The sequence below is a fragment of the Dama dama genome, chromosome 10, assembly GCF_033118175.1.
Source record: "Dama dama isolate Ldn47 chromosome 10, ASM3311817v1, whole genome shotgun sequence".
In the NCBI taxonomy this organism is placed as follows: domain Eukaryota; kingdom Metazoa; phylum Chordata; class Mammalia; order Artiodactyla; family Cervidae; genus Dama; species Dama dama.
In genome coordinates this window covers 27,204,383-27,270,928 of record NC_083690.1, presented here as the reverse complement: position 1 = coordinate 27,270,928, position 66,546 = coordinate 27,204,383, and the positions used below count along the sequence as shown (strand labels likewise).

General features: G+C 52.1%; 7 protein-coding genes across 16 annotated transcripts; 6 read left to right on the top strand and 1 right to left on the bottom strand.

The window, feature by feature from the left end:
- The first annotated feature begins 4,661 nt into the window (after positions 1-4,661).
- ZG16 (zymogen granule protein 16) lies at positions 4,662-6,047 on the top strand. The gene is made up of 3 exons (XM_061154008.1): positions 4,662-4,716; positions 4,908-5,040; positions 5,732-6,047. The coding sequence occupies exons 1-3, from the start codon at positions 4,662-4,664 to the stop codon at positions 6,045-6,047; spliced, it is 504 nt and encodes a 167-aa protein (XP_061009991.1).
- A 7,697-nt stretch (positions 6,048-13,744) lies between these two features.
- Positions 13,745-17,758, bottom strand: LOC133063224 (zinc finger protein 304-like). The gene is given in 4 exon segments (XM_061152346.1): positions 13,745-15,310; positions 15,313-15,775; positions 15,911-16,094; positions 17,745-17,758. Coding segments are annotated over 4 exon segments (2,214 nt in total). The 3' UTR covers positions 13,745-13,757.
- Positions 17,759-17,960: 202 nt separating this feature from the next.
- On the top strand, positions 17,961-32,119 carry KIF22 (kinesin family member 22). Its single transcript, XM_061153200.1, has 14 exons — positions 17,961-18,128; positions 24,228-24,423; positions 25,729-25,856; positions 25,945-26,099; positions 26,482-26,691; positions 26,780-27,010; positions 27,147-27,300; positions 27,425-27,560; positions 29,500-29,668; positions 30,174-30,342; positions 30,725-30,792; positions 31,529-31,741; positions 31,829-31,888; positions 31,977-32,119. The coding sequence occupies exons 1-14, from the start codon at positions 17,969-17,971 to the stop codon at positions 32,022-32,024; spliced, it is 2,097 nt and encodes a 698-aa protein (XP_061009183.1). The 5' UTR covers positions 17,961-17,968; the 3' UTR covers positions 32,025-32,119.
- A 719-nt stretch (positions 32,120-32,838) lies between these two features.
- On the top strand, positions 32,839-38,422 carry MAZ (MYC associated zinc finger protein). Of its 9 annotated transcripts, XM_061153193.1 has the most exons (7): positions 32,839-32,925; positions 33,552-33,638; positions 33,722-34,578; positions 34,984-35,047; positions 35,323-35,494; positions 36,815-36,983; positions 37,769-37,924. In XM_061153193.1, the coding sequence occupies exons 1-7, from the start codon at positions 32,890-32,892 to the stop codon at positions 37,911-37,913; spliced, it is 1,530 nt and encodes a 509-aa protein (XP_061009176.1). In that variant the 5' UTR covers positions 32,839-32,889; the 3' UTR covers positions 37,914-37,924. The 9 variants fall into 9 exon arrangements, 7 of the variants coding, with proteins under 7 accessions (XP_061009176.1, XP_061009182.1, XP_061009181.1 ...); XM_061153199.1 differs by having other exon boundaries at positions 32,842-32,925; positions 36,815-37,924; XM_061153198.1 differs by lacking the exons at positions 32,839-32,925; positions 37,769-37,924 and adding an exon at positions 38,272-38,422 and having other exon boundaries at positions 33,400-33,638.
- An 809-nt stretch (positions 38,423-39,231) lies between these two features.
- PRRT2 (proline rich transmembrane protein 2) lies at positions 39,232-42,749 on the top strand. Of its 2 annotated transcripts, XM_061153190.1 has the most exons (3): positions 39,232-40,843; positions 41,225-41,357; positions 41,532-42,749. In XM_061153190.1, the coding sequence occupies exons 1-3, from the start codon at positions 39,710-39,712 to the stop codon at positions 41,540-41,542; spliced, it is 1,278 nt and encodes a 425-aa protein (XP_061009173.1). In that variant the 5' UTR covers positions 39,232-39,709; the 3' UTR covers positions 41,543-42,749. The 2 variants fall into 2 exon arrangements, with proteins under 2 accessions (XP_061009173.1, XP_061009172.1); XM_061153189.1 differs by having other exon boundaries at positions 41,225-42,749.
- Positions 42,750-42,927: 178 nt separating this feature from the next.
- Positions 42,928-46,449, top strand: PAGR1 (PAXIP1 associated glutamate rich protein 1). Its single transcript, XM_061153191.1, has 4 exons — positions 42,928-43,037; positions 43,393-43,894; positions 44,097-44,179; positions 46,055-46,449. Exons 2-4 carry the CDS (start codon positions 43,413-43,415, stop codon positions 46,252-46,254), a joined length of 765 nt encoding a protein of 254 aa, XP_061009174.1. The 5' UTR covers positions 42,928-43,037; positions 43,393-43,412; the 3' UTR covers positions 46,255-46,449.
- A 481-nt stretch (positions 46,450-46,930) lies between these two features.
- Positions 46,931-65,342, top strand: MVP (major vault protein). Its single transcript, XM_061153187.1, has 15 exons — positions 46,931-47,086; positions 53,565-53,697; positions 53,902-54,097; positions 55,153-55,276; positions 55,389-55,520; positions 56,798-56,892; positions 57,141-57,377; positions 59,099-59,380; positions 60,419-60,663; positions 60,750-60,947; positions 61,916-62,302; positions 63,072-63,188; positions 63,365-63,491; positions 64,146-64,334; positions 65,075-65,342. Exons 2-15 carry the CDS (start codon positions 53,573-53,575, stop codon positions 65,291-65,293), a joined length of 2,673 nt encoding a protein of 890 aa, XP_061009170.1. The 5' UTR covers positions 46,931-47,086; positions 53,565-53,572; the 3' UTR covers positions 65,294-65,342.
- The last annotated feature ends 1,204 nt before the right edge of the window (positions 65,343-66,546 follow it).

Here is a 66,546-nt window from a genome sequence, read left to right as displayed (position 1 = left end):
TTATTTAGTTTATTTAGTTGCAGCATGTAAGATCTTCAATCTTCAATGAGGCATGAGAGATCTTTAGTTGCAACATGCAAACTCTCAGTTGCAGCCTGTAGGAACTAGTTACCTGATTAGGGTTCAAACCTGGGCTCCCTGCATTGGGAGTTCAGAGTCTTAGCCACTGGAACACCGGGGAAGTCCTGCAAGGAACGCTTTTAAAAGGCAAAACCCTTCAGTGGCTCCCCTCACTCTCAGAAGGAATCCAAACCCCTGACCACATCTCCCTCGGCCTGCACCCTCTGCCCACTGGCTACTGCTCAGACCTCGCCTCTCACCTGCTTCCCTCACTTAACCACCAGCCACCGTGCCCTCCTTGCTGTTTCTAAATTCATCCAACGTGCTTCCTGCTCAGGGCTCTGGTATTCATTGTTCCCTCTACCTGGCCCACTCTTCACACAAATAGCTGTATTTCTCTTGATGACTTCAATCAGGTCTCTTAACAAATGTTACGGACCAGAGGACCCTCCAAGCCTGAGAAGCAGCCTCCTTATCCCTCTTCATGTTCTCACTCTGATTTGATGGTTTTTTCATAGCACACCTCCTACAGTGATGTAGTTGTTCATTTGACGACACCCATCCACCCCCACTGGAACGATCCCTGGGTCAGGAAGATCCTCTGGAGGACAGCATGGCAACCCATTCCAGTATTCTTGCCTGGAGAATCCCATGGACTGAGGAGCCTGGAGATCTCTGGTCCATAGGGTCCCAAAGAGTCAGACACAACTGAATTGAATAAGCACGGATGCTTGCGCCTGCTGGAGTGGGATGGGAGCTCTTGAGAGGTGGGATTTGAATCTCTTCCTCCTTGCTATCTCTCCAACATTTGGGGTGGTGCCTCCAACCTAGAGATGCTCCATGAACATGTGTTGAGTGAGTTGTTTGGCTAAGGGGGCAAAGGAGATGGTGAGAGAGTTGCCTGCGAGAGCAGAAAGCTTGGGAAAGCTTTGGACTTTTGTCTATAGGACCAGGGCAGGTGTGCCTTTCACTGCTCATAGACCAAGACAGGTAGGCCCCTAGCTGGCACATGGGTTAAATGTGAAAGAGTTCAAAGGGGAGCTAATGAGGTAGAAGCAGAGGGGGGCCTGTTGTCCCATGGCCTCTGCCTCTTCCTTCTGGCTCCTGAGGCGCAGCATCACAGCAAGCTCTAGAGGTACCTGCATCAGCTACACAGTGGCCTTCCTTGTCTCCAGGATGACAGAGGATGAACCCTGAGACCCCTCCCACTGGAGGAAGGGCATCTCCGTCACGCTGGAGAGGGCACTTAGGAACTGTTGCCCAGAACCCAGGGACCCATCTGCAGGCAGAGAGGAGACCCTGAATCACAGCATTGTTGGGGTGGGTGCATGAAAATGAACCTATGACCAGTGTAAGAGACTATTCTGAGGGTCCCAAATGAATCGTGCATGGAAATGTGAGGGCATTTTCCCAAGGTGTTCCCTTCAGATCTCTTTGAGTTGCCATCTTTGATTTCCAGTATTTTTTTCACAGACTGTGTGATGTGCCCCTATTAAAGAAGAGAGAGATGGGTGATAGTGAAGGGTGAGGGCAGAGTTAGAGAGTTGGGGAGAGACAAAGAGACAAGGAAGGAAGAGAAGAACAGAAGGAAAAAGGCACTGAGAGAGGGAACATAAAGAGAAAACCTTGGGATAGGAGATGTCAGGGGAAGATCAAGACATTAAAGGAAGGAGAGAGAATCGGGAAAGAAAGGCAAGTGCAAGGAAGCTGCATTTGCTGGGACAGAAGCTGGGACTTCCCTGGTAGTCCAGTGGCTAAGCCTCTGGCACTCCCAATGCAGGGGACCTGGGTTCAATCCCTGGTCAGGGAAAGAGATCCCACATGCCACAACTAAGACCCAGCACAACCAAATAAACAATAAATATCGAAAGAAAGACAAAAGCCATAAGAGGACAAAATGGCTGGAATGAGATAAAAGTGGTCACCAGGATGTGCTTGTTTTGGACATGCAGAAGGTTGGAAAAGGGAGATCACACAGCTCATCTTTTACTGCCCCCCTACATCTCGGAATCTCCCTTCTGGCTCCCCAGGGTGGGGCTCCTTTGTTTCCTGGGATGAGTCCTCGGCCCCAGATGGTGAGCCTAGAAGGGGGTGAGGTCCTCTGAATGCTGGGCTCCTGGTTATTAATAACTGAGGCTAATGGTTCCAGTCTCTCCCTGGCCTCTGTCCTGACCTGTTGCCTCAGTGGGTGAGAGGGCCAGTCCTGGAGGGATCCCAGAAGAGAAGGGCTGGCAAAGAGAAGAAATCAATGACACCAATCTTGGAAAGTTTCAGACCCACAGGAGGGAGCCATTGCCCTGTGCGGGCTACAGCGCCAGGTCGATTCAGCTATGGTGCCTTGAGTCCTGAGGGCCCAGCACAGCCCCCAGGGGAGGTCCTGTCTGCTTTTACTTCCTCAGCTCCCCATTTGCCCAATGGACTCCCCATTTGCCCTCCCCCAGGGGAGGGGGATCTGCAGGTGTTGCCTCAAGTCACTCTTCTCAGAGAGAAAAAGTTTGTGAAGAGGCTGACAGATTGAGGATGGATGGGTGGAAGAAATAGAAAGTACAGCAAAATATTAACCATGATAGGACTTCCCTGGTGGCTTAGTGGTAAAGAATCCACTTGCCAGTGCAGAAGACATGGGTTCGATCCCTGATCCGGGAAGATCCTGCATGTCGCAGAGCAGGCAAGCCCGTGCGTTGTCACCACTACTGAATCTGTGTTCTAGAGCCTACGAGCCACAACTACTGAGCCCTCCTGCAGCAACTACTGAAGCTCTTGCACCCTAGAGGCTTGTGCTCTGCAACAAGAGAAGCCACTACAGTGAGAAGCCTGCACACTGCAACGAAAAATAGCCCCTGCTACTCACAACTAGAGAAAAGCTGGTGCAGCAATGAAGACCCAGCACAGCCAAACGTAAATTAATAAAATTATTTTTTAATGAAGTAGAGCTTTGTTTCTTCTGACTCAATTTAATAAAAAAAATTAATCATGATACAATCTACATGGTAAGCATATGGATGTTCACTGTATATTCTTTCAACTTTTTTATACTTTGAATTTTTTCATATAAAATATGAGAGGAGAGAAAAAAATTGCCCAGCAAATAGTATAAGGTGTTGGGAGTGTGATTCCTTTCCAAGAGAATCCGTATTTCAAATGCCTGGAGAGGGCAATGTTTATCCTGAGAGATGGCAGATTGCAGGTAAGGGCACCAGCAGAAGCCAAATAGGGGAGGGAGAACCCTGGATAGCACCAGGTGATTAGTAGTGCTGCCCACCCACAGCTGCTGGCCTTTCGGTTGGTGATCTTTTCCCAAGTTTATTCTGCCTCTCCTGAGATCTAGGCCTTGGCCCAGAGTTGACCCCACCCTGCCACCTGTAACCCTTGGGGTAGGATAAGTTCCAGACCCTGCCTGACAACTGATCCTAGGAGTCTGGTCGTGTTTGCTCAGGAGGTGAGGTTCACACGATAAACAGCAGGGGGAGGGCTTGGACTTGGTATAAAAGATCTGGAAGTTTCTAGGGGGGCTATTTTGCACTTGAAACTGCCAGGTGAGGGGTGACAGAGGTGTGGGCTAAGGGGTGACAGGGATTCCTGGATCTGAGTTAGGGGGAAATGCAAGGTGAGCTGAAGAAGAGACTTCCTAGACTGAGCAGCAGGAGAGACCTGGGTGTCAGCTAACCAGGGCATCTGAATCGGAGCTAGTCTTAGATGTAAAGATGTCTGGATCTCAGCTGTAGGGCTGGGGACCCCTGGGATACACCCATGGCCAAATCTGTGTTAGTGGAGGAAGAGGTATGACAAATAGACCAGGCAGCTGGGATCTAATATCTTGAGCTGATTCCAGCTCCTTTTCAAACTTCTTGGGCTATCCCATCTCCACCAGAACTGCTTGGATGGTGATGCTGGCTGTCTCTTCTATTACCATCTTCCTTCATTCTCCAAGTGACAGATAAATGCTCTAAAATGCTCTTTTCCTTCCAATTTGAGAAAAGGAACAACCTAGGAATTTAAACTATGACCCAGATGCCCCACAAGCTGGGCCAATCCACCCCAGCCTGACTTCCATTAGGCTTTTCTCAGACTCCTGGTTTGATGAACTCAACCATCTCTATGATTTGGTGATGTCCTCCACTTTTTTTTTTTTGGCTTTGCAATTTGGTTTGTAAGTCTTAGTTCCCCAACCAGGGTTGGAACCTGTTCTCATTGCAGTGGAAGTGCAGAGTCCTAACCACTGAACCACCAGGGAAGTCCCTCACTTCTTTAGAAAATTCCTTTCCTGCTTTGTGCTAGGAGGGAACAGGGGTTGACACAGCTTAGTCCAGATAGAAAGTCAGGATTGATCTGGCTTGGAAGGGAAGAGGAGGTTTGATTGTAGCCAGACATGGGAGAGGGAGAGGGATTAAGGACACATAAGATAGTATCTGTGATGAACAGGACTAGAGACTATGGACAGTTCTTTCGAAGACCAAAACTCAGTGGATGAGGTCTGAATTGAAGGACCAAGAACCCTGAAACTCAGCTGGAGGTCAGGGGTGCCTTACCAGGGGTAAATGACCTCCGAGGGGATACGGGCAACCATTCACTTTCTCCTTTCTTCTCACTCCAGCCTCAGGATGTTGACCATTGCTTTTCTCGCCCTTCTTTGTGCCTCAGCCTCTGCCACAGAGAGTAAGTGAGAAGCCTGAAGCCCGGGACTAGATCAGGGGAAGACAGCCGCCTGCACTGCTGGCAGCCAAGGCTTTCAGAGGCTGACTTGGGGTGGTGGGAACCGAGTTGTGGGAGGAAGAGGGGTGATGGGGAGAAACTGAGCTCTCAGGGGATTTCCCCCCGCCGCCCCCCCCCACCTCCTTTCCCTCCAGTTCAGCCCAGGGACTCCTCCTACAGTGGAGAATACGGAGGTGGGGGAGGAGAACGATTCTCCCAGTCTGGAAACCAGCTGGATGGCCCCATCACCGCCATTCGCCTCCGAGTCAGCAGTTACTACATCGTAGGGTAAGTGTCTTTGAGATTCTGTACTTTGGCGACCTTCTAGGGTCTTACTAAGTTAGGAAGGTCTCAGTCACTTTGGGTCACATCAGCAAGTCACAGGGACATGATACAGGAAAGTTATTAGATGACTTGGATTTGAGACCTGTGCTGCCGAAACCCCTAAGACTCCCACATGTGTGATCTTCAGTAAATCATATGACCTAAGCTCTGAAGGACTTGGGTGTTGTCTAGTTTACCCCCACCAGAGGTTTAAATCCCACCTGGCATCCTCTGTCTCTAGCTTGATGCCTCTTCCCAAACATGTGTCCTTCTGACACTGGAGCCTGGCACAGCACGAACAAGTCTCTCCCCTTATGGGGGCCTTTCAGATGTTTTGGGGAAAAAAAAAAATCCCTTTTCTTCTTTCAAGTAGGGGGTGGGGGCCCAATGGGAACGTAGACTTTAAAGGCAAGCTCTGATTTTTACTGTCTGGGTGATTCTGGGCAAGCTGTTTTCCCTCTGTGAGCCTGTTCATCAGCAAGATGAGGAGCTGAAGTTCCGTATATGACCTTCCAGGGCTCATCCAACCCTCACACTCTTCGGGGCTGTCATCTCCATCGCTAGTCTGAAGGTCTCAGTCTGTAGGCCAACAGCTCCTGAATTCTGATCACCTTACTCAGTGTCTGCCTTCCTTCCTTCCTCACTCTGCCCCTAGTCTCCAGGTGCGCTACGGCACGGTGTGGAGTGACTATGTGGGTGGCACCTCGGGAGACCTGGACGAGATCTTTCTCTACCCTGGGGAGTCCATCGTCCAGGTGTCAGGAAAGTACAAGACCTACCTGAGAAAGCTGGTCTTTGTGACCGACAAGTACCGTTTCCTGTCTTTTGGGAAAGACAAAGGCACAAGTTTCAACGCTGCCCCCCTGTACCCCAACACCGTGCTACGATTCTTCAGTGGCCGAGCTGGCTCCCTCATTGATGCCATCGGCTTCCACTGGGACTTCTACCCCTCTGATTACGAGAGCTGCTGAGTTGCACCGCAACCCTGCAATGGGGACCTGAGAACCCACTCACCACTAACCACCATCCACATGTCTCAATTAAAAAAAAAAAAAAAAAACCCAACAAACAATAAAAGGGCATGACTACAGCTAGTGGGATATACCTCTTGACTCTGGGTAGGAATGTGCGAATCTCATTTCTGGCTACTTGTTGTGTGTTAGTCTGGGGAAGAGTGGGAGGATGAGAGAGAGAGGTGAAAGAATCCTGAGCTTTTCTTCATAATTTATCAAGAGGAGATAAGGTCTTCCCTAGTGGTCCAGTGGTTAAGAGTCTGCCTGCCAGTGCAAGAGACACTGGTTCGATGCCTGGTCTGGGAAGATCCCACATGTCGAGGAACAGCTAAACCCATTCGCCACAACCAGTGAAGCCCACGAGCCCATGCACCGCAACAGGAGAGCAGCCAGGGCTCGCCACAACTAGAGAAAGTCAGAGTGTGGCAACAAAGACCCAGCACAGCCCAAATAACTAAGTAAATTTTACAAGAGTATTTCCAGTGGAGATAACTTTTAGAAACATAGAGGAGATAAGATTCTGGCCTGAACCGATTCCTTTTTTCAAGTGTTTACCCAAACTGGAGGCTGAAGGTAAGGCCAAGTCATGGCTTATCACCAAACTCCAGGTGTTTCACTCTCTAGCCTTTTCCTCCTTTGTCTTCCTGAGACAGTGCCTCTCCACCAACAAACAGGCTGTCGCCTCACTCTCCTGACCTCAACCCACTCACGATTCACAGGTGCGTGGTTCAGCATCCTTCGTTCTTCCCCAGGACCCACCTGACTCCCAAAGTTGAGCCTGAGTGCCTGCCAAGGACTCTGGCTATTTACCTCATCCTAGTTCCCATCTTTACACTAAGTCCTGGGGTCCATGCTCAGCTCTCTCAGACCTCAGTCCTTCCCTCCGGAAGCCACCACCTCAACAGCTTCTACAGTGCCAACTGTTGTTGCTGTCTAGTCACTCAGTTGTATCCAACTCTTTATGACCCCATGGACTGTAGCTCGCCAGGCTCCTCTGTTCATGGGACTTCCCAGACAAGAATACTGGAGTGGATTGCCATTTCCTTCTCCAGAGGATCTTCCCAACTCAGGGATCAAACCTGCATCTCCTGCATTGGCAGGTGGATTCTTTACCACTGAGCCACCAGGGAAGCCCACTCTGCCAATTTTACCCTCAAAACAAAGGGGCATTCCAGGAGGTGGAGTTGGGGTGGAGATTTTCCATCATGTTTCCATGAACTGAAGGGGTTGCTTAGAGTTCAGGGGAAACGTTAGGGGGACTGGACAGATTCAGCAAGGATTTAAGGGTATATAGTTGCTTTGGAAATTCTAGTTCTCGGTCCCAAATTTTTGACAGTTTTTTGTTTGTTTATTTGTGCTCGTGGTGGTGATTATTCATTGCTCCCAATAGGTTTATTCACATCCCAGGGAATTTCGGTCACATTTTTTCCAAATTAGACAAAAATAACAGTCATGTATATGTAATTTTATAAAGAAATATTAGCATGATACAAACTCATGACTAGTCTGTTTTTTATAAAAATGTCTTTATTTCTCTCAAGTCCATGGAATGGAATATGCAACTATATTTTTATTGATATATAAATCACATAAGATAAACTTCACCCCACTTTTTTTTTTCATTTATTTTTATTAGTTGGAGGCCAACCATTTCACAACATTGCAGTGGGTTTTGTCATACATTGACATGAATCAGCCATGGAGTTACATGTATTCCCCATCCCAATCCCCCCTCCCACCTCCCTCTCCACCCAATTCCTCGGGGTCTTCCCAGTGCACCAGGCTCACCCCACTTTTTGACTGTGCCCCCGTGTCATGTGGGATGACTGGCATGGTTCTCCAACCTGGGATGGAACCCACACCCCCTGCATTGGAAGCACCAAGTCTTAATCACTGGCTGGCCAGGGAAGACCCATAAAATTCACCCTTTTAAAATTATTTTAGTTATTTTTTGGCTGGGTCTTCCTTGTTCTTCATGGACTTCTCATCGTGGTAGCTTTTCTTGTTACAGAGCCTTGGCTCTAGAGCGCATGGACTTCAGTAGTTGTGGCGCGTGGGCTTAGTTGCCCTGTGGCATGTGAAATCCTCCTTGAGCGGGGATCGAACCATGTCCTCTGCATTGGCAGGTGGATTCTTAGCCAGGGGACCACCAGGGAAGTCCAAAATTCCCCCCTTTAAAGTATGCCATTCAGAGGTATTTAGTGTATTCACAGATTGTGGAACCATCATCACTCTCTAATCCCAGAATACTTTCACCACCTCAAAAAGAAACCCTGTCCCCATGAAGCAGTCACTCTCCATTTCTCCTCTCTCCAGCCCCTAGTAACCCTCATCTCTTTTTTGTCTCTATGGGTTTGCTTATTTCAGACATTTCACACAGATCAAATTATACAACAACGTGGCCTTTTATGTCTAGCTTCTGCCATTTAACATAGTATTTTCAAGTTTCACCCATGTTAGAGCATATATCAGTACTTTAGTCCTTCTTATGGCTGAATCTGACAGCTTTTTGACAGATCAGATATTTGGTCAACTTTAGGAAAGCCTGTTTTTTTGTTTTTTGCACCCAGTTAGGGGACTGGCACCAAAGGGGCAGCCATGGCAGAAGGGAATTGAGGGGAGGGATTCCTGGCTTTTATCTAGTCCTTATTAGGTTTTGGCAGGAGATTATGATTAAGGAAAATGTCCCCTTACTTAAAAACTTGAGTTTTAAGATTGCTGAATTAAGCTAATCACTCATTTACCAAATAGTCCCTGCTAAAAGGTAGGAATACAAGCAGTACTGAAGATCTGGTTCTTTTCCTCTAGTTAAACTGTTGGTTTGGTGCCATAACAAAGGTGTTTTTCATAATATGCTAAGAGAGCCAAAAGGAGGGCTAACTTTCTCTGCGAGGTCAGGGAAGTCTGTGTGTGTGTGTCTGTGGAGGAACAGTACTGAGTCTAGCTTATGTACAAATATGAAGATATGAGAACTACAAGTGGTTCAGTACAGGCAAAATGCAAAGCACAATTGGGCAAAAGATGAAGCTTCATAGAAAGGCAGGAACCATGAACATAATACTGAACTACTTAAACTTTACGGATTATGGGATGGCATTGAACCAAATTTTGCCCATCAGATTGATATGCTGTACCTCATTTTTCTGGTGTAAATTGGGGGAAATGGACTAAAGATAAAGCAGGATGAGACAAAATAGTTAAGAAACTAGTTCTATATCATAAATGATAATGTCTGTACAAAGGCAATAACATGAGAGAGAAAAGGGAAGAATTTGAGAGATTTGAGGGGGAAGAATTTGAGAGATTTGAGGGCTCAGAAGAATTGATAAGTAAATGCAAGAGGGTGAGTGAAAGAGAATCTGGGAGAATGACCACATCAGTAGCTTGGGCAACTGGGAAGAAGGATATTCTCTGAGATGGGGAATACAAAAGAAAAACTAAGTAGCTTTTGGACTCATTGAGTTTTTTTTTTTAAGTTTACTTTCTAATGTTTATTTTCTTTATTTATTTGGCTGTGTCAGCTCTTAGTTGTAGTATGCAAGATCTTTGATCTTTGTTGAGGCATGCAGGATCTTTAGCTGCAGCATTTGAACTCTTAGCTGTGGCATGTAGGATCTAGTTCCCTGACCAGGGATTGAACCTGGGCTCCCTGCAGTGGGAGCACAGAACCTTAGCCACTGCACCACCAGGGAAGCCCCTGGTGTCAGCTCTTATATCCAACTTTGCTCTCCTTTGCTACTTAAGGGTATAGTTTGGAAGTGTTTTTTTTTTTTTTTTTTTTCTTTTTAAATCATTGTTTCTCTTGGAATATCAGGTGTTTAACAATTGGAATTGCTACCAGGCAGATGCAGATGCCTAGGAAGTAGATCCAACCATCATTCCCTTTTAAGACCTAAGGAAATTAAGGCACAAAGAGGTTAAATATCTTGACCCCAGGCGCCTGGCAACAAAGCCCTGTACCTAAGCAATTTTTTTGATCTTAGAAGTCCTGACTCCGAGCTACGCTCTTTTCACTATTTCTGGCAGGTATCTTACCATATACCTGGGAACTGACCACAGATGTGAAAACCTGAATAAAAGTGTTAGTTGCTCAGTCATGTCTGACTCTTTGTGACCCCCATGGACTGTAGCCCTTCAGGTTCCTCCATCCATGAAATTCTCCAAGCAAGAATACTGGAGTGGGTAGTCATTCCCTTCTCCAGGGGATCTTTGAGATCTTCCCAACCCAGCGATCAACCCAAGTCTCCTGCATTGGAGGCAGATTCTTTACTGTCTGCACCACTTCAGTTCAGTTCACTTGCTCAGTCGTGTCCGACTCTTTGCGACCCCATGAATTGCAGCACGCCAGGCCTCCCTGTCCATCACCAACTCCCGGAGTTTACTCAAACTCATGCCCATCGAGTCGGTGATACCATCCAGCCATCTCATCCTCTGTCTCCCCCTTCTCCTCCTGCCCCCAATCCCTCCCAGCATCGGGGTCTTTTCCAATCAGTCAACTCTTCGCATGAGGTGGCCAAAGTACTGGAGTTTCAGCTTCAGCATCAGTCCTTCCAATGAACACCCAAGACTGATCTCCTTTAGGATGGACTGGTTAGATCTCCTTGCAGTCCAAGGGACTCTCAAGAGTCTTCTCCAACACCACAGTTCAAAAGCATCAAGTTTTCGGCGCTCAGCTTTCTTCACAGTCCAACTCTCACATCCTTATATGACCACTGGAAAAACCATAGCCTTGACCAGATGGACCTTTGTTGGGCAAAGTAATGTCTCTGCTTTTTAATATGCTATCTAGGTTGGTCATAACTTTCCTTCCAAGGAGTAAGCGTCTTTTAATTTCATGGCTGCAGTCACCATCCACAGTGATTTTGGAGCCCAAAAAAATGAAGTCTGACACTGTTTCCACTGTCTCCCCATCTATTTCCCATGAGGTGATGGGACCAGATGCCATGATCTTAGTTTTCTGAATGTTAAGCTTTAAGCCAACTTTTTCACTCTCCTCTTTCACTTTCATCAAGAGGCTTTTTAGTTCCTCTTCCCTCTCTGCCATAAGGGTGGTATCATCTGCATATCTGAGGTTATTAATATTTCTCCCGGCAATCTTGATTCCAGCTTGTGCTCCTTCCATCCCAGCATTTCTCATGATGTACTCTGTATATAAGTTAAATAAGCAGGGTGACAATATACAGCCTTGACGTACTCCTTTTCCTATTTGAAACCAGTCTGTTGTTCCATGTCCAGTTCTAACTGTTGCTTCCTGACCTGCATACAGGTTTCCCAAGAGGCAGGTCAGGTAGTCTGGTATTCCCATCTCTTTCAGAATTTTCCAGTTCATTGTGATCCACACAGTCGAAAGCTTTCACATAGGCAATAAAGCAGAAATAGATGTTTTTCTGGAACTCTCTTGCTTTTTCGATGATCCAGCGGATATTGGCAATTTGATCTCTGGTTCCTCGGCCTTTTCTAAAACCAGCTTGAACATCTAGAAGTTCTCGGTTCATGTATTGCTGAAGCCTGGCTTGGAGAATTTTGAGCATTACTTTACTAGCGTGTGAGATGAGTGCAATTGTGCGGTAGTTTGAGCATTCTTTGGCATTGCCTTTCTTAGGGATTGGAATGAAAACTGACCTTTTCCAGTCCTGTGGCCACTGCTGAGTTTTCCAAATTTGCTGGCATATTGAATGCGGCACTTTAACAGCATCATCTTTCAGGATTTGAAATAGCTCAACTGGAATTCCATCACATACACTAGCTTTGTTCGTAGTGATGCTTTCTAAGGCCCACTTGACTTCACATTCCAGGATTTCTGGCTCTAGGTCGGTGATTACACCCTTGTGATTATCTGGGTCGTGAAGATCTTTTTTGTACAGTTCTTCTGTGTATTCTTGCCACCTCTTCTTAATATCTTCTGCTTCTGTTAGGTCCATACCATTTTGGTCCTTTATCGAACCCATTTTTGCCTGAAATGTTCCTTTGATATCTCTAATTTTCTTGAAGAGATCTCTAGTCTTTCCCATTCTGTTGTTTTCCTCTATTTCTTTGCATTGATCACTGAGGAAGGCTTTCTTATCTCTCCTGGCTATTCTTTGGAACTCTGCATTCAAATGGGAATATCTTTCCTTTTCTCCTTTGCTTTTTGCTTTTCTTCTTTTCACAGCTATTTGTAAGGAGTCCTCAGACAACCATTTTGCCTTTTTGCATTTCTTTTCCTTGGGGATGGTCTTGATCCCTGTCTCCTGTACAATGTCACGAACCTTAGTCCATAGTTCATCAGGCTCTCTGTCTATCAGATCTAGTCCCTTAAAATCTATTTCCTACTTGCACCACTAGCTAAGCCCAAATAGTCCTCTGTAGAGTGCAGGGAAGACCAAAATGCCAATCCTCTAATGGTTCTTGAAGTGTGGTATAGGAAATTCTGGAGATCCCTGAGACACTGTTAGGGGTCTGCAAGGCCAAAACTGTTTTCATTAAAAAACTGAAATACCATTTGACTTTTCACTTAAATTCTTTCTTGAGTATACTGCCGAGTTTTCAAGAGGTTATATGATGTGTGATATTACAACAGACTGACTACAGAAGCACATATAAGAATCCTGCTATTTCATCTTTTTTTTTTTTACAGATCTTCACAGCTGCTTTCTTTGTAACAGCCAAACCAGAAACAACCCAAACATCCACTAACAGGTGAATGGATAAAAGAACAATTGTGGTATATCCATACAATGGAATAGTACTCAACAAGACAAATGAGTAACTGATACATGCAATAATATGGCTTAATGTCAAAAAAGTTATGTTTGGTGAAAAGTGCCAGAGTCCCCACTCTCCAGAAAGTATATAATTCTGTTTATATGAAATTCTAGAATATGCTTGCTACTACTTGTGAATTATGGGAAAGGGGGGTTAGAAAGGACGAGGAGGAAAGGATTATAAAGGGACCCAAGGAATCTCTTGGCTGTGTTGGATATCTCCATTATCTTGATGTGTGGTCTCGTCAGTATATACACATGCTGAATCATAAAACGTTTTACACTTTACATACATGCCATTTATTTCACGTCATCATACCTCAACAAAGATGTTAAGATCTAAATAATACCCATAAATATCTGTATTTACCATTCTTCTTGGAAAGTCCCATCTGCCAACTGTTTTGGTTCTACCATATCCGTCTCCACACAATTTAGGAGCATAAGCCCTGCCTCAGGATCAGCAAAAACTGCAGAGCAATGAAGTCCACGTCCACCTTACTCACTAGGAATGCTGACTGGTCAGAGAAGCCCAAGCCCTGAATCTTTCTTCTGTCACTGCTGGGGTTCCTGCCTGTGCAGTGATGGCCAGAACATCAACAGCCCAGGGAGATACAGGAATCCACAGACCTTCATTTACTGAGACAGTGTGTCAGCCACAGGAGACTTAGAGGTGTGAAGGTCCTGAGAATTTCTGTATACTTTCATGCCATACAGCCAAAATTGCAGGGACATATAGAGACGCTGCCTTAAGAACAGACACCCATCCTCTCACGAGCCTCAGTCATCCCCACTCCACTATCTCAGTGTCTCTGTACCAACGATGATTCCGACCTTTCCTGGTGTGAGTCCTATAATCTTGAAAAGGGACACAGCACGTTGACTGCATTCATAAGGCCTTTCTCCAGTGTGAAGTTTCTGGGTGTTAAACAAGTTTAAGAGACGCAGCTAAAGGGTCACCAAAACTGTTGCATTCATGACGTCCTTCTCCAGGGTGAGCTTTCTGGTGCTGAACAAGATGGGCGCTTCTGCTATAGGCCTTCCCACATTCACTGCACACGTAAGGCTTTTCTCCAGTGTGAACTCTCTGGTGTAGAATGAGGCTAGAGTTGCGGCTAAAGAATTTCCCACATTCACTGCACTCATAAGGTCTCACTCCAGTGTGAACTTTCTGGTGTTGAACAAGGTGGGAGCTACTAATGTAAGCTTTTCCACATTCACTACACACATAAGGCCTTGCTCCACTGTGAACTCTCTGGTGTAGAATGAGGCTGGAATTATGGCTAAAGCATTTCCCACATTCACTGCATTCATAAGGCTTCGCTCCAGTGTGAATTCTCTGGTGCACAATCAGGTTGGAGCTATGGCTAAAGAATTTTCCACAGTCATTGCACTCATAAGGCCTTTCTCCAGTGTGGATTTTCCGGTGCTGCACAAGTGTATCTTTACAGCTAAAGGCCTTTCCACACTCACTGCACTCATAAGGCCGTGCACCAGTGTGAATTATCTGGTGCTGAACAAGTGTGTCTTTGCAGCCAAAAGCCTTCCCGCATTTGCCGCACACATAAGACTTTGCTCCTGTGTGGACTCTCCTATGTTTAATGAGGCTGGAGTTATGGCTAAAGAATTTTCCACATTCAATGCACTCATAAGGCCTCGCCCCGGTGTGAATTCTCCAGTGCTCAATAAGGTGAGAGCTTTGGCTAAAGAATTTTCCACATTCACTGCACTCATAAGGCCTCTCCCCTGTGTGAAATCTCTGGTGCTGCACAAGTGTGTCTTTACGACTGAAGGCCTTCCCACATTCACTGCACTTATAAGGCCTTTCTCCGGTGTGAATTCTCTGGTGCTGAACGAGGTGAGAACTTCTGCTGTAGGCTTTTCCACATTCAGTGCAGTCATAAGACCTTTCTCCAGTGTGAACTCTCTGGTGCTGCACAAGTGTGTCTTTGCGGCTGAAGGCCTTTCCACATTCACTGCATGCATATTGTCTTTTGCCAGTGTGAAATTTCTGGTGAGTTTTTAGGTGAGACAAGTGAATGAAGGCCTTGCCACACTCCGTACACACATGTGATGTTTCCCCATCATGAAGTTTTCTGTGATGAATAAGAGTGGATTTCTCCTTGGACAGATTTCCACAAGGTAGGAACCTAAAGGATCGCACTTCAACCGCCTGAGTTATCTGGTTGTCGAGGAGAGTGAAGGCGTTCATGAAGGCTTTCTCATCATCAGTGCAATTGAAAAACATCAGTTCATCACTGTCTCCCTGGTGTCGCCTTAGACTGGACTTGTGTGCAAATGATTCCACAAACTCAGCTCTTCTGCATGGACTCAGTCCACTGTGAGTGCTCTGATGCTGGAAAAGGCTAGAGCTATCCAGCACGTCCATCCCTTTCCCCCTGCAAGTAAGAGGTCTCCCTAACTCATAGGTGGCACAGCTCTTCACACATGAGGCCTCATCACCATCCCCTTGGATGGATTGTTCCCACCATGTGGTTTCTGGTGCTGATGAAAGTTCTCACTCAACAGGAATCCTCGCCCACAGGGGTCACGTGTGTCCAGGTTCTGTGCAGGGCATGAACCCTGGTGTTCAGCCAGGTGGAAAATGTCTTTCAAGAGCGGGTCACTTCTCTCATACGGATGGACTTTCTGGATAAATGGACAGGACCCAGGAGTCCTGACCTCTGACACTCCTTCTACACAAACGCTCTGCTCGGAAGGGGCCTCCTCGTTGTCTGCTTCACACCAACAACCCAAGGCGGCCACATGTGCAAAGTTCTCCAGCATCACACTGCGGTACAGGAGTCTCTGAGGTTCCTCCAGCAGCTCCCACTCCTCCAGGGAGAAGTACACGAACACATCCTCAAAGGTCACACCGCCCTCTAAGTATTTGCATAAGATGTTCCTGAGTCTAATACACCTGTCCAGTCTTCCTCCTACTGGCTGCCCAAAGCAGGAACCTCTTCATATAACTCTTGGCTTAGATTCAGGGTGCTGGGCTAGAAAGGAACCCTCCTTTAAGGCCCCTGAGCCCGGTCCATAAGCGCCGCAGCCGCCATGGGGTCCTGTGAGCAGAACCTGGTCGAGAAACTGGTGGTTGGAGCTGCTCCGCGGGAGCAGCGGGACCCGCACACCCCCTGGGTGCGGTGGGCCCTGGACGATGGTCGAGCTCCGAGCCTTGGTTTCCTCCCGGTCAAAACGGCGTACGGGCTCCGGGTGCCGCCTCCGGAAGCGAACGAGGACGGAGAGCGAGGGCGAAGGCCTGGGAAGGAGTGCGGCCCCAGTCCACTGTTCCGCGCTAGGCGGCCCGTCCCACGGCGGCGACCATGGATCGTAATAACGACGCGGACTGAGGCCCCGACCTTATTACCGTCCTTTCCTATTCGCTTCCCAAGAGTCGTACGGAAAGCGGAACCTACGCCGACTCGCAGGTCCCGCAGCCCCTCTTGACCTGCTATTTCATCTTAAACCAGACATTGGGCATGCAAGCTCAGTTGTGTCCAACTGTTTGCAACCCCATGGACTGTAACCAACCAGAATCCTCTGTCCATGGGATTTTCTAGGCAAGAATACTGGAGAAGGTTGCCATTTCCTACTCCAGGGGATCTTTCCCACCCAGAGATAGAACCTGAGACTCCTGAGTCTCCTGCATTGGCAGGTGGATTCTTTATCATGGAATCACCTGGGAAGTTCAAACCAGACATTACGTTTGTAAAAAGGTAAAACACTGTCACTCTTCTTTTTTCTTTGCTTTGGAAAATAGTCATTTTAAAAATTAAAATGTTATCTATGTTATATGTAAAGAGTTTCTTATTGCAATTTTGGGCAATTTTTAAATGGAGACATAATTCATATAACATAAAATTTATCATTTCTAAGTGTACATTTTGGTGGTTTTTAGTACATTCACTGTGTTGTGCATCTATCACCACTGTCTAATTCCAGAACATTTCCATCACCCCTGAAAGAAATTTCAATCTATTAGCAACAGTCCCAGTTCATCAATTCCTTACCATTCCCTGCCAACCACTAATCAACGTTCTGTCTCTACGGATTTGTTTCTGTAATTTTTTAAAGTGTATTAATACATGTTTCAAACTTGTATTCATTTCTAACCCATTAAATATGGATAAACCGCATACAAACAGAAGATCTTTGGAGCCTTAATTTTTAAGAATTCAAAGGCATTCCAAGGCCAAAAAATTTGAGAACCACTGGTGTTGTATTTGTTTTCTGATATGTTGGACATAATGTCTAAACCATGGCCCTACCAGGAGCTCAAAGATGGTTAAGCTTCCACAAGGGCTAGGGAACTATTTAACTGGCTAGACCCACAGGACATGGGAGCAAGGGTCAAGTTGACCAAGATTTAAGTCACTAAGTAAGAGACAGACCATGCCTGAGACGGACCAGGGACATGCTGAGTGCTGAGATACAAAGTAAAGAACATCCGAGTTGGTCTCCTCGGCTCAGAAATAAGACGTAAGAGGACGTACGTCACCTGGCCTCTACACCTCAGAGTGGCTTTGGGGTCAGCAAGAAGTGAGTGCAATGTGATTATCCACAATCTAGACAGCGTCGTCCTGACCTAAATCAGTGACTAGACTGCTGACTGGCCCTGATGGCAAAGTGCCCAAATCCACAAAACGATTCCCGCCCCACAAAGGCGAGAAACAACTTCTGAGGCAAGAACCTGTAAAGCTGGAGATCACTGCCAGTCCTTTAGAATAATCCCCTTCCCGTGCAACACCTTTATTCCTGTAACGTGCTTTTATTCTGCCACTAAAATAGCGAAAGTCGTATTCAGTCAAGTGCCTTCGATCACCCTTTGCTCAATTCATACCACGATTCGTAGCTATTTGGGGGGCGGGGGGGGAATGAAGCGAAAAGTCTAGACTTAATGCAAACCTACCCCTCGAAACCCATAAGGTATCGGGAGCCCAGTGCGCCGCAGCGCTCACTAGCGGCCCAGACGGCCACTGTCGCGAAAGCCTAGGGCGGCGGAGTTTGCGCGGGAGCGCCGGCCCGACGTCAACGGCTAAGTAGCCGACGTGCGCGCATGCGTTCTCCGCCAGGGGAAACTTTTTCTTGCAGGACCTGGAGGCGAGCCCTAGAGGGCGGGATAATGGTAGACACATGCAGGAGCTTCCGGCGACGAGTAGTCGTGATTGGTGGAACCCAGTGGAGAGGGCGGGGCAGCGGGAAATTCGAATAGAGAGGCGGACCCAGGAAGGGAGTGGGATGGACGCGGGGGTCCCGGCGCGGAGGCGACGCGAGATGGCGGCGGCCGTCTCGGGTAAGCTAGCCCGACTCGGGCAGGGCGGCTGCTGCAGCGTGGAGTCTTGCGGGGTGATGGGTCGGAGTCCAGTCTGGGCTCCGTGAGTTGTTCCGGAGACTGCGGAATGGCGTGGGGGAGGGGAGGAGAAAGCTGGGAGTGTGGGTGGGAGTCGCAGTTCTGCTTCCTGTTCTCGGTGTCGGTCTGTAGACCCGGGTTGAGACCTAGTTCTGGCGCATTTTTGACCCCAGCTCACTTTTCCTTTGTGAACTTCAGTTTTCTGTGTTAATAAAATGGGGACAGTGACCCATCTCGGAAGATTACAGGAGTAAGCGAGCGAAAAGTAGCCAACTTTATACTCTAACCATAGGGACAAAAGGGATCTAGATACACGTTTGGGGGGAAGAGTTCCTGTATGACGTGTTGTTTGGGTGCAGGGAGATCCCCGAGAGAGGTAAGAGGTTCAGACGGTCTGCAGCAGGGTGTGAGTTGACAGCATAAGATGTGCTGTTATCACAGAAAAGGGAAATAGGGACTGTTTCCTTTTCTTATAGCCCTGCAAGTCAGAACTGTTTTAAGTTTGGAAAGGTTACTAGGACATTCAGAATCTTGCTCTACAGTCTTCCTCTACACTGAATTCTGGTCAGTGATTATAATGGTCACCATAGAATTTATCTGAGACCTTACTGTTTGTCGGGCCCTGTTTGGAAACAAACCTGTTTAATAGGATGTCAAGCACATGTTGAGCCCTTGCTAGGGGTGAGGCACAGTTGTAAGTACTTTATGGTGATAAATCATTTAATCTCTACATGCTGCTATGAGGTAGTTTACTATTGTTCCTGTTTTACAGATGAAGAAACCAAAGAACCATAGATAGGTTAAAAAGCTTGCTCAAAGTTAACACAACCAGTGTGGAGTTAAATAGTGTTAATAGTGGAGTTAAATAGTGGAGTCTGAATTCGTACTCAGCAAATCTGATTCTAGAATCTCTGCTTTTAACCATTTTGCCCAGGCACATGATATTCCTGCCGTCTGAACACAACCTACCCTCAGCCTTCAAGACCCACTGTGTCTGGTACATTGTAGATATCATAAAAATGCTTGAATGAATATTGTCCCTTCCTTTAGAGGAGCTTTAGTCTGTTTCAGTAGATAGTCATAAAAATCTATAACATGAAAAGCATTGAGAGATATGTATAAACTGCTATAGGGAACACAGAATCTGAAATAAACTCTTGGGTATTCTAGGAAGACTTCATTAAGGGAGTGATATTTGAGGTGGGTTTCAAAGGTTGGATAGAAGTTTGCTAGGCTTTGTTGGAACGAAAAGACCACTAATTGATCTATTTCTTATTCATGTTGTAAAGAGAGGCCAAAGATGCTCTCTTTGGCTCAATTTCCTTATCAATAAAAGAAGACTTAAGTTGAATGAAGCTTGGGAATTGTGGGAGGGGGAAAATTAAAAATAATTAGAAGTGCTAACTTCGCCCAACCTCAAAGTGACTTTTTAAAAAAATTATTCTTTTTTTTTCAAAGTGGCTTTTATGGTGAAATAGACTCTTCTACCATTGGCAGTTGTGTGAGTGTGCCTCTCTTTCCATCTTCCCCTGGACTCTGAGCTTTGGAGGAAGACTGGCAGTGGCCACAATTTATGTTATTCATTTGACAGATCTTAATTTGTTCAGCAAATACCCCCCGAGAGCCTACTCTGTGCTGGATGTTGGGAATATAAAGGCAAGCCAAGTAAGACTTGTTTTCACTGAATTCACAGTTAGATGAAAAAGAGACAAATGTACAGCTACGGTAGAGTGTGATGGAGAAGCTGGGGAGGAAGCAGAGGGAGAATGATCCGAAGGGAATGAGACTGGAGGCAAGGAGACCATCGGGGAGGCTCTTGAAATGAAGACAACCTTGGCAAAGACTGCCCAGGAGGAAAGGAGAGAAGTGGACTTATTTTAAAAAGGTAGAATTAGCATATGTTAATAAAGAACTGGTGTGAGAAATGAGAGAGAAGATGGAGTTAAGAAAGCCTGTCTGATCTTTGGGGTTGGTTCCATTTATTTACGTTAGAGAGTGTAGAAGGAAGTTGGGGTTGCAGAGGGATGGGGAAGGATTCAGTTTAAGACGAGTGGAGTTTGAAATACCATGTAAGAGGAGGTGTCAAGGCAGCAGAGAGCACTCTGGTGTGGAGGTGTCAATTAGGAGTCATCAGCCTTGAGGTGGTAATTGAAGTCAGGAGCACAGGTGACCATGGCCGTGAAATTAGTCAGTCAGTAATGGTGTTCTCAACTGGGGGCAATTGTGTTCCCCATGGGGACACTTGTAATGTCTGGAGACATTTTTGGTTGTTGCAGTGGTGATGGTGGTGGGGTATGTGCTAAACTTCCTACAGTGTACAGGGGAGCCCCACCCCCAAGAATTATCCAGCCCACAATATCAATAGTGCAGGAACTGAGCAACTCTGATCTAGAAAGAGGATAGAAGGAGCTTAGGAAAAACATCTAAGACTGGAAGAAACTGAGGAGTGACTAGACAGCTGGTGGGTGGCAGGGAAAACATAAGGGAAAAGTGAATTTTCCAAAGGAAAGCGGATCCGGGGTGTTAAATACTGCAGGGAAGTCAAACAGGATGGGAACTGAACCAGGCTGTGGGCTCTAGCAGTGAAGAGGTCACTGGTGACCCTGCTGAATGATGAGGGCAGGAGTGAGTTGTTGCCTTGAGGGGAGTAGCAAGAGAAATGTGTAATTAAAACAATAGCTGATATCTGCTGAGTACTTACTGCTGGCACTGTGTTAAAACACTGTATGTACATTATTTCTCTGGCTCCTCACAATCCTACGAGGTAGATACAGTTATTTTTATAAAAAGAAACTAAGGTTTGAAGAGGTTAAAAAAGAAGCCTTCCCAAGGTCACACAGCTAGTAGATGGAACTTGTCTCTGGCTCTGAGGCCCGTGGGGATGTAGGGTCTAAGAAGGCCCAGGAATCACATAATGCACTTTAGAGTTAGACCTTCATCTGAAGCTCTGTCACTAGCTAGCTATTGACTATAGGCAGGCTAGCTAACCTCTCTATACTGCCATTTCCTCATTTGGAAAATGGATGAATGTATAACAAGATGCTTACTGGGTTTTTATCATGTACCAGTGCTGTTGTGCTTCCCAGGTGGCACAGTGGTAAAGAATCCGCTGGCCAATTGGCAGGAGACACAAGAGACACAGGTTTGATCCCTGGGTCAGGAAGATCCCCTGAACTAGGAAATGGCAACCCACTTCAGTATTCTTGCCTGGAAAATTCCATGGACAGAGGAGCCTAGCAGGCTACATACAGTCCATGGGGTCATAAAGAATCCAACATAACTGAGCCTATACACACACACACCAATGCTATTGCTGTTCTAAGCACTTTTATGTGAATGACCTTACTCACTGCCATAAGAACCCAACAAGTATTTTTATTTATCCCCATTTTGACAGGTTGTGGAAATTGAGGCACAGGAATGGAAAAGCATTTCTCCAGGTTATTTAGTTGTAAGTGGCAGAGTTAGGATTTGAACCTAGGCCATCTTAACTAGAATTGTTACCAACCTACTTACCATGTACTAGTTACTCTGTTGACATTTTATATGTTACTTCTTTTAATCCTCATTAAGATCTTCCAAGGCCCTCCTCACCCTATTTTAGAGACAAGAAAACTGGGGCTCATGGATGTTAAGTCACTTGCCCAAGGTCACAAGCTGATAAGTGTTAGAGCTGGAATTGAAATCCAGCTCTGTCTAGCTCGAGTCTATACTCTTTCTACATCACCACAGACTTCCCCTGCCCCTTGTACTGCTCACTGAGCTTCTTTAAGTGCTTCTGTATGTACGTCTCTGTTCTCACTGAAAAAACCCTGGGAAAGACAGGCAAGGGGAGGTTCCTGCAGACATTTTTGAGAAGTCATTGACCTCCTCGCAGTCTTAGTTTTCTCATCTGCATGTTTCTGCTCCCTTCTGACTTTCAGGACTGCCATGAGGGTCGAATAAAAACTAGATGCCCAAGTGCTCTGTAAACTTTAAAGTGAGAAATGGGGTTGCTAGCTTCATTTGTCAGATGAAGGAACGGAGGCCCAGTTTTTGGAACAGGCCATCTGCTTTTGGGTATACCTTACTTACATGAAAGATTCTTCCTGGGGTAGCCTGTCCACCTTTTTGTCCTGCTGCTTCTATGTTGGCCACAGATACCAGCCTGCTACCTTATATGAGGTCTGTGGTTCCCAGCAACCAGCTGCCACCACCAGCAAAAATGGAGAGTCAGAACTACCAAGAACTTTCCCAATTGGTATGTGACAGGGAGGCAATACGACATCCTCATTAAAAGCAGATTTTTGAAGGTGAAATCTAGGTTTGAATTTTGTTGTTAGCTATGAGCTATAGTATGGTATCTAAAATACAGAAATACCTACCTCATAGATTTTTGTCAGCTCACATAAAGAAAGGCCTTTTTTTTTTTCCAGTTTTATCTTAATTGTGTTTTTTGATGATAAAAAATAACTGCCACCCCCCCCCCCCCACTGCCAAATGACTTAGATTTAATTATAAGAAGCAAACTAAACAGAAAACTTACCACAGAGAAGGACTGCATGTTAGTGCCTTTGCAAGCTGAGGGACTGCAGGCTGCCTCTTGACTTTATCCTTTCCAAAGTTGTCCACAGTGTCTTTTTCTTTTTTTTTTTTTAATTTTTTGACCACACCGCTTGGCATGCGGAATCTTAGTTCCCTGACCAGGGACTGAGCTCATACCTTCTGTAATGGAAGCACTTAACCACTGGACCACCAGAGAAGTCCTGTTATTATTATTTTTTTTTCCTGTTATTTTTTAATGCAAACGTTACACCATTACAGAACTGGGTAACATAGAAAATAAACCCACATGACCCTCCACGGAGAGAAAACCATCACTTAACAGTTTGTGCAGGGGGGCACATGTGTGTATGTACAAATTTATATATATAAGAAACTCCAGGTAAGAACAGAGGCACAGAAAGGTCAGGGAGTTCAGTGACTGGTTTTTAGACGGGGGCAAATGTCCACTTCCTTAATCCTAGAAGAATCCCCTAGGTCCTGATCTGCCACACCTTGACAATTCAATGTCCCACCGCAGCATAAGCATTACCTAGAAGCTGCTAGAAATGCAGAATTTTTAGATCCTCTAGGTTATTTATATACACATTACAATCTACACCCCCTTATACCTACCTACTGAGCAGGATAGGAACAGAGGCCAAACCTGTGGACACACCCAGCACGGCCATGGTGGAAAGAGCTTCCCCTGAGATGAGCTGATTCCCCTGACCCTCCCAGGGGTATCTCTGGGACGCAGTCTTCAGACTTCCTTCCCTGCTTCTGTTGTCAAGGTTATGGGCGGGCGGGGGGCATCTCTTAGTCTTCACAGGTAAATGGGACTAACATGCTACCTTTCAGGGACACCATGGAAGTTAAAGTGTGCCTGGCACGTAGCCAGTGCTTCATAAATGTGAATATTTGCTAAGTACATGATCTGGTTTATGGTTCCAGCCATAGATAATCTCTTTCCTTCAGCACCCCACTGCACCCTGTCTGAGACCATGTTATTTGATTCATCTTTCTCTTCCATCCTGCCCTTCTGTGCTCGACTCACCTACAGGACACACACAGTCCTGCCTTACCAGTTCTACACGGGGGCTGTGCTTTCACCCCTCCATACTTTTTGCACACGCCTTTCCTTCTCCCTGAATTGCTTGGCAGTGACCCTACTCATTCTTCAGGGGTCAGCTCAATTAACTGCGTCCACCTCCAAGACTCCTACCCTTGTGTATTCGTGTGTGCTCAGTTGTGTCACTCATGTCCCACTCTTTGCAGCCTTATGGACTGTAGCCCGCCAGGCTCCTCTATCCATGGGATTTCCCAGGCAAGAATACTGGAGTGGGTTGCCATGCCCTTCTTCAGGGTATCTTCCCAACCTAGGGTTTGAAGCTGTGTCTCTTATGTCTCCCACATTGCCAGGTGGGTTCTTTACCACTAGCACCACCTGGGAATCCCACTCCTACCCTTACCTCTCAGCAAAGCTGCCACCATACCTCACGCCTAAAAATCATCTTCCAGGAGCCGGTCGCTGTCGGCTAAGCAAGGTGGGAGCTGGCCGGCGCCCACCTCCAGCTCGAGTGAGGGTAGCTGTGAGACTGCGGCCATTTGTGGATGGGACAGCTGGAGAAAACGACACCCCCTGTGTGCGGGGCCTGGACAGCTGTTCTCTGGAGATTGCCAACTGGAGGAACCACCAGGAGACTCTCAAATACCAGTAAGGTTCAGGCCCTACTCCCTCCCGTTCTCGCTCTCCTAGGCCTGCTCACACAATCACTTGCCCAGAAGTGATTTCTCAGACCTCCTCCTCAGGATCCTTCCTCCTTCCTTAGTGCGGCTTTGTTAGCCACACCTTCGTTTCAGGTAATGTTCACGGGTGCCCGCTGCGATAGGGCCTCTCGAGGATAGTGCAGGAAAGGCTGGAGGCTGAATCAGATACATGATACTGTTCACAGTCTTAGAGAGGAAGCAGGCACAAAATGGGGAAGGAGCAGCAAAGGTGAGCTGGGAGCCCAGCTCGGACCTTTGGGGATGGGTGGGAAGGACTGAGGAAACAGACCAGCTCGCCAACCCAGGCTGTGACTGGGTGGTGTCCGAGAAGACCGCCCACGTTTGGGGGATAGAGCTCACAGCTATTGTAAAGTTCCTTGGGAGATTTACAGTTCAGGCTCCTCGGCCTGTCATTCTAAGCCAGAGGGTGGCAAACTAAGATCTGCAATAAACTAAGGCCTTATTGGAATACAGTCATGCTCATTTATTTACATATTACCTGTGGCTGCTTTCTGCCTGACTACAGTGACGGGTGAGCAGTTGTGAAAAGAACCATGTAGTCCACAGAGCCCAAAATATTTACTATCTGGCTTCTTATGGAAAAAGTTTGCCAACCTTGTTCTAGGCCCTTGACAACTTGGCTTCAGTTTCTCTCCAGCCTCATTTCCCCCAGCACATGCTACACTGCACGTGTATCAGTGCTAACCCTGCCTCAGCCAGAGCTGCTCCGTCAGAGCACAGTGAGTAGGCTTTGGGTGTGTCAAGCCTCATCTGGTCTTTGCTCTGTTGTGGTGTACAGATGCCACTTTCTAGAAATTCTGTGATGTGAAAAAGGATTGGGAAGCCTGGCCCTTTTATACCACGTCTTGTGTGCTATTTTTGACACTTAAGAGTATCTTTCTCTTCTCTCTCTGGCAAAAATCCTCCTTCCCCAGGCAGAATGTTCCTCCTCCTAGTGCCTTCTCATCTTTGTTTCCTGAATCGCAGCAAAGTGTGGGTATCTGTCTATGCCACAAGACTGCAGAACTCCTAAGAGCAGGGATACCAAATTCATCTCTGTGTTTCTACACCAATACAGAGACTGGGATAGAACAGGTGTTCCATGGGCACTTTCTTAGATCTTTGTTTAAGAAAAAGAATAGAGACCCTTAAATGTGAGACTAGTTTTATCCTGGCTGAGACTAGTTTTATCCTCTAGACCTGGCTGAGAATGGAACCTGCCACTGATTCCTGCCTTTCTTCCTGCCTGCAGGTTTGATGCTTTCTACGGGGAGAGGAGCTCTCAGCAGGACATCTATGCAGGATCGGTGCAGCCCATCCTGAGGCACTTGCTGGAAGGGCAGAATGCCAGTGTGCTCGCTTATGGGCCCACAGGGGCAGGTGAGGAGGGCAGATACAGAGCAGCCCTGGGCCAGAAGGGACTCGGGAACGGGGAAGAAAATCTCACAGCTCTCTCCACTCTTCCCAGGGAAGACGCACACGATGCTGGGCAGCCCAGAGCAGCCTGGGGTGATTCCTCGGGCTCTCATGGACCTCCTACAGCTCACGAGGGAGGAGGGTGCTGAGGGCCGGCCGTGGGCCCTCTCTGTCACTATGTCCTACTTAGAGATCTACCAGGAAAAGGTGAGCCCCCGGCCCCATTTTTAAATATTTATTTGGCTGCTCAGGGTCTTAGTTGGGGCACATGTGGGATCTTTAGTTGAGCCATGTGGGATCTAGTTCCCTGACCAGGGATCAAACCCAGGCTCCCTGCACTGGGAGTGTGGAATCTTAGCCACTGGACCACCGGGAAGTCCTCAAGGCCCCTTTCTGATTGAAGAGGGAAGAAACAAAGGGTAAAAATCAGACCCGGTTCTGGAACATGAAGTTTTGATCTAGCAAGGAGACCTGGAAAGACAGAGGTTGGGGTAGCAAATGGCACAACTCTGAGAATCCAGCAAAGAAAATGAGAACCATAGGCAGCCTGTAAGTGGAGAATTGGCCGTACCCCTCACTGCTCACATAGGTATTAGACCTCTTGGAACCTTCATCGGGAGACCTGGTGATCAGAGAAGACTGCCGAGGAAACATCCTGATTCCGGGCCTCACGCAGAAGCCCATCACTAGCTTTGCTGATTTTGAGCGGCACTTCCTGCCAGCCAGCCGAAACCGGACGGTGGGAGCCACCCGGCTCAACCAGCGCTCCTCCCGCAGTCATGCTGTGCTCCTGGTTAAGGTGAGGTCCCCCCTGCCCCCGATAGGGGTGAGGATCTGCGGAGCCCCGGGAATGTGAACTAAATGGGGGCCCTTGCTCTTGCCCCCAGGTGGATCAGCGAGAACGCTTGGCCCCATTTCGCCAGCGGGAGGGGAAACTCTACCTGATTGACTTGGCTGGCTCAGAGGACAACCGACGCACAGGCAACAAGGGCCTGAGGCTGAAGGAGAGTGGTGCCATCAACACCTCCCTGTTTGTATTGGGCAAGGTGGTGGATGCCTTGAACCAGGGCCTCCCTCGGGTACCCTACCGGGACAGCAAGCTCACTCGCCTGTTGCAGGTCAGGCCTCCAATCTCGGGTAAAAGGGGCTGGAAAAGGGGGCTCTCAGGCCTGCCAGGGTATCGGGGAACAGAGGTCAGGCAGGGGGAAGGTGAGGCTACTGACCTACCCACCCTGCCCTGTCCCTGTCTCTCAGGACTCTCTGGGTGGCTCAGCTCACAGCATCCTCATTGCCAACATTGCCCCTGAGAGACGCTTCTACCTGGACACAGTCTCTGCACTCAACTTTGCAGCCAGGTCCAAGGAAGTAATCAACCGGCCTTTTACCAATGAGAGCCTGCAGCTTCCTGGTGAGGACTGGGGTGGGCTGGAGTGAACAGGCCAAGGCTGGACACCTGGGGAGTTTGCTGAATCCACAAGGATCAGCACAGAAATTGACGCCCCCTCTTTCCCCACCTTCCAATCTTCCTCTAGTCTTGGCACCTGTTAAACTGTCTCAGAAAGAACTGCTAGGCCCATCAGAGGCAAAGAGAGCCCGAGGCCCTGAGGAAGAGGAAACCAGGAGTCCCAAACTCCCAGTAGCTCCAGCCTCTGCCTCCCAGAAACTCAGGTGAGCAGAGAGGGAGGGGTCTTGGCACATTCCCTTTCCTGTTGTGTCCAGGTTGGGTGCAGAGTGGCTGTGGGTTTAGTCTTGTATCCTTGAGTTGTGAACTTGTTCTTCTACTGGATTCAGCCAAAATCCTACTCTACTGAATTCACTGCAACCTCCAGCTTTGATGCTGCTATCAGGGGTCGTAAGGAAGCTCCTAGCCGCCACCCCCACCCCCTGCCCCCCTTTTTTTCCAATCCTTTAGTCAGTCAGCAAAATCTAACATTTTGGCACCAATGTTGCAAGGATGAGCACTTTCACTTCTGATTCAAGGAGTAATGAGGACCAGGTCTTTCAGGTCCCAAGGATAAAGCATAGCAAAGAAGATAAAAAGAAAGATGTCTCATTGAGACTCAGTCTGTGTGTCAAGCGTCCAGCCTTTCTGTGACTTTCCATGGGGTCAGCTGCTGTCCTAACTTTGCCCTGCTTCTACCCTCAATCCAAACAAGGCCTCTCTAAACCAGGGAGGTGTGTGACCTCCCTTCCTGTTCTGACAGCCCCACCTCATGGCCCAGCATGCACTCATGTTCAAGTCATCCCCGTTCAGTGGTCTTGCTTTCTGTGTCTGGCCACCTAGCCCTCCAAGGAACCACTTGCATCTTGATCTTTGTCCTTTTTCTACTCCTAGCTCCAATAAAGCTTCTCAACTCTCTTAAGTCCTAAGACAACAGAGGTGACCTGAGGAGGCCAAGGATTAGTGCACATTCTGCCCCAGGGGACAGTTTTTTTAGGTTGACCAAAAGATTCATTCAGGTTTTTTCATAGCATCTTACAGAAAAACCCGAACTTTTTGACCAACTCACTATTTTAGAAAGGATGGCAAAAGGCGCTTGGATACTTGTGTTCACTCAGAACCCCATCTCTCGATCGTGTCCTTCTTAAACCATTTGTCAGCAGCGGCCTCTCCTGTGTGTACAGACTCAGAGAAACATATACACATGCACATCTGTAAAGCACATGAACAGGCAAGGTCTCTGCCAGATAGGCACCTTGGATAACCTCAGACGTGGGGCACATCAGACCCAAACAGACCCCAATCTCAGCAGGCTCATATTTCAGTAGAGGAAGCAAGACGGGAACATCGTATATGACTCGAGGTTGACAGTACAGAGCACAATAGGGAAGGAGGATCCTTTTGTTCTGCGACAGCCAGGAAAGAAGAAATGACTTCTGTGTTCACCTGTACTTTCTGATCCTGCTCTCGGAGGCCCTTGTACATAAAGAACAGGGCAATTTCTATCCTCGAGAAGCTAGTTCATAGTGTAGGAAAGAAGATACACAGCCAAGCTGGCATCACCAGAAAGGTGGCATCAAACTGACTTTGAATGATAACTGAGATCAGATGTGAGGGGGAAATTCTAGACAGAAGGAAAAAATGTTAACATGTTCAGATTAAGTTGGGTCTCTATTTGAATAGGCTTTTCCTACTGCCCACAGGAGAAAGGCTTGGCATTTGAGGTCTTCGGTGGTTTTCAGAGCCCCGCTGAAGATGACCTCCCCTGTGAATCTTGCACCAACTGCTCCTCCAAATGAACAGGCAGACGGATGACCCTTGCTGTCACCTTATGATTTCTTACTGTTCGACTGTACCCCTCAGGGCAGGGGGATGTCTTAGATCCCATGAATACCTGCCATTCAGTGGTGATGAAATGCTTCTTCTCATTTGATCTCCTGGCCTCCTTGAGAGGTTTACCTAGGCAGGTAGTGATTGATCCCCATTCACCTGAAGAAGACACTGCACCTAGGGTGTCTGGATAACTTGTTCAGGGTTGCCAGCAAGTTAACAGTTGGGTTCTGGAACCACAGAAACACCAAGTTAAGGCAGGATGAGGGGAATCCTGCTGCTGGAGATGATGATGAGAGAAGAGGTAAGTGGGGAGTAACCTCTTTGTGTGCTCAGCCCCCTACAGAAGCTAAGCAGCATGGATCCGGCAATGCTGGAGCGCCTTCTAAGCTTGGACCGTCTGCTGGGCTCCCAGGGGAGCCAGGGGACCCCTTTGCTGAGCACCCCAAAGCGAGAGCGGATGGTGCTCATGAAGACAGTGGAAGAGAAGGATTTGGAAATTGAGGTAAGTGTTGGGAGGCTGGGGCTGGGATTCTTGCTGACCTTGAGAAGTAGTCGGAGGATCTTCAGATAGGGAAGGACCAGAAAGGCTGGACCAGCATCCAGTTTTCACCCAACACTGGAATCCCTCCCTTCTATAGCTTTTGCTTGAATGTCCTTAACTGAACTTTGAAAAATAATTGAGATCACAGGTGAGGGGACAAGAGGAAAAAATTCCAGGTACAAGTGTAAGACACTGCCATTTGCTAAAACCCAGATCAAATTAAGTTAGGACTCTGCTTGAACAGCCTTTCCCTTCAGTATTTCACAAAGAAGCTCCTTCTACCTCTGGGCAGCCCTGATCATTAGAAAACCCTTAATTACCCTGGGCTCCAGTTGTCTCCTGGTAGTTTCTCTTGTAGGTGCTCACTCTGCTCTTCTAAGGCCTCAGAGCCCTGCACACTCACTTTCCTAGTCCACTGCCCTCAAGTTGGTTCTGGGTCATATCTCTCCCTGATCCTTTCTAACAGAGGCTTAAGATGAAGCAAAAAGAACTGGAAGCCAAAGTGCTGGCCCAGGAGGCTGCTGACCCCAAGGAGAAAGAGAACTACTCTCCCACAATGCTCCGACCCCTTGCTCGCCGTATAGTCACAGTGGCTAAGCCCCTCAAAAAGGCAGTGGTGATGCCTCTACAACTGAGTAAGTTTGGCTATAGGGGCCAGAAGGGCCCAGATAACTGAGATCTTGGAAGAAAGGTGATGTTTGGAGCAACTGTCTTTATGTCACTCATGTCCTCCCACCGTGATGGAAAGGGGGAAAGTGGATATGAAGTAAGAGCTGGGTGTACTGCTCTCAGTCATTTAGTCCAGTGGGGTAGACTGACCAGCGCATGACTGATTATCATGAAAGACCAACTGAGATTATGTTCATATATAAGTATGAGAAAGGTCCTGTGGAAACAAAAGAGAAGGTTAACTTGGAGGAGGGGAACTAAGGAATCAGTAATGGAAGACCAAATGGCTACCAGCGGGGCTGAAAAGTGGCCTCTGCTCTGACTCCAGCTCATAATTCTTACTTTCAGTTCAGGAGCAGGCAGCATCCCCAAATGCTGAGATCCACATCTTGAAGAAGAAAAGCCGGAAGAGAAAGGTGAGAGTAGCGTGTAGGCTGAGCCCAGGAGAAAAGGCAGAGACCTCTAGTGGGAAGAGGACTGGCCACAGAGTTACGTGGCCTGTCCAAACCCTTATCAGCTTTTACAACCCTTCCATGTTGCTTACCCTCTGAATGCCTTACAGGGCATTTAGGATGAAATGTGGGTAATATGAATGTACCTAGCAGGATGGGTGTCCATCACCTGTTATTTTTCTTTCTTCCCAACGGCTCTCACTCTCAGTAGCTACTTACTAGGCACAGTGTGTATGGGTCCTGCCCTCTACAAACTACAGAGCCCACTTAGGCAGACAACTAAACAGTCAAGAAATAACACTGAAAGACCCACCTCAATTTTTAAACTGAGATGACATCAACTGAGAGTCATTTGTTGAGAACTTTATCTTATGTGCCTTCCTGGAGATGAAAGAACTTATTCTTTCCTTTTCAGAAATGAGGGATCCGATTTAAGAACTTACTCTGTGTTTTACATTCATTAACTCATTTGATCATCACAATTCTATTCTACTCTTTCACAAATCAGATAAATTGGGATCACACCAGAGTGACCAGAGGGAAGGGTGTCAGAACAGACCCTGGACAGGAGGGAAACAGGCTGGGGAGGGCGGGCAGGTAGCTGCTGTTAAGACGCCTATCCTTGGCGAGGAGTGCAGAGCGGTTCACTGCCGTGGGCCGAACAGCAAACTGTTTCTGTCACTCACCTCCTGCCTCATAGCTGGAGTCCCTAGATGCCTCACAGCCAGAAGAGAAGGCTGAGGACGGCTGGGAGCTACAGATCAGCCCAGAGTTACTGGCCCATGGTCGCCAAAAAATATTAGATCTGCTGAACGAAGGCTCAGCCCGTGATCTGCGCAGCCTGCAGCGCATTGGCCAAAAGAAGGCTCAGCTCATCGTGGGCTGGAGGGAGCTCCACGGCCCCTTCAGCCAGGTAATGGCCCAGGGAGGACAGCCTTGGAATGGAGTTGGGTGGGGGGAACCTGGCCTAGACCCTTCCCCATCGCTGTTGTCCTGCCAGGTTGAGGACCTGGAACGCGTGGAGGGCATATCGGGGAAACAGATGGAGTCGTTCCTGAAGGTGAGCTCGCGGCTCGGGCCCCCTTGTTCCCCTGGCTTGTGCCCTGCCCGGCTCTAAACCTGCTCTCCCCTTCCCTCCTGTGTTGCAGGCGAACATCCTGGGTCTTGCCGCGGGCCAGGGCTGTGGCCCCTCCTGACTGCCGGCTCCCCTCCTGTGTCCCTCGCCCCCGTTTTTTTTTTTTTTAAGTCCTTGTGTAACTGCTTGTCTTGTAAATACAGTTTTCACCCCGTTGCTTCAGCCTGATTCTTGGGACTACAGGGGCGGGGCCGGGGTATAATTGCCCTTGGGATGGGCCACAAGCTCCGCCGGCAAACTTCTTTGGGCGCCATCTTTGGGAAAACACGAAGCGGCGCAGGATTGTAAATAAACCGCTGGAGTGGGAGGGGGACGGGACGGTGGCCGAGAGGAAACAAAAAGCTCCCGCGAAAGCCCTAGGACGACGACCGTTAGGCGGGCGCGCGCTTAGAGCTTAGCCCCGCCCCATCCGCAACCCCGGCGCGCGCTCCCCTATTCTCCCGCTCGACAACGACAGCGAGTTTGTGCGCGTGCGCGCGGAATAACGGCCGCTGGCGGAGGGAAGCGGGGGGTGGAATCTTTGAGGGGGGGGGAGAGAGAAGCCGACCCGTCTCCCGCGCGCCCACCACCTGCGCCATCGTCAGCCAATCAGCGGCCGTCTCAGGGGTCTCGCGCTTGGGGCGACTCCGGCTGCTGGGTGGCTCCCCTGTCCCTCCTCCCGCCAGAGTCCCTCTCGTACCTCCCCCCTCCCGCGGGCCTCGCGCGCGCTCGCGCTCGCGCCCGCTCCAGCCTCTTGTGTGTCCTCGCGCCCCCCGCCCGCCCTCCCTCCCCGCGCGCAGTGTGCTCCGCTCCCCCCACCCTCCTCCTCCTTCCCCCCTCCCGCCCGCCCCGCGCGCCTCCTCCCCGGGTTCCCCCCTCCCCCACGGCCGCCTCCTCCTCCTCCCGCCCCAGGGTGAGCGCGAGCCACCTCCCTCCCTCCCTCCGCCATGGATCCCGGCAACTGGAGCAGCTTCATCTTCCAGGTAACAACCCCCTCCCCCGCCCCACCCCCCCCTTCCCACACCCCCTCCCGCCCGCCCTCCCTCCCGTCCCACCCCCCCCCTCCGCGCGCCCGGTGCGCGCGCAGCTGTCCCCCTCCCTCCCTCGCGCCCTCCCCCGCCCTCCCCGAGGCGCCGGCTGGGCGCGCGCGCGGCGGGGGCCGAGGCTGCTCCCTCGCTCCCCCCACCCCGCCCCGCCAGGCTCCAACCGCCGCCGCCGCCGCCGTCGCCCGGGCCCCCGCCCCCGGCCCCCGGCCCCGCGGGGCCTCCCGCCCCCACCCAGGGGGCGTCGCCGCCGCCGTCGCCGCCGCGCTCCGCGGCCCGCCAGGCGCCCTCCTTCCCTCCCTCCCGCCGGCCGGGGTGCGCGGGCGGCGGGGTGGCCCGCGGGCCATGCGTTCGGCGCGGCCCAGCCCGGCCGGCCGGGGGCGGCGCCCCGAGCCCGGGCCCCGCGCGGCCCGCGCCCCCGGCCCCCGCTGAGCCCCGGGGGCCCCGCCGTGGCCGAGGCCATGTTCCCCGTGTTCCCTTGCACGCTGCTGGCCCCCCCCTTCCCCGTGCTGGGCCTGGACTCCCGGGGGGTGGGCGGCCTCATGAACTCCTTCCCGCCACCTCAGGGTCACGCCCAGAACCCCCTGCAGGTCGGGGCTGAGCTCCAGTCCCGCTTCTTTGCCTCCCAGGGCTGCGCCCAGAGTCCATTCCAGGTGAGTAGGGGCCGGCCGTGGCGGGCCGGGCCGGGAGGGCGCCGACCCGCGGCCGCGGCCCACACGGCGCCTTGTCTTCGCAGGCCGCGCCGGCGCCCCCACCCACGCCCCAGGCCCCGGCGGCCGAGCCCCTCCAGGTGGACTTGCTCCCGGTCCTCGCCGCCGCCCAGGAGTCCGCCGCGGCCGCGGCTGCCGCCGCTGCTGCCGCTGCTGCCGCCGCCGTTGCTGCTGCGCCCCCGGCCCCGGCCGCCGCCTCCACTGTGGACACAGCGGCTCTGAAGCAGCCCCCAGCGCCCCCTCCGCCGCCCCCGCCGGTGTCGGCGCCCGCCGCCGAGGCCGCGCCCCCTGTCTCTGCCGCCACCATCGCCGCAGCCGCGGCCACCGCCGTCGTTGCCCCAACCTCGACGGTCGCCGTGGCCCCGGTTGCATCTGCCTTGGAGAAGAAGACAAAGAGCAAGGGGCCCTACATCTGCGCCCTGTGCGCCAAGGAGTTCAAGAACGGCTACAACCTCCGAAGGCACGAGGCCATCCACACCGGAGCCAAAGCCGGCCGGGTCCCCTCGGGTGCTATGAAGATGCCCACCATGGTGCCCCTAAGCCTCTTGAGCGTGCCCCAACTGAGCGGAGCCGGCGGGGGAGGGGGAGAGGCGGGTGCCGGTGGCGGAGCGGCCGCAGTGGCCGCCGGTGGTGTGGTGACCACGACCGCCTCGGGAAAGCGCATCCGGAAGAACCACGCCTGCGAGATGTGCGGCAAGGCCTTCCGCGACGTCTACCACCTGAACCGACACAAGCTGTCGCACTCGGACGAGAAGCCCTACCAGTGCCCGGTGTGCCAGCAGCGCTTCAAGCGCAAGGACCGCATGAGCTACCACGTGCGCTCACATGACGGCGCTGTGCACAAGCCCTACAACTGCTCCCACTGTGGCAAGAGCTTCTCCCGGTGTGCACGGGGCCTCGGCCGCCCCCTGGGCGGGTGGGGAGGGAGGGAAGGTCGGTGACGGAGGTGGCCTGGCCTTGGCTGGTGGGGAGGGAGGGAGGTTTCTGAGGATGGGGACTGGGAGCCACTCCCAGGGAGGAGGGAGGGAAGCCTCTCCCGGTTACCAGGGAGCAGGGGGTGGTCCTTAGCAAAAGGAGGTGGGTCCTTGGGTTGTAGGAGCGCTTCGAGTGGGAGGAGGCCGAAGCCGCCTACAGCGAGAGGAGGGATTTCCTGCCTAACCGGGACTGGAATCCCTGGGCTTGGGAGAAAACGCAGGGAACCTTGCAAATGCTTGATGGACCGAGTTAGGCAGACTCGGGGACCCCTCCACACCCCAGGGCCCTAACCCCAACCCCAACGTGTCCCCAGGCCGGATCACCTCAACAGTCACGTCAGACAAGTGCACTCAACAGAACGGCCCTTCAAATGTGAGGTAGGAAGCCCGCCTCCTCCTGTCCTGATTTTCATGATTTTGATCCTCATTGTAGTTGTCTGAGTTCAGCCTCTCAGAGCCCCTTTTTCTCTCTCTTCTTTTTGCTTTTTCACTCCATTTTCTCATCCCTTTTTCAAGGCCTCATCATCTCACTCCCATTTCCTACAGATCAAAGACCCCCAAGGCTCTGATTCCTTTAACCTCTTGTCCCCCTCGCCCCACTCCCCGAAGCTTTAACTCTCCTGACACCCCCCACGCCCCTCCCCCCTCCCCAGAAATGTGAGGCAGCTTTTGCTACGAAGGACCGTCTGCGGGCCCACACAGTACGACACGAGGAGAAGGTGCCATGTCACGTGTGTGGCAAGATGTTGAGCTCGGCTTATATTTCGGACCACATGAAGGTGCACAGCCAGGGTCCTCACCATGTCTGTGAGCTCTGCAACAAAGGTACATGCTGAGAGATGCCGGGAGGGCTAGGGACAGAGGGTGGGGACAAAACCAGAGGCCCTTCCACAGATGTGGGTTAAAGGTGCTGTAGCCAAGAGCTCGTGGCATCTAGATCCCTTTAGAAAGCACACGAAGAAACGTTGGGACTACTGAACATCATTAAGTTCTAAGATGTCATGGCTGGAGGAGATGATCTACCAGAAAGAGTCAACTCTTGGGTGTATGTGGGGAGATGGGAGGGGGCACGACTGCTTTGGGGAGGGAGTGGTCAAGAGAGCCAGTTCCCACCGGTTGCCAGGCAAGGTTTCAGCTGTGCAGCCACAAGTTCTTGTCTTCAGCTCCTGGGGCAAGTGGAGTACGCTGGCAGAGATTTACAAAGTACTCGCCCTGTCTCAGTAGCAGAGGGAGCTGCTTTTAAACAAATTCACTCCACTGAGTAACTGGGCTGAGACTGTACGGGGCACTGGAGGGAGGGGACACAGCCGTCTCTGCTGAGGGTCAACTCTTCAAGTGGCTAGGAATCAGTGTCCTGTCACCCCAGGAGAGATCCCCCAGCCACAGAGAATGGACTCTGGGGACACCAAGGCCCAGAAGCCAACACCATTGAACCAGTTCCCACACTCGGGGAGCTGTGCCCACCCCCAGCCCCAGCAGAGTAGTTGGCCCCAGGCTACCAAGGATGTGGTGGGAGGAGGACAGGGCCATCTGAGGAGGGCGTCCCCAGCCTAGGAGAACAACCCCGTCTCTGGGGCCTCCGCCTGGCTGACCCCCACCCCCCCATCCCCATCCACCCCCCCAATAGGCTTCACCACGGCAGCATACCTGCGCATCCACGCGGTGAAGGACCATGGGCTCCAGGCCCCGCGGGCTGACCGCATCCTGTGCAAGCTGTGCAGCGTGCACTGCAAGACCCCTGCCCAGCTGGCCGGCCACATGCAGACCCATCTGGGGGGGGCCGCCCCCCCTGTCCCGGGAGATGCCCCCCAGCCACAGCCCACCTGCTGAGGGGGACCCCGCACCCACCAGGCAAGGCGTGGGGCATGGCTGGGGGGGGTGGGATGGGGTGCGTGGGACGAGGGGGCTCACAGGACCCAATAGGGGATCTTAGGAAGGCCAGGGATGCCCAGCTATCCCCAAGTTAGGGAGACTTCTGGGACCAGGGAGGGCCTTTCAGGAGAAGGAGGTAAGGATGCAGGCCGAAATCTCAACTAAACAGGGAGTGAGCAACGGCTGTGTCCCAGGGGAGGGCGTCTGGGGCAAGGGGCAAGGCTCTTGCCATTCAGATCGCGCTGTGATCTCTTGGTGTTTCTCACCCTGCAGGTACAGGTGAGGTCTGTCCAATGGCAGGTGAGGTCTGTCCAATGGCGGCGGCGGCGGCGGCGGCGGCGGCAGCAGCAGCGGCAGTGGCAGCCCCACCCACAGCTGTGGGCTCCCTCTCGGGGGCCGAGGGGGTGCCTGTGAGCTCTCAGCCACTTCCCTCCCAGCCCTGGTGAGCTCCAAGTTGGTGGGGGGGAGAGGGGAAAATGGAGGAAAGTCCCTCGGCACCATCTCCTCTTCCCCTCTCTTTTCCCACCAACTCCTCACTACTTCCCCCACCAACCAAGGAGCCTCCAGAAGGAAAGGAGGAAGAAATGTTTTCTTAGGAGAATTCGCTAGGTTTTAACGATTTGTTTCTCCTGCTCCTCTCTCCTCCCTGTGAGACCTGACCCCCCACACACCTGTTCCCTTGGTTGTGTTGAAGTCCCCTGGACAGTGGGCAGGGGGGGAGCAGAGGCCAGGAGTGGCCACTGCCCTCACCCCCTCTCCTCTCTGTGACCCCCTGGCCTGCCCTTCCAGGGATTCGTGAGCCTTCTCTCCCGACGATCCTTGCTCTCCTCCTCCCAGTGCCCCCGCCCCCCTGTCTGCTGCCCCTCCCTGGGGAGTTGGTGCTTTTTTTTTTTTTTTCCAGGGGGAGGGAGGAGAGGAAGGAGGGAAATCAAAGATTCTGTCCCAGAGATGGGGAAAGGTGAGATTTGAGAAGGGGCAGAAGGCAAAGGTTGTACCTTCATCAGGTGGGGTGGTTTGGGGTCAGGCCCTGAACATCATCCTGCTTAAGAATCTGTCAGGGGAAAACAAGTCAAGGGGAGCAAAAGAAGGAGCCACTAGGGCCAGAGGCAGGACAAGAGATGGAATCCTAGGGGCCAGGGTAAATGGAGGTATCCAGGGACTAGAGGTGCTTCCTGGGGGTGGGGGGAATGCAACCACAGTGTCTCCCCCTTCCCTCTTCCACCCCAGCTCCAGCCCTGGCCTTTTCTTTTCATCCCTCTCCCCCACGACAGAAGCTGTGGCCCTGGCCATGTCATCGTGTTCCGGTGTCCCCTGCATGTTCCCCACCCTTCACCCCCTCCTTTTGCGCGGACCCCATTACAATAAATTTTAAATAAAAACCTGTCTCAGACTCAATGAATGAATTGCTTTCACCAAGCCCCCTGTTCCCACCCCTAAGGGAATTCTTAAGCCTGCAGTCGGTCAGCCAGTCGCAGCCTTGCTCTGCCCTGTGCAGTTCTGATGCTCCGGCTCGGCTCCTTCCCCAGAGGCAGCACCAGCCAAGGCAGTCCAGATTCAGGGTGGGGCCGAGGCTCCTAGGCTGTGGGGAGCAAGTTCTAGGACTCCGGAGTCGGGAATACTCAATCCACCCAAGCCCAGAATAGCCCCTGGAGGTTTGAAGAGGCCTGGGTCAGAAACCAAAACAGTTGCTCGCTGGACATAAATGTTGCTTTTCCCTTTCCCCTGTCCAGACCCACTGCCTGCTGCTCACATCCCAGCCCAATACCTGCACACTCTTAAGGCCCTGAGAGGTGATGGATGATGTAGCTGTGGAAAGACTAGGCAACTCAGCCCTAGGACTGGGAACAAAGACGTTGAAAATAAAAGCTGCACTTCTCCCCAGTCCTCTTCGTTCTTGGTGTGGTCCACCCTGCTCTTACCCAGCCCCCTCCTGCTGTTCCAGACTGCTCTTGCAGCCTCCATCCTGCCCCTTGGAATTCCCTTCCCAGTCACAGCTCTGACCCTTCCAGGGACCCTTTTCTTGAGCCTTCCATTACCCATTTCTGCTGCTGCTGCTTCCTTGGCGGTAGAGGGACTCGCCGTTCTGCAGGCTCCCTTCTGGAAACTCCACCCTGATCATCCTCTGCAGCCTCTCCCAAGTTTGGCCTCATCTCCCTTCCCTTCCTGCTGGTAGGGGTGCCTCCACCTGGTCCTGCCTGTCTCACTGGTCCAGCCTCCTCGGAGACCCCTCTCCGCTTCCCCTGACCCCCTGCCTCTACCAGGACCCCCGGTGACCGTTAGCGGGAGGGGCCCGGGGCCTGGGAAGGGGACACCCCCAGGAGGCGCGCGGGGGAAGGGCTAGGGAGCCGCGCGAGTGGTCCCCCGGCCGGTTGCCCAGGTAACGCGGAGCCTGGCACGCGTGGCTCCCTTCGGCTGGCCGGGAGGGGCGGGAGCCGTGCGAGGGGCGGGGGCGGTGCGCGGCCGCGAAGCGTAGGGGAGGGGACCTGAGAGGAGGGGATGAGCCGAGGGGAGGGGAGACCCGCCGCCTCCCTCCCTCGCTCGCTGACTTGCTCCCTCCCCAGCTGCGGCGGCTGCAACCGCGGCGGTGGTGGCGGCGGCGGCGGCGGCGGCAGCAGCCGGAGCAGTCTGGAGGCCGGCGTCGAGGTGAGACGGGAATAGACTGACTGAAGCTGCGGGTAGGAGTGGACGGACAGACCGCGGACGCCGGGAAGGCTGTACCGGAATGCGGGCGCCTGATGGACTGACGGGTGGTGCTGGGCGCGCCACACCAATGGGAGGAGACGGCGCCGGTCCCCCGGGGGCGAGGGAATCCCTGGGAGAGGGGCTGGGAAGGGGCTCAGCGGAGATGCCCAGGTCCCCGAGGGAGGGGCGCGGGCGTCTACGCCCCAGAAGCGCAGCACGAAAACCGCACCGGCTGGGCGCCCAGGGAGGAAGGGAGGATGCAGAGAGAGTGGAATGTGAGTTTCGGGGTCCTTTGCCCAGTCTGCCTATCTGAACGTCTGAGTCGGAACAGCTTGTTGATTTTGGGGTGCTGTGGTATCTGCTAGGATGAGTCTGGATCTTGTTGGATGGACCCAGGAAGAGACCGTGGGGAAACCTGTTTACAAAAGGGTTCATCTTCACAGGGCTCTCCAACCAGAAGCCTGAGCAGAGCACTCCTCCCCAGAGATGTCCCACCCCAAAGCAAAGGAAACCCCAACTTTTCTTCCTTTTCCCCGGAGGCAGTCCAAGACTGGCCCTGAGAAAGGAGCATTGCCCTCTTGGGCTGCACTGCTGAAAGCTACCTTTTCCCTCTTCACACCAAGCCTGTCTCCTCCTCTTGCAGGATTTGCTGCTGTCTTCGCCGCCGCTCCATCCTTCCCTCAGAGGCCCTCTCCCCTCTCCTGTCTCAAGATGGCAGCTAGCAGCTCTGAGGTCTCTGAGATTAAGGGGGTAGAGGAGGGTCCCCAGACCCAGGGAGAAGGGCCTGGCCATTCTGAAGGCCGAACTGGCTCTCCCCAGGTCCCAGCTGGGGTCTCAGATGAGCCAGAGACCCTGCAGCCAGGCCCAGACGTCATGGGGGCCCCTGTGGACTCAGAGCCCAAGGTTGGGCTGGCTCCAGAAACCACAGAGACCCCAACTGGGGCCCCTGAAGCAGCTCAGGCCAGAGACCTCAGCTCAAGCCCAGGAGGGGAAGCAAAGGCCAACTCCAGCACTGAAGAAACATGCCAAGAGCTAGCATCCAAACCCGAAGTGAGCAAAGAGGCCACTGCAGACCCGGAATCCAACCTGGAATCCGCAGCCCCGCTTGAGCCAGCCTCAGAGCCTGCCCCCCAGCCAGAACCCCAGTCAGAGCCCCAGCCAGAGCCCCAGTCAGCCTCCCAGTCCACCTCCACACCAGCCCTTCAGCCAGAGCCCCCTACCCAGGAGGAGCCCACCTCTGAGATCCTGAGCGAGAGCATGGGAGAAAAGCAGGAGAATGGGGCAGTGGTTCCCCTGCAGGCTGGTGATGGGGATGGGGAAGAGGGTCCAGCCCCCCAGCCTCACTCACCACCCTCCACAAAGACCCCCCCAGCCAATGGGGCCCCACCCCGTGTGCTGCAGCAGCTGGTGGAGGAGGATCGACTAGGAAGGGCTCATAGTGGGCATTCAGGATCTCCCCGAGGAAGTCTGAGCCGCCACCCTAGCTCCCAGCTTGCAGGGTCTGGGGTGGAGGGGGGTGAAGGCACCCAGAAACCTCGGGACTACATCATCCTCGCCATCCTGTCCTGCTTCTGCCCCATGTGGCCTGTCAACATCGTGGCCTTCGCTTATGCCGTCATGGTGAGCCCCAGGGGACCCTGCCTGGTCCAGGCCTGCAGTGGTTCCCAGTTTCCTGCCCCTTGCTGGGACACAGCCCCAGGAGTAACCCCGCCTCCCCTCCCCTCTCTGCATGGATCTCACTTCCCAATTACAGGGCCTTTGCTCACCTCTCCCTGGGACTTCACCTTTTGAGCCCTACCCCATCAGGTGGGAGGGAAGTTGAGACATTTCACACAGTCTTACTGACCTGTGCCCTTCTCCTGCTGCCTCTCAACCCCCTTCCTCCCATAACCACTGTCCATCGGCTGGCCTGTCTCCTCTGGACGACTCCTACACCCGATCTCTGCCTGGCTGGCATTTCCTGACCTGGGCTGGTGCCCCCACCCCTCACCCTAACCCCAGTCCCGAAACAGCCTGCAACAGGGGGACGTGGATGGGGCCCAGCGTCTGGGTCGCGTGGCCAAGCTCTTAAGCATCGTGGCACTGGTAGGGGGGATCCTCATCATTATCGCCTCCTGCGTCATCAACTTAGGCGGTGAGTGGGGGTCTGGGACAGGCTGGGAGGAATGGAAGGGCTGGCAAGGGCGGCTTTACTAACCCCTGCCCCTGCTCTCTCCTGTCTGTTCTCCCTACTTCTTTGTCTCTCCTTGTCTCCCCCAACCCCCCTGCCCCACTGTCTCTGTCTCTCCCTCCCTCTCCTCTCCCACAGTGTATAAGTGAGGGGCTCTGCCCTGCATTCCAAGACTTTTTTTCCTGTTGGGAGCTGCCTTGGGCCCATCCTCCCCTGGGGGGAGCCCAATCCATGGCCCAGGCCCGCACCCATAGGGACCAAGGGAGCCTGAGCAGCCTTGTTTACAGCTTCTTTCCTGTTCCTGCATCCTGCCAGGCTCCTCTGCCAACCGTAGGCCTCCCTTCTCCCTGCACTGTTTCCAACCTCCCTGCACTTCTGCCTGCACCCCCTCCAGCCTCTCGGCTTCCCTATCCTTGCACTTCTGGAAACCTCCCTGCACTTTTGGAATCCTCCCTGAACATCTCCCCATCTCTCTGTGCTCTCAGCCTCCCTGCATCTCTCCCCACCTTCCTGCACTACAACCTCCCCGAATTTCCTGCACCTCGACCCTGGTCTCCCTTTCCCAACTGTCATTGTCTCAGCTTCCTCCCCTCATTCCTTTCTTCCTTCCCACCTAATTAATCGCCACTTCCCTCCCCACACCCTCCGCCCCCTTCCTCTTCCTGCCTCCTCATCTCCCTCCAGCATCCTCTCCTCCACCCTCCTCCACAGTTTATTCAACAAAAACTCCAGCATTTAGATCAGGCTGGGGGAGGGGAGGGGTGTGAGGAAAGGGCTCTCTTGCCCGGGCTCCGACTGTTCTCTGTTGGGACCACCCAGGTCCGGACGACCCCCAGGGTGCCTCGGGGTCGCAAAGCCGGCCAGCCAGGCCTCATTTGGAGACTTATGCAGGGGTGGCGTGTTCCGAACACGCACCTGGGAGAACGGAGGGGCATGGCTGTTGACCCTCCCTGGTCAGCCTGAGTTGACCTGTCCCATCTGGGTTTTTTAACCCAGTCAGCGAATTCGTCGGAGCTGGGGTCATTCACGTACTTTGTAAGAAAAAGAAGCCCCCAAATAGGACCAAAGCTCCCAGCTGCAGGGAGCAAGGGAAGGGTGGAGAGGTGTATTATTCTTTTCTAAGAGGACGAGAGAGGTTTGTTGCACGCGACAGTCCGCTGGGGAGGCGGGGACCGAGCCACAACGCGGTTCGGAGTTGGCGGTTTTTTTTTTTTTTTCTTTCCCCTAAAAAAAGTGTAGGGAAAAAAACCTAAAAGTCTAAAAACAAACAAAAAAAAAGGATACATCAACTGATTCTCCCTTTTTGTATGCCGATGCTGCATGAGTCTGAGACACCAATAAACGGAGACTGCATGAGACTCGCCTCTAGCCTCAGTTGGTCCTTACGTGCGTGCGCCGCGGGGGCCGGAGGTACTGCCTCCTTTCACGCAGAACCTACTGCGTCGTTTGCGCATGCGCTGCCCCGGTGGCCATCTTTACTGTGGGCCGAAGCCTGTTATTCCGGAGCGCCTACCTGCGCATGTGCAAGCCTTCCCTCGCTTTCCTCTTCCAAGTAGTTTAGACTAAAGCGGAACCTCCCGCGCCATCTCGGTGCGCCTGCGTACTGTGACCCTGCGTAGTCCGGGAGGCGGGTCTTAGCTCCAGGTGCGTACGGTAGCTGAGGTGGCGAAACTTCGAGGTGTGGGGAGAGGGTGCTGGATCCAGGTGTAAAGAGGGGCGGCGTGTAGGCGAGACGAGCGGGTCCGCCCCTCTCCGGCCTGGAGAGTGGTTTCTGTGGGTCCCTGGGAACGTCGGAATACCAGAGCTCGATCCGTGGGGGCGGGGTCCTCGGAGGGGACTTGAGCGCCCCCTTCTGGGAACCGGCGGGTCTCTTCGCCGGGACTGCTGTTGGAGCCTGATTGGTTAGACAGACGTTCCCTGAAGCCTTGGGAAGCCCTACCGCGGAGGCGGGGGTGGGGGATCCCTGGCTTAGTACTCCTGCCATCTCCTGTCATCGCAGGGCCCCTTCCCTAGTGGCATATGTCCCTTGTCCGGGGCCATGGAGACATTGCAGCCACCACGGCGCCGCCTCTGTCTGAAGAAGGGGAAGTGACCTCCGGTCTCCAGGCTCTGGCTGTGGAGGATACCGGAGGCCCCTCTGCTTCGGCCGATCAAGCCGAGGAAGAGGGAGAAGGAGGCCGGGAGGAGGCTGAGCATGAGGGGCCCGGGGCCGAGGAGGTGCAGGGAGAAGCTCCCAGCCCTGAGGGGGAGGAGCGTGCCAAGGGAGAATCCGAGGACTGGTGCGTGCCCTGCAGCGATGAAGAGGTGGAGCTGCCCGCAGATGGGCAGTCCTGGATGCCACCCCCCTCTGAAATCCAACGGCTGTATGAACTGCTGGCTGCCCACGGTACCCTGGAGCTTCAGGCTGAGATCCTGCCCCGCCGGCCACCCACGCCTGAGGCCCAGAGTGAAGAGGAGAGATCCGATGAGGAGCCAGAGGCCAAAGAGGAGGAAGAACAAAAGTGAGGGCATACCCTGACACCTTGTCCTTGGGGCTCCTCCTTGATGCCGGGAGGAAATAGGGAGGGGCGGTGGGACCCAGGATCATGGGAAATGAAGGGAGGGAGGAGGGGGAGGAAGAGCCAGGAGGTTGGGGACAAGTGTGGTTGTTTGGGGGTGGGAGGTAACAACCTTCACCCTTCACTGCCTGTCCCCCTGCCCCAGACCACACATGCCTACAGAATTTGACTTTGATGATGAGCCAATGACACCAAAGGACTCCCTGATTGACCGGAGGCGCACCCCAGGTACAGACGAGAGGGGAGTACTGGGCAGCGGGGGTGGGGGGGGATGGGAGGGTAGGGGTGAAGAGCCTCTGCTCCCACTTACTCAGAAAGTGACTCCCTAAAAGAGGCCTTGACTTGGTGCCTTGGTAACTACACAGCTTGTAGCTTCAGAGAGAGCCTGCATCCAGTGGTGGCATCCTTCCAGCTTTGGTGGTCCCTTATCTTCCCTTAAAAGATGATCACAGATAATTTCATCATGCTTCTCATTACTTCTCAGTCATCCTAGAAGTCCAAGTCATTATTATTATTACCTAGATCCACATACCTACACTGCTGTGTACACGTCCTAATCTTACCCAGTTTCCCATCCTGTGTGCCTTCGTAGACTTTACCCTCGGACCCATTCTTGTTTTGTTTTGGGCCATGCTGCTCGGCATGTGGGATCCTAGTTCCCTGACCAGGGATTGAACCTGTGCCCTTGCAGTGGAAGCACAGAGTCTTAACCACTGGACCACCAGGGAAGTCCCCTTGCTGTTGTGCTGTGCTTAGTCGCTCAGACTCTTTGCAGTCTTAGAGTGGGTTGCCATGCTCTCCTCCAGGGGATCTTCTTAACCCAGGGATCGAACCCAGGTCTCCCACATTGCAGACAGATTCTTTACCATCTAAGCCACCAAGAAAGTCCCCTTGGAGCCATTTTAAAAAAAGTTTTTTGGCCACGGTGGTCTTTGTTGCTGTGCACAGGTTTTCTCTAGTTGCAGCGAGCAGGTACCGCTCTTTGATACGTGGGCATCTCATTGCAATGGCTTCTTTTGTTGTGGATCATGGGCTGTAGGGCATGCGGGCTTCAGTAGTTGCAGCTCCTGGGCTCTAGAGCAAGGGCTCCGTAGTTGTGGCACACAGGCTTAGCTGCTCCAGGGCATGTGGGATCCTCCTGGATCAGGGATCGACCTCATGTCCCCTGCATTGTCAGGCAGACTCACAACCCTTGGACCATCAGGGACATCCTGGAGCCATTCCTGATTTCTGTTTCTTTCACCTCAACATTCAAGCCGGCAGCAAGTCTTGTTAGCTCTGCTTCCACAGTTCCATGTTCAGCTCTCCACCTTTAACATGATATCCTCATTCAAGCCACCACCATCTCTGTCACCTGGAGAGTTGTGGTAGCTCTTAACTGGTCTTCCTGCCACCAGTCTCAGCACTAGAGACGGTTTATGTTTAAAAATATAAGCTGTGTCACTTCTCTTGATTTCAGTCCTCCAAATGATTCTATTAATGGGGGCTGAGGGGGTGGACGAGCATGTCAATTGAGAATCCAAGCCCCCCTCTCCCGCCACCCAAGGCTTCCATGTACACTAAGAGATCCAAACCCCTTATCATGGCCTGTAAGTGATTTCTTTGGCCTCATCTTTTCTGTCTCTGCTAGCTCTACATTTCTCATTGAACAGACCTCTGTGTTCCTTCCCTGGGGCTTTTGCACTTGCCTGTCCCCTACCTGGGACACTCCTCCCTGATCTTCACATTTCTGGCCTCTTCTCATAATCCAAACCTTCACTTCCCACCCCATCTGAGACCCCGACCCTAAACCTCAGAACCTCCATTACGTCTATGGCAATTATGTCTGAATGAATTGAAATATTTACATGGTTTACAAGTAGTCTTCTACCCTGCATGTAGAAAGATAATGTGCTTCTAATTCTAAAACTTTGAGTGTGAGTTGAATGTGCCAAAATGAAACCAAAAAATTAAAATGTGACAATATAAAAAAAAAATATGCCTTCACAACAGGCCTGGAAATCTCTCTGTTTAATAAGCTCACCAAGTGATTAATAAGACCCAGGCAGCTCTGGCACATACTGCCTGACTCCCTTCCACATTTCTCACCTTTCCCTTCTTCAGGAAGCTCAGCCCGGAGCCAGAAACGGGAGGCCCGCCTGGACAAGGTCCTTTCAGACATGAAGCGACACAAGAAACTAGAGGAGCAGATCCTTCGTACCGGCAGGGACCTCTTCAGCCTGGACTCAGAGGACGCCAGCCCCGCCAGCCCCCCACTCCGGTCCTCAGGGGGTAGTCTCTTCCCCCGGCAGCGGAAATACTGAGGCTGCTGAGTCTGTCTGCTGGGGCCTTGGGCAAGAGGAGAGATGCTCCCAGACTTCCACCACGACACCTTGCCAGAAAGAGGACTGATGTGTGTGTGTGTGTGTGTGTGTGTGTGTTTATGTTTTCCCTTGAACATTTGTTAGGAGACCTGAGCCGAATTTTCTGAATCTAAAATAAAAAAATTAAAAAAACAAGTTACCTTCTCTTAGAGGAGAGGCTGCAGCTGAAGCCAAAACCCTTATGGAGAGGCAGGACTGTACTCACCCTGACTGGGCAATTAAAGGCAGGTGGGGTAGAAGTGAACTCAGCACCTGCCCCCCTGCCTCGGGCCGTGGACCCTTCCCAGTCTCAGTCCAGTGCTCCCAGCTGGCTGTGAGGTGGGAATTCCCTGCCACTGATTGAGCTCAGTGCCTTCAGCTGGGGTAGAAGCCACCTTGTTGTTCGTTAGTTGTTCAGTCGTGTCTGACTCTTAAGTGACCCCATGGACTGTAACCCCATGGACTGTAACCCCATGGACAGGCTCCTCTGTCCATGGGATTTCCCAGGCAAGAATACTGGAGGGGGTGCCATTTCCTTCTCCAGGGGATCTTCCTGACCCAGGGATCAAACCCGCATCTCCTGACTTGGTAGGCAGTTTACGACTGAATCACCTGGGAAGTCAGAAGCTGCTTAGAGGTGGAGAAAAAAAGAGAAATGAGAACCAGCTGTGAGGGCCCTTTAAATCCCAAGCCCCACCCCTGAGCCTGCCCTGCCGGGAAGTGATCCCCGAGGCTGGCTGCTGGAGTTTACCAGAACTGAGCAGTCTATTGCAGCCAAGCCACACTTTTGGATGTAAGTACTTCATAAAGGCCCCAGATCCCCAAACCAGTGAGTGGGACCTTGTGGCCCTCAAGTCCCTCTCCAGCTCTGTCGTGCCTTCTTGGGGCTTCAGCTGGGGCAAGTGGTCCCTGAACCAGAACTAGGAGAAGATGGATGGCGGCTTAGCCTTGGGAGGGTTTGCTTTCCTTGTTGGGTTTTTTTTTTTTTTTTTTTTTCTGGCTTCTGAAGTAAAGGTAGATCGACTTGTCACCTTGCCAACACCCCCAGATCCGAAATCTTAGGCCTTTCTGACCTCCAGCTCCCCCTAAGGGGTCCATTTAGACTTCCTCCTCGAGTGAGATTGGTCTCTGCTAGATTTATCTTGCCTGTCCCCTTGAGCTCTTAGAATGTGATTTTTTTTTTTTTCCTCCCTTGAGATTCCTCGACTCTGCAAACATCAAGGTTTTCCCCTCTACCCTGCTCAGGGCTGTGCCAGCTGTGGGCCTTGCAGATCATTTGAGAAATCATTGGCAGAGTAATCTTAAGGAAAGCTTGATTTCCAGAAGACATGGAGTTTGCTCAGCAAGGCTCTGTTCGGTTTTTGTTTTTGATGGGGCGGGGGACAGGGTGACCAAAGCAAAAAGAGGAAGTTTTATTTTGGACCCACTGTCCTGTAATTCTGGGGATCTTAGAAGCACAGAGGGTTGGGGGGGGGGGGGTAGTAGTAGAAGCAGGTTGTGCCCTCTTTTCTCTGCTCCATGTCCGGGTGGGCCCCTAGATTTTATGGGGAGAAGGACAGGCAGTCACTAGGGTGCCAAATGACTCCCAGAAACTTCTGCCTGTCGCCACCCTTGGCACACAGGACACCCGACCTGTCCTGGGGGTGAGGTTTTCTGGGCAGGGCCGCTCTCTAAAGCCATGAGCACGTAGGGCAGCCACCTTGAATGTCTACTTGGGTCTCCTTGTTGCGTGCTGCCTTCCTAGGTTGCAGAGAATACCTTTGAACTGCACTGGCACTATCTCCTGAAGAGTACCCAGCCCCACCCAGGTCCTGAAGTCCTGACTCTAGTTTAGAATCTTACTGACATTTCTGCCTGAGAAGCCACACTACTTCCTGGTTTGGGGACTCTGCAGACACAGTGCCTGGGGTGGAATTCTGGCTCCATCCCTTGATCATTGTGCGATTCTGAGCAAATTCTTTAACTTCTAGGTTCTTTTTTTTTTTTTCTGTGAGGTTGCTCAGTCATGTCCGACTCTTTGTGATCCCGTGGACTGTAGCCTACCAGGCTCCTCTGTCCATGGAATTTTCCAGGCAAGAGCACTGGAGTGGGTTGCCATTTCCTTCTCCAGGGGAATCTTCCTGGCCCAGGGATCGAACCCAGGTCTCTCCTGCATTGCAGACAGATGCTTTACCTTCTGAGCCACTATCTCTTGATCACTGTGTGATTCTGAGCAAATTCTTTAACTTCTAGATTCTTAGGAGGATTAAATGAGTTAGTTAAAAAATATTTAGCACAATACCAGGCCCAAATTAAGTTATTAATGAGTAGGAGCTGTTATGGGGGAAGGGAGAGGCACTTCCCACGGGTAGAAATTCCAGAATCTCGCTCCTGGAAACCTTGTGAAAGTGTTGGTCACTCAGTCATGTCCGACTCTTTGCAACGCTTGGACTGTAGTCAGGCTTCTTTGTCCATGGGATTTCCTGGAAACCTTAGTCTGTAGGTATGGGGTAAGGCCTGGGAATCAAGACAACCAGCTGAGTCCTATGATTGGGCAATTTTAGAAAATGTTGATCTGGATCAGGGGTTCTGAAGCCTGGTTCCTGGGTCACTTCCAATCTAGCTGATTTTTGCTGTCAATGACTGGCATTAATTGGTGACATCTGGGAGTCGTTCTTTTAGTCGCTGAGTTGTATCTGACTCTCTGCAATTTGATGGACACTAGCCCACCAGGCTTCTCTGTCCACAGGATTTCCCTGGCAGGAATACTGGAGTGGGTTGCCATTTCCTCCTCCAGGGGATCATCCCAACCCAGGGATGGAAACCGGTTCTCCAGCATTGCAGGTGGATTCTTGACCCCTGAGCCATCAGGGAAGCCCGCATCTCGGAGGCAGGATAGAAACAGGATCAGCATCAGCCTGAGCTGGCAGAGCTGTTCTGTCCCCAGAACAAGCTGCTGCTCCCCAAAAGCGGCCCAGCGGGGTTGGAGCTCAGAAGACTTTCCTCGGAAGAAAAATTTCCTAAAAACTGCTGCTACTAAAGAAGTGGCTTATATGAGACAATTCTCAAGAATTTCCACTCTAGTCTCCTAAAACAGGAAATAATCTCCCTAAATAGGGAAGCTGTTTGGTAAAAACAGCTTCTCTGCAGTCCCTGAGTAATGCGATTCTTGAATTATTTAAACAAAGACTAGAATGTTTAAAATCAGTGAAGGGAAGCTGCAAAGATGAGTTCTGTTTGTGCTTTGAGTTTTCTGTGTTTTTTCCTAAACCTAAGCTTGATAGAGGGATTCCCTGGTGGCTCAGTGGTAAAGAATCTACCTGCAAAGTAGGAGACGCCGGTTTGATACCTGGGTCGGGAAGATCCCTTGGAGAAGGAAATGGCTACCCACTCCATATTCTTGCCAGGAAAATCTCATGGACAGAGGAGTCTGGCAGGCTACAGTCCATGAGGTCGCAAAAAGAGTTGGGCACGACATAGCAACTAAACAACAAATCCACTACAAACAAAACTTGATAGAGGTGGGGTGCGGTGGGTACCAAGGCTGTCTTCACCCTTTCCTCCAACCTCACACCTGCCAATGACTTGGGACCAGGGGACTTGAGCGTTGGCTGGGGTGCTACTTGGACCTGGGGGTGAGGGGCTGGGAAAATACACAAAACTTTCTGCATTTGAGGAACAGTTTGCCATCTGGATTCACCTTCCTCCTCCTAGCCACCCTTGTCGAACTCCTGCTCTACATTAGACATAATCCAGTCGTTAACCCCTTGAACCCCAGGAAACAGTTTTATTCCCACTTCAGTCTAGGAGAGTAAGGCTCAGAGGCTAGCAAGTGGCCCAAGATCCTACTGGCAGAGACAGACCTCAGTCCTTTCTGTATATTAGAGTCAATGAAAGAGCTTTTATATATAGCAATGCTTGGACCCCCACCCTGACCAGTTAAATCGATCTCCAGAGATGGGTGGTTTTAAGAAATATCTAGGTGATTCTAATGTACAGTCAGGTGGGGTTGAGAGGCTGTTACAGAGCAGAGCTGCTCATATTTTATGCCCAAATCATTGGGGATCTAGTTAAAGAGCTGACTGATTCAGCAACTCACAGGTCAGGAGAACCCAAGATGCCGCTTTATTAACAAGCTTCCAGGTGATGCTGTTGCTCCCGTTCGCTGTAGCCCCATACCTCATGTAGCTGGTCGACCAGGCATCTACTATTTAAGATTCACAGCCATTCACAATTGACCCTGAAAATTGGACCTGTAATGACTCATTTATTAAATTTTGCTATAGTATGTTTACTCTTGAGCCAAAAGGGGTCAAGAAATTACCTCTTAACTGGAGGATAAAGCCAGTTTCTTCTCACAGGCTGTTTCGTGTTCTGCTAGTGCAACACTTACCCCTCCCTCCTTTGTCTATGAGATGTAGCTGGGGGAGCTGCTGGTCTGAGACTTTGGGGGAAAAGTGACTGGTTCTGGCAGGAGCCTCATGAGACATAAGGGTCAGTGTGATCAGGCCAGTCTGGACATATACCCAGAAAGCAGCCTAGGGCACAGATTTTGGAAGCAGAGACTGAAAGGAAGTCTCAGTGAATTTAGGGAGTTGGGACCAAACTTGAGGCCGGGCGGGACTTTCTAAAGTTCAACATAAAATTGTCTTCTGAGGGCTCTGGTATATTGAAAGTAAAATGCTCTAACTGTACACGTCATCTGGCAAACCACAGAAGTCTGTATTTGATACACAAACATGCTGCCTTAGGTGGTTTCCCTGGATCCCTGAGAGCCCCTCTGAGGCTCACTTCTACTTCTGGGGATGGCAAGATTGAAAAGGCAAAGTCTGTTTTGTAGGGGGTGGAGTTTTTTTGTTTGTCCATTGGTGGCACTGAGCAGCATGCAAGATCTTAGTTCCCCAACCAGGGATCCACCTGTGCCCCCTGCATTGGGAGCAGAGAGGCTTAACCACTGGACTGCCAGGGAAGTCCTCAAAGCCTGTTCTTGGGTGAATTTAGCAGGTGATCTTAGGTGGAAGGCACAGCTTTGGGGCTGAGGAGGTGGTTGACCAGCGAGGTGAGACAAAAGTCCCGGTACTGAAACAAGAGTAGTTGACAAGGGCTTGGCCTCGAAACAAGACAGGAACCCAGCTTGATTAGCTTCAAGGATGATTCTCAGCTGAGTCACTGAGCTGGGCGAGGCTCTCGGCCCCCCTAACTGGGCCCAACTGGGATGACAGATGGTGGAGAGGCCTCAGCTGTAGGGGGTGAGGGATCGTCCAAAGGAGCCTTTGGAGGCTGTTCCCAGAGCCTGCTTCCCAGCCTTGTGTGGCCTTTTAGAATCCATGGCTTGTGGGGCCTCCCAGAGCTCTGCGCTCCCCTCCGCTTGCAGCCCTTGCCCTCCCTCTCCCCCGTCTGGCTTTCTGGCCAGGCTTCCACTGTGCAGAGAACCAGGAACAGGCCTCACTAGGCTGCCAGATGCCCCTTGGCTATTCTAGACCCACAGCTGGGGTGACTCAAAAACCTGTCACCTTCCTGATCAGTAAACAAGTTTAAAGCGGAGATGCTGGGTGGGATAAGGGGCCTAAGGTGCTAGGTCACATCCTCCAACTGGATAGGAAGGCTGGGCCTCAGCTGCAGGCCACACACCACTTCTCAGAGCCAGGCTCTATTCCAAGTGCTTTATAATAAACTCCATTCTCAGACTTGGGCTGATGCCCTATCCATCCCGAGTTCATAGTCCAGGACACGGGAATAGGGAGGGCAAGGGACTTGTCTAAGATCACCCGTCCATAGTAAGGCTTAGAACCAAGACCCAGGCAGTCCTAGCCGGGGCGGGATGCTCTTGTGGGGCCCTGACCCAGGGAATGGAAGCACAGCTGAGCAGGATGAGCAGTAGAGAAGAAGGAAAGCAAAGACCCAGGTAAGATGGGGGAGAACAGAAAGCCCACACTGGGTTTTTCAGACACTACCTGAAATCAACAGAAGAGGGAGCTCTGATGTTAGAAAAGTTAAGGGTAATCAACCTGAAATGGGCAACAGAAAAGTATCAAGATCAAATCCCATACAAAGTTGCAAGAATGAGGAGCAGAGAATCATAGCCCTCTGGATATAGAAAGTGTACCAAGAAAACAGATGAAAACTGTAACTTTTGAAAATGAGGCAAGACATTAGAACATTGGGCTTCCCTGGTGGTTCAGCTGGTCAAGAATCCGCCTGCAATGCAGGAGACCTGGGTTTGATCCCTGGGTTGGGAAGATCCCCTGGAGAAGGGAACGGCTCCCAACTCCAGTATTCCGGCCTGGAGAATTCCATGGACTATATAGTCCATGGGGTCGCAAAGAGTAGGACACAACCGAGTGACTTTCACTTCACCAGACAAGAAAGTGGTAAATCAGAATTGTAAGTAACCCCTGGCAGTCTGGCTGAATCCATGCCCCTAGCCACTGGACTGCGTGCCACTGGAGAGACATAGGACCAGGTATTCCATCAGGATGAGAATCTAATGGTGTCAATGGGTGGCAGCAGACCAGAGAGAAGTGGGGAGGAAAGGACTAGAATACTTTGGTGTTGCTAATCCGGCATCAGTTCCATCAGGGGTCTCTTCCTTGAGAGGTGGCTCATATCTGAACAGTTCATCAGGATTGCCAACCATGCAAATATTCTCAGGATGTGGGCCAATGTTTGCATACAGCTGGGACCCTCGGGATGCCCTGAAATAAAGGAGCCTGCCCCCTGGAGGATCCAGGGAGCTCCTCAGAGCCTCTGCCCCCTGCACCGTACTGGGGGAAAACCCGCACAGCTCCACCAGAGGCTGACCACCTTTCCCAGTTCGGTGCCCTTCTGCCTTCTCCACGTTGGGGGTTGGACATTGGGAAAGTTTTGATCCAAAGCCGCCTCCAGGGGAGTTCCCTGTGGTCCAGTGGTTAGGACTTGGTGCTTTCACTGCCATGAGCCCGAGTTCTATCTCTGGTGGGGGAATTAAGATCCCACAAGCTGCGCTGCGTAGGGAGCTTGAGGGAGGTAAAGTAGATGGGAAGGAGGGAAAAGAGTTGGCAGAAAACCGTGGGCTTCTGTGGTTAACTACATCAAGCATCTCTCAACAGAGATGAGGTCTGGATGGACTGCCCTGGGTGAGAGGAAAGGAAGAAGTGGGCGGGGGGTGGTAAAGGATGGAATAACCTGAGTTGAAAGAAGGGCCCATTCCCCCATCCCCCCAGGCAGTCTTTACGTCAGCCTCATCCCAAGCCCCCCGGACTCACCTTTTGTCTTCTCCCCACCTCTGTGTCACTCTGCTGCCCTGGGCTCAGGAGTCACCATGGCGATGGAGGAGTCCATCATCCGCATCCCGCCATACCACTACATCCATGTGCTAGACCAGAACAGCAACGTGTCCCGCGTGGAGGTCGGGCCAAAGACTTACATCCGGCAGGACAATGAGAGGTGGGTGGCCAGCACTGGGCTGTGGGGACACCTGGGGCCAAGGAGGGCCTGGGAGTCTGGCTGGCATGATCGTCCATCTCCTTCCCGTTCCCGAGCAAGACTGGCATTGGCTCAGGTCACAGGGAGCTGTCTCTCCCTTTCGCTGCCTCCTTCAGGACTAGGGACTGGGTCTGAGTCCTCACACTGCTTCTCGCCCTCCAACAGGATCCTGTTCACCCCCGTGCGCATGGTGACGATCCCCCCACGGCACTACTGCATGGTGGCCAACCCGGTGGCCCGGGATGCCCAGGGCACCGTGCTGTTTGATGTCACAGGACAAGTGCGGCTCCGCCACGCGGACCTAGAGATCCGGCTGGCCCAGGACCCCTTCCCCCTGTTCCCAGGGGAGGTGCTGGAGAAGGTACTCAGCTCGCCTTCCCCGTACCCACTGTCTGTCCTGCCGCCTTGACCTAGGACTCAGCACTGCTTTCTGGAAGGAAAACAAACTGGGGTGGTGAGAGGGAGTGGGGATGGTAGGGGACATTTGCTGGTTCTCACTGGGACAGAAGTGACCGGATGCCCCCTCCCTCACCTTTCCCAAATACCCTCTTCCTCTTCACATGCCCACGTCAGACCTTTGAGAGCTGTCAGCCTATCTCACCACCTAAGCTTCCAGAGCCTGCCCAAAGCTCCTGGCCAGTCTTGACACTCAGTGACTTGTGCCGAGAGGAAGCATTTTGTTCCCTCAGACAGTCTCAGACACCAGTGGGCCGGGACAGCAGTGGTGGACCAGGTGAGGCCCAGGCGCCTGTGGTCGCTCCACGGGAAGGCATCGCAGACCTGAACCAGCTGGGCCCTCGTCCGTGGTGCCCTCCGGCCCTGGGTCTGAGAGAGAGGACACCCCACCTTCATTTCTGCGACATTTCTTGACCTTCGCTTCCCTCAGGAGTCCCCTCTACTAAACAGTGCTGCTGTTTCTGTTCTTCTGCGCTGGGTCTGGTGACCATGAGGCAACCTTGAAAACAAAGCCTCATGCTTCAGATGTGCCTGTCAGAGCAGTTTATACCTTCCCACCTCCTCCTGTTTCCTGAGTGCCCCAGTGCACCCTGGGCCATGAGATATTCACCTTCTCAGCTTCCCTGATGTTTCTCCCACAATGCCCAGCAAGCCCTCTACCCAATCTCCCCCATGGATTTCTAGTTCTAAACAAGATCTGAGCACCTCTGCAGAGGAAAGTACGTCCTTGGCCCTCAGCTGTGGCACCAACTCCATCTTAACTCTTGGCTCTGTCAACCCCGTCTCAGCTCTTCAGGCCAGATGGCTCTGGGACCACCCCTATCTTGTACATTCCACTTGGAGTTGTCTTTGGGGACATGGAGAGATTGATGCTGTGGACTCTGACCTTGAGGGTCTCAGTTGGCCTCCAGGGGTCACAGCTCTGAGTACCCCATGATTCCCCCCTTCTTCCCCTGTCAGGACATCACCCCGCTGCAGGTGGTTCTACCCAACACTGCCCTCCATCTTAAGGCGCTCCTGGATTTTGAGGATAAGAACGGACAGAAGGTGGTAGCAGGAGATGAGTGGCTATTTGAAGGACCTGGTAAGTGTTTTCCTATCCAGCCGGGTTTGGGGTCGGAGGCTTCCTGCCTTCTCATTAGGGCCCTGATGTCTTCTGACCTTCAAACCCCACCTCCCCCATCTTCCCTTCCCAGGCACATATATCCCCCAGAAGGAGGTGGAGGTCATCGAGATCATTCAGGCCACGGTCATCAAGCAGAACCAGGCCCTGAGGCTGAGGGCTCGCAAGGAATGCTTAGACAGGGATGGCAAGGAGCGGGTGACAGGTGGGGTCTTGAAGCATTGTTCATGGGGGTGGGGCGGGCTGAGCCTTGACTGCAGGGGTATGTGGGGGAGGTTGGGGGCTAGCCACCTGTAGCCTGGAGGAAGTGCTTCCCTGGTATCTCTTGTCAGCTATTGGGGGCTGCCTCATGCTGCTTCCCCCACTAACCTGACTCGGATCCTGTTGACATGGCTTTCCCTTCCTCTGACTCTATCATGAGCTGGGTCTGTCTCTAGACCAACAAAGCAGGTGTTTATATTGTTGCTGAGCCTGTGCGTGCTCAGTCCTGTCTGACTCTTTGCGACCCCAGGAACTGTAGCCCAACAGGCACCTCAGTCCATGGGATTTTTCCAGGCAAGAATACTAGAGTGGTTTGCCATTTCCTTCTCCACGGGATCTTCCTGATCCAGGGATTGAACCCTGGTCTCCTGCACTGCAGGCAGATTCTTTACCTCTTGAGCCATTGGGACTTCCCATATTTATATGCAGCTAGCAATCATTTGACAGACCTGTTGTGTTAAACAAAACAAGGTCTTAACAAAGGCCGTGCTTACTGAGCCAGGTGTGGTTCAAATGGTTTACAGACCGCAATTCCCTTAGGTCTTCCTGCAACCCTGAGGCACCATGACTCCCATTTTCCAGAAGACAAAACTGAGGCCTGGGTTTATGGCCAGAAAGAGCCAGGCTGGAGCCTGTGCCCAACACTCTTCCTTCTCCAGTAGGCTGAATGACCTCTGCAGCTCTAATAGGGCAGTTCTGCCCATTCTGTGTTAGTGGCCTAGTTGCGTCCAACTCTTTGCGACCCCTTGGACTGTAACCTGCCAGGCTCCCCTGTCCATGGAATTCTCCAGGCGAGAACACTGGAGTGGGTAGCCATTCCCTTCTCCAGGGGACCTTCCCGGACCCAGGGATGGAACCTGGGTCTCCTGCATTGCGGGTGGATTCTTTATTCTCTGAGCCACCAGGAAGCCCTTCTACCCATTTCAGGGGAAGAAAAAAAGCTGGTCTCTGGAGCTTAGAGAAGGCCTATAGGCTACTGGCATAGCAACAACTTAGATGCTTGGAAAATTTTTTTTTTTTTTAATCTCTCTGAGGTAGGGGTTGCGTTTCCTCTGGCCTCAAAAAGGGAAAAGGACTTCTGTCAGGCCTTTGAGCCTGGGGGCAATGATCTCAAAGTGGTGTGTGAAGCCCTGCAGGTGCCCGTTGTCTAGGCTTCAGGAAGGGGCAGCTGGGGAGCCGGCTGGGTGTCTTTTGACCTTTGCCTCCTCCTCCCTGGCCCAGGAGAAGAATGGCTGGTCCGCTCTGTGGGTGCGTATCTCCCAGCAGTGTTTGAGGAGGTTCTGGACGTGGTGGATGCTGTGATCCTTACAGAAAAGGTCTGTGCTCTGGGGGACCCTGGGTTGGGAGACTCTCAGAGGGGCAGAGAACAGTGGCAGAAAATAAGATCACCTGGGGGAGGGTCGTGGGTCACCGGAAAGGGTTTAAGAAGTCCTCCTGGGTTGGTAGACACTGTGACTCAGACCTGGAGCATTTAGTGGCCGGTGGGGTTCCCAGATCCCCCGAGGAAGTTAGTTGGAGGTGGGTTTACGGAAACCCCCTCACCCCTTGACCTCTTGCTTTCCAGACAGCCCTGCACCTCCGAGCTCTGCAGAACTTCCGAGACGTGAGAGGGGTGACCCGGCGCACTGGCGAGGAGTGGCTGGTGACCGTGCAGGACACGGAGGCCCACGTGCCAGATGTCTACGAGGAGGTGATGGGGGTCGTGTCCGTCACCACCTTGGGCCCCCACAACTACTGTGTGATTCTCGACCCAGTCGGACCAGATGGCAAGAACCAGCTGGGGCAAAAGCTTGTGTTCAAGGTAAGTGCCTCCCCCTCACCCAGAGGGGAATGGCCTGAGGCCCTGGACACTTGTCCCTTCCCTCCTCCCACCCCAGGTACACATTCTAGAAGCATCAAGCTTCTTTCGGCTCCCTCTGCGCACACTTGTCTCTCTCTCTTGAGATACAGCGTCACTGATTTTTCCGGCAGTCCCTGACCTCAGGTTACCCACAGTCTCTCCAGGGAGCACCTCCCTGACCACCGTAAATGCAGACCCAGAAACTGTCTCTCATATTTCACGTGTCTCTTCTGGAAGCTTTGTCATCCTGCATCAGACAGATCTCTTGGTTTACCCTTCTCCCCATCCTCTACCTCATCCCTTCTCTGAATTATATGTGGGACTACCAGAGCTGGGCAGGCCTCTCCTATGACAGGCATAGATATCTGGGGCTTTGTGAGGTGTATGGTCTCTGTAGTAGTTCTGCTGTTGCGCCAAGAAAGCAGCGTAGATTGTCTTTTTTTTTTAATTGGAGGATAATTGCTTTACAATATCGTGTGGCGTAGACATCTTGTAAGTGAACCAGTGCCCCTGTGTTCTGTAACATTTTATTAACAAAAACAGGCGGAAAGAACAGAAACAACTCAAATGTCCATCAGCTGATGAAAGGCTGAAAAATATGGTATATCCATTCAGTGGCATGTCAATCAAAAGGATAAGATAGTCTTTCTGGGGTGGAGGACACTCATGTTCTTGAGATAATTCAAAAAGGTAAAAATCAAAAAGGAGGTTCTAATATGTCCTACAACATGGATGAACTTGAAAGCATTATGCTAGGCAATAGAAGTCAGACATAGAAAGACCACTTTTTGTATGATTCCATTTATATGAAATGTCCACTGTAGGTAAATCCACATATAGTGGTTGGGGTGGGGATGGGTAGTAACTACTACTGGATATAGTGTTTCTTTTCAGGATGATAATGTTCTGGCATTAGGGAGTAGTGTTGTTGGGCAACTCTGGATATACCAAAGCAACCAAATTGTATACTTTAAACAGGTGTATTTTTTAATACGGGCTTCCCAGCTGGCGTTAGTGGTAAAGAACTCGCCTGCCAGTGCAGGAGACATACGAGAAATGGGTTCAGTCCCTGGGCCGGGAAGATCCCCTGGAGAAGGGCATGGCAACCCACTCCAATATTCTTGCCTAGAGAATTCCATGGGCAGAGGAGCCTGGCGGGCTATAGTCCACACAGTTACAGAGTCAGCCATGACTGAAGCAACTTAGCACATGGGCACATGTTTTATAATATGTGGGTTTTATCTCAAATATAAATTTACATTGTATTATGTTAAAAAATAGTCAGCAGGCCAGATTTGGTCCAAAGATCAGAGATGGTAAGCTCTGTACTACACCACCCCAAGGGAACAAAGCATGGGAGAAATAAAGCAATAATAGGTTAATTCTTAACTCTTGAGCTTGTGAGAACTCAGAATCTTTCCAGGGCAGGTTTGACCACATCTACATTTGTGCATTTGACCACATCTACAGGCATTTGTGAAGAGCCTCAGTCTAAATAACTGATTTGCTGTATGATGGGGGTGGGGGAAGGGGCTTTAGCGGGGAGGCGGGGGGTGGGGTGGGGGTGCAGGGGCTTCTGTCCTCAACAGAAGCCCACCATCACCCAGGGCTGAAGGAGGTACCATCAGAGGGCTCTACAGTCCTGGGAGGCGACGGCTCCTGATTCCACTTCTCCCTACCAGGGAGAGCAATCTTTCTTCCTCCAGCCCGGGGAGAAGCTGGAACGAGGCATCCAGAATGTATACGTGCTGTCGGAGCAGCAGGGGCTGCTGCTGAGGGCCCTGCAGCCCCTGGAGGAGGGGGATGGCAAGGAGAAGGTCACCCACCAGGCTGGGGACCGCTGGCTCATCCGTGGCCCCCTGGAGTACGTGCCGCCCGCCAAGGTGGAGGTGGTGGAAGAGCGTCAGGCCATCCCCCTGGATGAGAACGAGGGCATCTACGTGCAGGATGTCAAGACCGGAAGGGTAACTGCGGAGGGGTGGGCACTGCTGGTTGGGCGTGGTGGCGGCTTGGTCTGGGCGAGTGGATGACACGGATGGGGAGGTGTGCAGTGGAGGTGACAGAAGGGGATCCACAGCATTGCTGGCAGCATCTGAGCCAGCTGGCTGCAAAATACCAGGGCGTTTTCTGGAATCCTTGTCTTCCCTTTGCCTTAAATGATTGTTGAGTCGTTCAGTCGTGTCTGACTGTTTTGCGACTCCATGGACTCCCATGGGATTTCCCAGGCAAGAATACTGGAGTGGGCTGCCATTTCCGCCTCCAGGGGATCTTCCCAACCCAGGAATCAAACCCACATCTGCATGGCAGGTGGATTCGTTACCACCAAGTCACCAGGGAAGCCCTTGTCTTAGTTAATTTTAAATGTTAGCATTCCTGAGCAAGAAGATGAACCAGATTTGAGGATGGGGACTCAACCCCCAAGGCATCTAGATCCAGCCTCCAGCATAAAGGTCTGACTGGGGATGTGGCATAGGAGCAGTAAGACCCCACCTGCCTCACACACCCTTTTCCTGGTGGAATCCCTCCTCTTTGCCTGTCACCTAAACCTTGATCTTGGTTTGACTGAGGACCACATCTCCAGCCTCTTTTAGGACTCAAACCTACAAGTAGAGTTCAGAATCCCAGGAAATGTTAGTGTGTGTGAACTATTTCCTAGGATTGCATCTGTCCCTGGGGTGCCCTCCAAGCTGCCCTATGAAGGAAAATTTGAGAACAATACCGGAACTTAACCATATGCCAAATTCTTGGCACTAGACATGCTAGATATCATTCATTCCTCAACCCTACCCTCCATTTTGCAGCTAAGGAGCTGAAAGACACAGGGGCGGGAGTGGGAGCAGATAGCTGCCCAAGATAACCGAGCTCGCAGAGCACGAACTTGAACGCAGCCTCCTTCCAGAGGCCACGTTTAACCAGGATGCTGGATCACTTCCGCTTTAGGGCTGCCGGGTGGGTCTCTTTCCATCTTCCCTTCGCTGGTGACATCCCTCTTCATCTCCCAGGTACGAGCTGTGATTGGGAGCACCTACATGCTGACCCAGGACGAAGTTCTGTGGGAGAAGGAGCTGCCTCCAGGGGTGGAGGAGCTGCTGAACAAGGGGCAGGACCCTCTGGCCGACAGGGGTGAGAAGGAGACATCCAAGACCCCTAAGCTCTCCACTCCGCGGAATAAGACCCGCGTGGTCAGCTACCGCGTGCCGCACAACGCCGCGGTGCAAGTGTATGACTACCGGGAGAAGAAAGCCCGGTGAGCGGTGGCCTGGGGGGCTGTGCCGTCAGGGGGTTGTGGCGGGAGGGTCTCTCCAGGCCTCTGACCCCCGGCTCTCTCTGCAGCGTGGTCTTCGGGCCAGAGTTGGTGTTGTTGGGTCCGGAAGAGCAGTTCACGGTGCTGTCCCTCTCGGCGGGGCGGCCCAAGCGTCCCCATGCCCGCCGCACGCTCTGCCTGCTGCTGGGGCCCGACTTCTTCACCGATGTCATCACCATCGAGACAGCGGACCATGCCAGGCTCCAGCTGCAGCTTGCCTACAACTGGTAAGGGACCCCGGGGAGATGAGGCCCCCAGGGGGCACCCTGAGGAGGAGAGATGCCTCCTTAAGTGCTAAGCCCACTATCAGGGCTGAGCGCCTGGCTCCACGCTCTGGTCAAGGGGCAAACCCAGGGGTTTATGCAAATACAGTCTGATGCTGGAGGGGAACGACAGGGAAGATGTGGGCTCGCCTGGAGCAGGATTTGGAGGGATGTAGGTGGAAGACACTCACCAGCTAAACTCCCAGTGGGAATTCAGCCAAAGTTTTAAAAAGACTGTGTGTGTGTGTCTCTGTGTGTGCTGGGATGATCAGGTGGTCAAGAGCAAGTGCTCTGAGATCCACAGGTATACCCCTTGCCAGCCACGGGCTGGGCAAGCACTGGGTGCTTTCCGCAGGTTCCCAGTCTGTAAAATAACAGTGTAACCATCAGTTTCATGGAGCTGTGGACAGGATGCTATGAGAACTAGAACAGTGACCCGTCTGTAGTTAAAGCTCAAATGGCAACGATTAGAGTTATGGGAAAGAAAAGTCAGACCCAGAAGCAGTGCTTGACAACTCCCAAGTACACCTTCCTCATGTCTTGGCTGAGTGACTGGGACCGTGACAAAGGCAGCTAGCTGGGCACTGGCATCTCTGGGGGCATTGCAACATAACAAACCGAGGGCTTGTGGTCCCGGGAGCCACACCACCTGGGTTCAACTTTCTGGCTTGGGAGGACCTGTTGTGTGACTTAGAGTCTGTCACTTAACCTCTCTGGACCTCAGTTTCCTTGTCTAAAAAGTAAGGATAATGCTCATTCCCACCAAATAGGGTGGCTGAGTGAATGAAATGGGAACATGTAAGTTTCTTAGGACTTTACCTGATACATAGCAGATGCTAATTAGCATTCTCTGTTGCGAGATCCTGCCTAAACCACAGAAGGTGGGTGTCAATGTCCTTTTTTGAAGACGAGAAGGTTGTCTTTGCTCACAGGCACTTCGAACTGAGTGACCGGAAGGACCCCCAAGAGACGGCCAAACTTTTCTCAGTGCCTGACTTCGTGGGTGACGCCTGCAAAGCAATCGCGTCTCGGGTGCGGGGGGCCGTGGCCTCCGTCACCTTTGATGACTTCCATAAGAACTCAGCCCGCATCATTCGCACTGCTGTCTTTGGCTTTGAGACCCAGGAAACCAAGGGGCCTGAGAGCATGGCCCTGCCCCAGCCCCGGGACCGGGCTGTCTTTCCCCAGAACGGGCTGGTGGTCAGCAGTGTGGATGTGCAGTCGGTGGAGCCTGTGGACCAGAGGACCCGGGACGCCCTGCAGCGCAGCGTCCAGCTGGCCATCGAGATCACCACCAACTCCCAGGAGGCAGCTGCCAAGTGAGTGAGGCCTAGGGGCCTAGCTGCCCACGATGCCCACTGTGGGCCCCGCCTCTCACAGGTCCCCGCCTCTTGCCCACTGCCAGGACCCCAGTTACACGGCGCCCCTGGTGGTCAGCCTGCTGTCCCCCTTACCAGCAGATAGCCTGGGCCACTGAAAGTGGAATAGATGCTACCTCTGCTTCTGTGGCTTCTCACCTTGCTGGTCCTGGAACCCAGATTTGTTTCTGCGGCCTTCCAGGCACTCTGGGGTCCAGCCCTGCTTCCCCCACCTCGCCTTCCTGCCTTCTCCCAGGGCTCATGTGCTCCAAGCCCTTAGCTCCTTTCTGCCTCTCAAGGTGGGAACTGGGCTGTGCATTTAAGGCCTTCTGCACTGGCTGCTCCCTCTGCCCAGAGTTGTTCTGCACCTGAAGGCAGGTTCCTCCTTCTTGTCTCCAGAGTTCACCTCCTTGGAGAACCCTTTTCTTTCTACCGCAACTGAAGCAGCGCCCTCTTTGCTCAGTCATGTTATTGTAGCAACCATTTTTCAAAGAGCTTGTCACTGTCTGAAATCATCTTTGTTGTTTTTTCCCCCATTGGAAGGTGAGTTGTGTGAAAGCAGGGTCATGGCCCTGTGCCCCTGCCCCTAGAACCGCACCTGGTTCACGTAATATCCATGCTGCTCTTTCATTTGCATGTCGAGGACCTCTCATAGGCCAGTGCTCCCGGCCCTTGGAGTTCCTGTTCTGGCCCCACTCCCAGGGTCTTACCTGTCCCCTCTCCCACCCAGGCACGAGGCTCAGAGACTAGAACAAGAAGCCCGTGGCCGGCTTGAGAGGCAGAAGATCTTAGACCAATCGGAAGCTGAGAAAGCTCGCAGAGAACTCTTGGAGCTGGAGGCCCTGAGGTGGGTGGAGACCTGGGAGAAAAGATGGCAGAGGGTCTTGGAAGAGCAGCTGATGGGGGGAGTGTGTGTGCGCGTGTGTGTGTGTGTGTTCACTCATGCTGCGACAGCACAAGGGTAGAGGAGGGCAGAGCTGGGCTTCCTCCTGGGCCTCCCTGACTTCTCTGCACCACCCTCAGCACCGCGGTGGAGAGCACTGGGACCGCCAAGGCAGAGGCCGAGTCCCGAGCTGAGGCAGCGCGCATCGAGGGAGAAGGTGCTGTGCTCCAGGCCAGGCTCAAGGCAGACGCCTTGGCCATTGAGACGGTGAGTGGGGGAGATGCCCGTGAAAGGGTGTGGCCTTGGGATCTGGAAGAGGCCCGGTCCCGGAAGCCATGTACCCTAACAGAAAGCCCCATCCAAGTGTGTTGTGGTTTGTGAAGTCCTTTGCCCTGCTTCCATTCACCTAATACTTGCTTTGAAGGTAAGGATAATAATTATCCATCTTACAGATACGTGTTCCCATACTGGCCAGCTTTGTGCTAGGTATGTTGTGTTTTCACAGGCAAGATCTTGAAATTCCATTATGGGTAGGAATTCTCTCCATTTTACAGAGGGAACTGAGTCTTGGATCAAGGAGTTCCCAGGGGTCAAAAGGGAGAAGAGGGCGGCAGAGGCTGAGATGGTTAGCATCACCGACTCAGTGGACATGAATTTGAGCAAGCTCTGGGAGATAGTGAAGGACAGGGAAGCCTGGGATGCTGCAGTCCATGGCATCAGAGTCAGACACCACTTAGCGACTGAACATACACACACAGGGGTCACTAGTTAAAACATGGTGTAGCCAGGGTTCACCCCTAACTGATAAGTTTCCTGTTCCATCCTTTCTATCCGAGGTCCCTCTGGCTGGCTGGCTAGGTGACTTGCTAGATACATCCAGGGGCCACCCGATCAAAAGAATGCTGGGTTTTCCCTTTCCAGGAAGCTGAACTTGAGCGAGTAAAGAAAGTGAGAGAGCTGGAGCTGGTCTACGCCCGGGCCCAGCTGGAGCTGGAAGTGAGCAAGGCCCAGCAGCTGGCTGAGGTGGAGGTGAAGAAGTTCAAGCAGATGACAGAGGCCCTGGGGCCCAGCACCATCAGGGACCTGGCTGTGGCAGGGCCGGAGATGCAGGTGAAAGTGGGGGAGAGGGTACAGGTGTGGGCGTGTGTGGATGTCTGTGCGTGTGGATGTGTGTCTTGGGGCCATGTTGGGAACCAGGAAGACAGAGCCAGGGAGTCAGATACTTCTAGAGAGATGTTGGGGACAGAGAGACAAGAGGAGGTGGTGGCTTGGACTCTCTATGTATCCCATGTTCTGATCCATGTCATTCGAGCATGGGGTCATATCAGGCACTGTCCTGGATTTGGTGAGCTCCTGGGAGGGTGGTAAACTGATGGGATGTCAATCCATGACAAGTTGCTTCAAAAGAAGTCAAACAGGGCGATATGGAGAAAGGGGGAGGAAGGCTGCAGATTAGCTGGGTAAGGGGGTGCCCCTCTGAAGAGGGGATACTCAAGTTCTGCAGAGTCGATGAGGGCTTCCCAGCAGAGGCTCCAAGGTACATTTAAGGAACAGAAAACTCTGGATGGCTGCCACTTGGCAGGTGAAGGGCGGGGAATGCTGAGCTCCCGGAGGCAGTGGCAGGCAGTGGCCAGAGCTTCGAGGTTCTTGAGGCCTGGGAGAGGGTGAAACCCTCAGGCTCCCCTTGTGGTCCTCACTTGTCACTGAATAGTCCTATGAGGATGGTTTGGGCAGCAGCTGCAGTGTGAGGGCCCAGAATGGGGCAGTCCCCCTCCCAGAGAGGCGGCCAAGGGGATGAGAGAAGGGACTAGGGTCTGACTGCATTTTAACCCGCCTCTTGCTCCTTCCAGGTAAAACTGCTGCAGAGCCTGGGCCTAAAATCAACCCTCATCACCGATGGTTCCACGCCCATCAACCTGTTCAACACAGCCTTGGGTTTGCTGGGGCTCGGGGCTGAGGCCCAGGCCCCAGCCAAGAAGCCCACCGGAGGGCCCAGCGTCCAAGAGGGCTTGCTTCCCGTCTCCACTGCTGCCCCTCTAACTCTTGGAAACAACCAGGTTGTGCCTTAGCTCTGTACTTGCACTGACAAATAAAACTGACACTTCTGGGCATTTAAAACCCGCTTCTGTTACCTTCAGTCTCTCATCACAAGGGAGCTTAATGGTGGTGGGGAAGAGATACCTCTGAAATCTTGATGGTTACTACAGGCCACCCTCATCTGGAAATGGAGAGGGGAATTTAAGACAGGGAGAAGACTAACCCACAGTCAGGCTGATGGGAAGGCAGGCCTAAAGTCCCTCTCAGCAGCCAGACTAGCGTCTTGGCAGTCAGCTCACCTAGATGCCCGTGGGGGGAGATGATGCCTCAGGTGAGAGGATGAAGCCTGTACCTCTTGGGGTGGCTTCTGCGCCATCTCTTCTCACTACCATTTCCTCCAGGAGTCCAGCTTGGCCAGGGCATTCTGGAGTCTTAACCCCAGGTCTGGGGGTGTATCCATCCAGGCTTCCCCATCTCCTGCACTTGGGAGGCTTTATCTGGCGCCACCTGCTGGTCAAACCACGCACCTGCGCATGGCGCTGTGCACCCATCCCTTCTCAGATGGGAGCATGAGATCTGAGAGGAAGATGGGGCGGTGGGGCCTTAGGAACTGGAGCCACCTCCCTGGGCTTCTGATTTGGGTTCTTCGGAGCATCAAGGAAGGGGTGCCCCCTTCTCACCCTCCCCAGTGACCGCCAATGAGCCCTTATTTGGGGGAAGGATCCAGGTACAATCAATCTGGGCACACAGGTAAGAGGCTGCAAGGTATACTAGCCCTCCTGCACAGGTAGATCTGTAGGTTCCAGGCCTGCCGAGTCTCTGCTGAGGAAGCAAAAAGATGCCTAGGTGGAGAAGCGTGGGTGTCTAGCTGTGTAGCAAGAGAACCCAACCTCCCTGATCTTTTCCTCATTTGTGAAATGAGCCAGCATTTCCCCTAGCGAGCAGTTAGTTGCTCAGTCGTGTCTGACTCTTTGAGGCCCCATGGACTGTAGCCCACCAGGCTCCTCCATCCATGGAATTCTCCAGGCAAAAATACTGGAGTGGGTAGCCATTCCCTTCTCCAGGGGATCTTCCCAACCCAGGGAATCAAACTGGAGTCCCCTGCATTGCAGGGAGATTCTTGATACTTTTTTTTTAGGGTCTTATTCCTTTCCCTCCACTGGCCCTGTCCCATAAGCTCTCGTCTCCTGCCTTGAGTTGCATTGGTAACCAATGGCTCCACTCAGGTCTGAGCTGGTTGGGGCCGGGGCTGTCTGTTTAGCCCATAGCATTGGTGGTGCTGTCT

What these genes read in the sequence shown, in the direction of transcription:
- PAGR1 (XM_061153191.1), top strand. Translation starts at nt 43,413, where the DNA reads ATGTCCCTTGTCCGGGGCCATGGAGACATTGCAGCCACCACGGCGCCG. An exon ending in AAAGAGGAGGAAGAACAAAA is followed by an intron (nt 43,895 to 44,096) that starts GTGAGGGCATAC and finishes CCCCTGCCCCAG; the next exon opens with ACCACACATGCCTACAGAAT. An exon ending in TGACCGGAGGCGCACCCCAG is followed by an intron (nt 44,180 to 46,054) that starts GTACAGACGAGA and finishes TCCCTTCTTCAG; the next exon opens with GAAGCTCAGCCCGGAGCCAG.
- MAZ (XM_061153192.1), top strand. Translation starts at nt 33,447, where the DNA reads ATGTTCCCCGTGTTCCCTTGCACGCTGCTGGCCCCCCCCTTCCCCGTG. An exon ending in AACGGCCCTTCAAATGTGAG is followed by an intron (nt 35,048 to 35,322) that starts GTAGGAAGCCCG and finishes CCCCCTCCCCAG; the next exon opens with AAATGTGAGGCAGCTTTTGC. An exon ending in CTGTGAGCTCTGCAACAAAG is followed by an intron (nt 35,495 to 36,814) that starts GTACATGCTGAG and finishes CTCACCCTGCAG; the next exon opens with GTACAGGTGAGGTCTGTCCA.
- PRRT2 (XM_061153189.1), top strand. Translation starts at nt 39,710, where the DNA reads ATGTCCCACCCCAAAGCAAAGGAAACCCCAACTTTTCTTCCTTTTCCC. An exon ending in CCTTCGCTTATGCCGTCATG is followed by an intron (nt 40,844 to 41,224) that starts GTGAGCCCCAGG and finishes CCCTAACCCCAG; the next exon opens with TCCCGAAACAGCCTGCAACA.
- ZG16 (XM_061154008.1), top strand. Translation starts at nt 4,662, where the DNA reads ATGTTGACCATTGCTTTTCTCGCCCTTCTTTGTGCCTCAGCCTCTGCC. An exon ending in CTCAGCCTCTGCCACAGAGA is followed by an intron (nt 4,717 to 4,907) that starts GTAAGTGAGAAG and finishes CTTTCCCTCCAG; the next exon opens with TTCAGCCCAGGGACTCCTCC. An exon ending in AGCAGTTACTACATCGTAGG is followed by an intron (nt 5,041 to 5,731) that starts GTAAGTGTCTTT and finishes CTCTGCCCCTAG; the next exon opens with TCTCCAGGTGCGCTACGGCA.
- KIF22 (XM_061153200.1), top strand. Translation starts at nt 17,969, where the DNA reads ATGCAGGAGCTTCCGGCGACGAGTAGTCGTGATTGGTGGAACCCAGTG. An exon ending in TCTGCCTCCCAGAAACTCAG is followed by an intron (nt 27,561 to 29,499) that starts GTGAGCAGAGAG and finishes TTGTGTGCTCAG; the next exon opens with CCCCCTACAGAAGCTAAGCA. An exon ending in AGATGGAGTCGTTCCTGAAG is followed by an intron (nt 31,889 to 31,976) that starts GTGAGCTCGCGG and finishes CCTGTGTTGCAG; the next exon opens with GCGAACATCCTGGGTCTTGC.
- MVP (XM_061153187.1), top strand. Translation starts at nt 53,573, where the DNA reads ATGGCGATGGAGGAGTCCATCATCCGCATCCCGCCATACCACTACATC. An exon ending in CAGGGGAGGTGCTGGAGAAG is followed by an intron (nt 54,098 to 55,152) that starts GTACTCAGCTCG and finishes TTCCCCTGTCAG; the next exon opens with GACATCACCCCGCTGCAGGT. An exon ending in TCCCAGGAGGCAGCTGCCAA is followed by an intron (nt 62,303 to 63,071) that starts GTGAGTGAGGCC and finishes TCTCCCACCCAG; the next exon opens with GCACGAGGCTCAGAGACTAG.